The sequence below is a fragment of the Sorghum bicolor genome, chromosome 8 (assembly GCF_000003195.3).
Source record: "Sorghum bicolor cultivar BTx623 chromosome 8, Sorghum_bicolor_NCBIv3, whole genome shotgun sequence".
Classification (NCBI taxonomy): Eukaryota; Viridiplantae; Streptophyta; class Magnoliopsida; order Poales; family Poaceae; genus Sorghum; species Sorghum bicolor.
The window spans coordinates 50,326,876-50,398,964 of NC_012877.2; the positions used below are offsets into that span (position 1 = coordinate 50,326,876).

At 41.2% G+C, this 72,089-nt stretch overlaps 3 protein-coding genes and 1 long non-coding RNA gene across 5 annotated transcripts; 3 read left to right on the plus strand and 1 right to left on the minus strand.

Annotated features, from left to right (window-relative positions):
* LOC8064122 (protein cornichon homolog 1) lies at positions 9,183–12,873 on the plus strand. The gene is made up of 5 exons (XM_002442149.2): positions 9,183–9,606; positions 10,370–10,551; positions 11,675–11,797; positions 12,336–12,436; positions 12,509–12,873. The coding sequence occupies exons 1-4, from the start codon at positions 9,532–9,534 to the stop codon at positions 12,403–12,405; spliced, it is 450 nt and encodes a 149-aa protein (XP_002442194.1). The 5' UTR covers positions 9,183–9,531; the 3' UTR covers positions 12,406–12,436; positions 12,509–12,873.
* Positions 17,974–20,107, minus strand: LOC8064580. The gene is made up of 2 exons (XM_002443194.2): positions 19,769–20,107; positions 17,974–19,657 (listed from the first exon to the last, which is right to left on the minus strand). The coding sequence occupies exon 2, from the start codon at positions 19,584–19,586 to the stop codon at positions 18,159–18,161; it is 1,428 nt and encodes a 475-aa protein (XP_002443239.1). The 5' UTR covers positions 19,587–19,657; positions 19,769–20,107; the 3' UTR covers positions 17,974–18,158.
* On the plus strand, positions 19,750–20,557 carry LOC110437674. The gene is made up of 2 exons (XR_002455588.1): positions 19,750–19,882; positions 19,968–20,557. It is a non-coding gene; the product is annotated as an uncharacterized LOC110437674 (long non-coding RNA).
* On the plus strand, positions 28,914–32,358 carry LOC8064581 (premnaspirodiene oxygenase). 2 transcript variants are annotated; one of them, XM_002442151.2, is made up of 4 exons: positions 28,914–29,037; positions 29,457–30,602; positions 30,704–31,229; positions 31,804–32,358. In XM_002442151.2, the coding sequence occupies exons 2-4, from the start codon at positions 29,670–29,672 to the stop codon at positions 32,022–32,024; spliced, it is 1,680 nt and encodes a 559-aa protein (XP_002442196.2). In that variant the 5' UTR covers positions 28,914–29,037; positions 29,457–29,669; the 3' UTR covers positions 32,025–32,358. The 2 variants fall into 2 exon arrangements, with proteins under 2 accessions (XP_002442196.2, XP_021301598.1); XM_021445923.1 differs by lacking the exon at positions 31,804–32,358 and having other exon boundaries at positions 30,704–31,777.

Below are 72,089 nucleotides of genomic sequence, written 5' to 3' on the forward strand. Positions count from 1 at the left end.
ACGGGAAGAAATGGCTGTCAACTTCATCGTGCCCGAGGTCAATCTGTTCCCACTCTTTCTTTTCTTTACTGCAATCCTTTATTTTTTGCAAGTTTATTTACTTAGCATTTTCTCCCTATTTCTTCCTGTTCTTTTGATTTCCAAACTCCAGGATTTGAGTGAGAAAATCATTATTCCCACTGAACAACCCCACCTCCAATGTCTTGGCCTAATGGGTGATCCAGATCCCACCGATCTGATCAACACAGAAACCAATAGGATCCCATTTAGAGCTGAGAACTTCTCTTTAGATCTATGAAAGGACACTTTTCGATCCTGGCCAAAACCCACTAAAGGATGGAAAGATTGGTTCCTGAGAGTTAGCAAAACAAATGAAACATACTGGGGGAACGTAAATTAGACTAATGCATCAGACTCTCCATTGCCGATATGGAGAAGAATGAGTCAATGATGATAGCAGCTTCATATTTTTGGTCAGACAACTTCAACGCTTTCATTTTTGGTCACGGCCCAGCTTCCCCCACACTTGCCGATGTTCTTATGCTTATTGGCTTGGACATCGCAACTGCCGATGACGGTAGTATTTTTGGCCGTAAAACCGAATATAAAGTAGAAACCCGCAACATCGGTGGCTGATCAGGATATGTCTAGAAATATCGGCAAACTGGATCGGTCGGGTAGAGAGAGCATGCCATCTTTCTGAACATGTGGTTAGACAAATTCATCTTCTGCGGCCGATCGGTAAGGCCAACCTCTGTTTACTTATCGGCAGCAGAGCAACTAGCCAATGGCAACCGATTCCCCCTTGGCCGATATCTGCTGGGTTCTGTCTATCACCTCCTCCACCAAGTAGCCGAGAAGCTCCTGCTAGGTGAACCCATCGGCAACCTGGGAGGTCCGTGGTGGTTTATCAACATATGGCTCAACGTTCATATGCACAAGCGCCTTCGATGGGATTTCTTTGCACAACAGTTCCCATGAGATATTACCGAGGACCATGAACTAGCAGAGGACAAATCGGCAACATGCTCGCCCCTCAATTACGCCGAAGCCAACATAGTTCTCCCTAGTACCGATGCAAATGATAACCAGGTCGGTCGATTCTTTCAAACTTTGTATGATGGCCTTTCCAAAGATCAGCGAGCTTGGATGCCCTATGAAGACCCAGAGTCCAAATTCCCGCTCACTTTCCACCCCTTCGATGATGCTCTCAACAAAGATAATGATGTGATGATGGCAATCATCACCCCAAGAGCAATTCCAGTGAACAACTTTGGTAGTGGAAAGAACACCAACATCACCTATGAGTTTTACAACCCATCGGCACTAGCTCGCCAGCTGGCTTTTGGTCAGCTACCCATCAAGCTTTGTTATGCCGATGTGGTTAAGCTGAGAGAGGTGATAATCAGTGGACTTGAGTGGATCAGAATAGCTCAGCTCTAGCCACACAATGATACGTCAGACATTGATCTATCGGCTTGGGTTCCAGCTCTCTTCATCACTCAGTCATACAAACAGTGGTGGGAAGAATAGAAAGAGCACTTGTTCAAGGTATCAGCTCATATGTATCGTAACATGATCGATCCTCAGCATGAAGTTCCCAATGATGTTGTAAGTCTCTTTTCTGATACTCGGTCTTTTCTGTTTACTTCAATTCTATCGATAACTAACCCCTTTTACTTCAACATGTTGATGACCCAGCGCCGATAGTAAGCAGAAGTGAGAGGCCGATCGACCTTCTTCCGTCAGGCCCAATCTCTCTGATCGGCCACAACGCGCCAAGCCTAGCAGTCCTGATGCATCGAAACATCTGTTTTAAGAAGATGACTACCAAACGGTCGAAAGTTCCTCCATCGGTAGCTGCTGCCACTCTGGCACAAGCTTTAAGGTAAATTCTTAATTTTCCGTATCATACCAATTTCATCCTATACTTACATTATCCTTTCAGGGTGCATCGGCTGCAACTGGAACATCATCGGTAACTTTGTTTTGTATCATACTTTCATTCTTCAGCAAATTCCACCAATACTTTTTTTTCTATCACTCGTGTAATTTTGGCTTTTTGTAATAGCAGACCGGTGCATCGGCAAAGACCAAGAGCACTCAAACATGGGGTGCCGATGCCCCCAGCCTAGTCAAGCTCCACCCATGAGAAAGGGTCCGAAAAGTACCAAGACCCAGCCAAAGCGACAGAAGACAGCACCATCCTCTCCGCCTCATCCAGCATCCCCGATTCAAGCGACACCTTCTTCTCCACCTCATCCAGTGCCTCAAATGCAAACAGACCCGGCCGATGTGTCCGAACAGATCACCAATCTATCTGATCTAGGCACATCTTCGGCCGTTCCCCCTAAACAAATAGTCGCCATCCCTCCTCAAGGTAAAGTGCCGATCACAAAATCATTACCGATGACTTCTTCTGTAAATACCATCGTCACCCTTGGTAATTTCCAGTTGAAGATATTCCATCAGCAGCTCCAGCCGATCAAATCATAGTGCATGCTACATCCCCATGCCAAAGACAAGAAATCACCTTGAAACAAGTAAGTCATCCGATCTATCGGATTTTGCATTGTCAATACTTAATTTTGCGTAACTTATCTTCTTCTTTTCCAGGAGCAAGATTCTCCCGACAACTTGTTCTCCTTTGCCATCGACATTTCTGATGACGAAGGTGAAGAGGCAAGCTCCTCAATGATGCTTGGAAGATTTACTAGCTCTGTTGCATCAAAACACAAACCAGCTAGTGGATGATTCTGATCCAGCCAAAAGCTATATTCAAGACTCTCCGTGGTCAGATTCCAGCCGATGCTGAGGAGATTCTTTTTCAAGCTACCCATCTAGAAAGTCGCCAACTTCAGTACCAGAAGGCTACTCAGTGCCTTGCCGATAGAACCGCTTACGTGTTGACGGTCCTTAATGCTCACATTTAACCATCAACTAATCATGGAAAAGGACTTATGTGCAACCAACACCCAGACTTAGGGTTTTATCTGATAGAATTCCACGAGTTTTGGTGTTTGTCTATTTCTGCAGGGGGTTATCAGGAAATACGGAGGAAAGGCCCACACGTCGGGTTTACATAGAGATATTAACGTACCGTGCAATTTTCTATCATCTAGAAGACTCCAGAAGCCACAGGAACGAACGGGAAGCCGAGAGGGCTCAGGGACAGGGCGCCCGCCCTACTCTCCTGGGCGCCCGCCCACTTTCAGTGTCCAATTCAGACCCGTTTCGCGGATCACGCTCCACCGACCTAAAGGATCAAGAAAAACCGTGCGATTAATGTCGGTTTGATCGGACGGCCCAAATTCATTTGAAAAGACTATATAAGTAAGGCACCCTGGCCCCTGAAGATCATACCTCTTCTACAGAATCAAAGCTAGGGTTTCAATTCTTCATCCAAGTAGAGAGGATCCCTCTAGTTCATCTAGTTCTAGTCCTCTTGTTCTAGTTCTAGTTAGTTCTATTTGTAATCAAGAAAATAGGGAGAGAGAAGAGGAGAGCGGAGGAGGAGCCGGATCTGTCAGATCTTCCTCAACATTATACTTTTGTTGCAACTGGTTCGTTCTTCATCGTTCTCCAAGTTCTTCAAATCATAATTCATGAGTTCTTTAATTACTTTTATTTACATTCAAGTTATTTATTGGATTCCCGCTTGCATCAAGTGCTCTAGTCTTTATAACGCTAGAGTAGTAATTAATAGATTAGACGTGGTGTTTAGTCTTGCAATTACCTAGAATTGCACCCAATCCTGCGGATTGTTGTGGTAGCCCTAGGGTAGTGACAGCCCTAACGGTCGACATATTCCACCTCATTCGGATCGGTGTTTGTAGGACCGTAGTCAGAGCTTCCTAGCCCCCTTCTCATCTCTTTCTGTGGTTAGTGTTCTGATGTCCCGAAATAAATAATCTTTGAAGTAATTCTTGATTCTTAGATCAACTAGAGAACTCTCAGGAAACTTCCTCTCTTCCCACCAAAAAATAATTATATAGTTATCCTTGGGCGATCTTGAATCTTAATTAGTACACTCACGTTCCCTGTGGAAAATCGATACTCTGGAATACTCCTGGGTGAAAGCTACATCGGTATCCGTGCGCTTGCGGATTTTTCTGTTTGCGTTTAAAATACCCAACATTACGCCCAACTCAAAGAGGAAATGCTACAAGTGAAGCACGCTGCCGATGAGAAACACAAAAGCATCGGCACTCTACAATCCTCAGGTGATGAACTAAAACAAAAGATTTCCAATCTATCAGTAAGACGAGAGGCCCTACTGGCTGAACTTAAACAAGTGGAGGAAGCTCTGACCCAAGTCCAACAAGAAGAAAGCCAACTTCCTGATGTGCTCAAGAATCTTCAGCAAGAAAGAGATGTCCAAGCTCGCAAGGCGCTGCAAATGAAGAAGAGACTGAAGCTAGTGGAAGGCTATGTCGATGAAGATACCCGAGAGATAGAGAAATCCAACCACGCCTGCGTGCGATATCGGCTATCTAGACTTTACTCATCGTGTAAATTTTTTCATTGGCATCTCTTTCGAAAAACACTAGTATTTGATCCAGCCGCTAGGACTGTTATCGGCACTTAAACTCTTCATGCATGGCCCTAGATACTTGATATTTTGTCCAACTGATAGGATTGTTATCGGCATATATACTTTCATGCATCAACCTAGATACTAGCGTAGTATCTTTTTAAGTATTTTCCATTTAATGCCCTGGGAAATTCAACTCCTTCGAGAGTTTCTAAAAATATAAGCATTGCCAGAGGCAGATCGATTTATCTGATAAGGACCCTCCCAATTAGGAGACCATTTACCAAATTTTGAGCTATTAGTCCCAATCGGTAGAATCAACTTCCACACCAAATCCCCATCGGCAAACTCCTTGGCCTTTACTTTTTTTATCATACCACTTAGCCACTCTCTTTTTATTCTCCTCTATGCTAATTAAAGCTCTTAACCGATGCCCTGCTAAATCATCCAACTCATCTTTCATTAAAGTAGCATAGTCATCGGCAGTTAACTGATCTTGAGAAAACATTCCCTAGAACCAATTTTAATTTCCCAAGGTAATACCGCATCATGTCCATACACCAGTTGATAAGGTGACACTTTAGTCAAACCATGACACGCCATCCGATATGACCATAAGGCTTCATTTAACAGAGTATGCCATCGTCTAGGATTTTCCTCAATCTTCCGCTTAATGAGCTTAATAATTTCTTTGTTAGAAGCCTCGGCCTATCCATTGGCTTGAGCATAGTAAGGAGAAGAATTCAACACTTTAATCCCCATATCGATTGCAACTTCATCAAACTCTCTTGACGTAAACATAGTACCCTGATTGGTAGTAATTGTTTGGGGAATGCCAAATCGGTAAACAATATGCTCTTTCACAAAATCAATCATGTTGGCCGATGTCACCTTCTTCAAAGGAATAGCCTCAACCCATTTAGTGAAATAATCAGTGGCAACAAGGATAAACTTATGCCCTTTACTCAATGGCGGATAAATTTGACCGATGAGATCAATAGCCCAACCCCGGAACGGCCAAGGTTCAATAATAGGATTCATAGCCGATGTGGGTGCTCTTTGAATATTGCCAAACTTCTGACATCCTTGACACCCTTTGAAATACTTGAAACAATCCTCAAGTATAGTCGGCCAATAATATCCGTTCCTTCTAATCATCCACTTCATCTTAAAAGCTGATTGATGTGCTCCACATACTCTCTCATGAATTTCACCCATCAAGCTTTTGGATTCATCATCACCTAAACATTTAAGCAAAACTCCATCTATTGTACGATAATATAATTCTTCTTTCAAGAAGTACATACTTTGTAGCATGAAATCTAACACGTCTCTCAACTTTTCTGGATGGATCTTTTAAATAATCAATAATTTATTTTCTCCAATCATCAGCACTGACTGCCAATAATATTTCCAAGATGGGTTGATATCCCGAGGCGTGTTGAGCTAACCAATTAGCTTCTTCATTATGCAACCGGGGGGAATATGCTCTAACCGAAAATCTCTGAATTCCTTCAATAATTGTACACACCTTTCATAATGTGCTATCAAAACTTCACTTCGGCATTCATAAGTTCCAGCCAACTGATTTATAACAAGCATAGAATCACTGAAAATTTCAACAGTATCGGCATGAATTTCCCTTAATAGCTCTAATCCTTTGATCAGAGCTTGATATTCAGCCTGATTGTTCGTCGATGTAGCAACAATCGGCAAAGAGAACTCATATCTCTTCCCCTGAGGAGAAATCAACACTATACCGATACCTGCCCCTTGATCACACGTAGAACCATCAAAGAAAAGCGTCCAAGGAGCAATTTCCAAAGCACCCACCATACCACAATGCTGAGTGATGAAATTGGCCATAATCTGCCCTTTAACTGCCTCAGCCGATTCATAACGTAAGTCAAATTCTGTCAACGCTAATATCCATTTGCCGATCCTACCGCTCATAATCGGCATCGACAACATGTATCTGACCATGTCATCTTTGCATATGACAGTGCATTTGGCTGATAGCAGATAATGTCTCAACTTGACACAAGAAAAGTACAAACATAAGCATAATTTTTCAATTGCCGAATATCTTGTCTCAGCATCCACCAATCTTCTAGTAAATTACACATTTTTTCCCTTCAAATTCTTGAATGGGAGCTGAACCGATGACTGCATCATCGGTAGCTAAATATAATCTGAAGGGCTTTCCATGTTGAGGTGGGACCAAGACTGGAGGATTTGCCAAATAATTCTTGATTTCATCCAAGGCCAATTGTTGCTCTTTTCCCCACACAAACTCCTGATCGGCTTTCAATTTAAGCAAAGGACTGAAATCTTGAATCTTACCCGACAAATTGGATATAAATCGTCTAATAAAGTTAATTTTGCCGATCAATGACTGAAGTTCAGTTTTGTTGGTAGGAGCAACTACTTTGCCGATCGCATCAATAGATCTCCTACTAATTTCAATCCCTCTCTGATGCACCATGAAACCTAGAAACTGTCCCACCGATACGCCAAATGCACATTTATTAGGGTTCATTTTCAAACCATGTTTCCTTGTGCATTCCAACACTTTTTGCAAATTGGCTAAATGTTTTTTGAAATCTCTAGACTGAACCACCACATCATCAATATAGATTTCCACCAACTTGCCGATGAACTCGTGAAAAATAAAATTCATGGCCCTCTGATAGGTAGCACCAGCATTTTTCAAGCCAAAAGTCATGACTATCCATTCAAACAATCCAACATGACCAGGACATCTAAATGCAGTCTTGGGGATATCCTCTTCAGCCATGAATATTTGATTGTATCCTGCATTGCCATCCATGAAACTAATAATTCGATGTCCAGCTCAGCATCAACCAACAAATCGGCAACCGGACCTATGATAGGATGATTGTGAACGTACAACATGAGTTTGAAAATTATGGTCTAGTCACTTTGAATGGGGTGTTCCTAACACTACAAGGGTGTTTGATTGAGGTGATGAAAGATGGTGGAGGAAATAGATACAAGATTCCTCACACCGAGACACTATGCGGAATATTGTATGGTGAACCTAGTAATGTTGATATGGTCATTGAAATAGTAAGAAAAAAATCCATCTTCCATTGAGGCATACTAATCATTTGTTGCAGCTCATGTTGGTGGTCAACAGCTTCTAAATTGAGGTCAAAAATATCTTGTTCATGTGGACCATCAAAGTTGATATCTCCATCTTGTGGATGGGCTTCCTCAACAGTAAGAACTGCAAAAGGGTGGAACATAGAATTTCATTGAAAGAAATGTTATCTTCATGAGATTCTTCTTCTTGTCCTTCAGAAGTAGGAACATTGAGATCTATAGCCTGCACAACACTATCTTGCTCTTTGTGGAGATAGTGGGATTGACATTGTAGTGGTTGCACTTCTGCTTCTTTGATGATATGAAATTGATCTTCCTGGAGGTGTTGGATTTCATCTTCTCCATCATTAGCAAGCTCTTGATTTAGGTCTAGTAAGGGTCGCGCACTTTCTTCCCCTAGTACTATGTTTAGATCGAAGAGCATAGTTGAAGATGAAATTTATTGTAGGTTGATGAAGTTTCATATTGCATTTTGATCAAGTGGGGGTTCTCCATCTCCTTCAGGTGCTACTGTGTTTAAATCGAGCATGGTTGAAGATGGAATGAATTACAGGGTGAAGATGAAGAAGGGGCACCGGGGAAGCCTTTCGTCGGTGGTATCTTTATGGTGGAGTAATAACGCGTAGTTCAAATTTCAGGCTCAAGGTACATGGGCCCCTGAATGCGACTAGAACTTTTTGCAGCATTCCTGGCCATATTCTACTTCTTGTACTACTACTACTACTACTACTATTTTTTGTCTATTATTTATGTTGTACAAATTGTGACAAAATATTTCTATTGTGCTAGTGATCTTGACTTCATTGCAGCTGCGATAACCAATATTATGCTAGTTATATCATCAACACCTTTTAGCGGTAGAATTGTAATTTTTTATCTATCTTTTTTGCATTTGAATCCTAGACGTTAAGTTAAATTTGACGAAGTGAGTACCATGCTTCCTGCCATCAAAACCTAAATTTTGGGATTTTTTTGAACTGTAGATGTGAAGATAATGCCTTGTTTAGTTCGTGAAAATTTTTAGATTGACTACTATAGCACTTTCGTTTGTATTTGTAATTATTGTCTAACCATGAACTAATTAGGCTCAATAAATTTATCTCGTAAATTACAGACAATGTGCAATTAGTTATTTTTTTATCTATATTTAATGCTTTATACATGCGTTCAAAGATTCGATGTGACGAGAAATCTTAAAAGTTTTTAAAAACTAAGGGCCCGTTTAGGTTGGAGAGTTAAACTTTAACTCTCATCCTATCGAACGTTTGAACACATACATAGAGTACTAAATATAGACTATTTACAGAACTTAAAAAACAACTAAAGAATAATTTAAGAGACGAATCTTTTAAACCTAATTAATTTATAATTAAACATTAATTATCAAATAAAAAAATACTATAGTATCAAAGCAAATACGCCCTGAACAAAGCCTAAATTTGGACGGAGGGAGTACGTCAGTCTCGCAGCCCTCCTCTTCCGAAGAAAAGGTCTATGAAGTCAGCAGCAGCAAGGGAACTGTCGTTTGCACTGCATTCGCACCTGTCTGACCAACTCTCGTCGCACGCAACGCAACGCAACGCAACGCAAGTAGCAAACCACGACCCACCTGCTTCTCCTTCCCTCCCCTATCCCTTCTCCTAGTCAGCCAGTCTCCCCATCCCAACCCGCCGCCGCCTCTCCCGTCTCCGGCGCCCACAGCGCCATTGTGACCGCGGGGCTCGCGGAGTCCCCCCACCAGGCTGGTCTAGGCCCCCTCCACTCGGAACGCCCGCGAGAGGCAGAGCGTGCGGCTGCGGGGACGCCAGCGTTCGTAGATCGATTGCCCGCCGAGCTTGTTCGCGAGGAGTCGTCAACGCTTTGCGGCGGCCATGTCTGTGGAACTCGTCCTGTGGCTCTTCTCCTTCGCCTCCGTCATGGTCCTCATCGGCCTCACCGCGTACCAGGCAAGCCCGACGGCCCCCTGTTGCATCTCTTAACAGTTCGCCCTGTGACGGCGAGTGTGTCCTTCAAATCTTGCGCGCGGCCGGCGGAGCTCTGTCCGCTGCCGCCCTAAGGCTGCCGTTTATTTTGGGGGGTTTTGATGCGGGGTTTAGTCAACGATGCTGTTCTTCCCGTGCCATTCATTCCGTGGAGGATGGTGACGAGATAAACTGCCGGATAAATATTTTTCCTTTTTTCGGAGGAAAAAAATTCCTGTCGATTGCTAGTGCTGCCTCCTAGATTCTGGTATAAAATCGCAAAAAGGATTCGTCTTTGTATACGACAGACCAATATATTTTTGTTTAGAATATTCCAATTTTCTCGGGTTAACAATTTCTGTTTATGAGCCTAGATATGGTAGTGTTCTGTTTGGAATGTTAGCACCACCTGCTAGGACTTGGTGGATTTATATGTCATGACTGTAGTCCTTTACTTGGTGTCAAACCAGCTTGTCATTTGTGGCAGATGAGTTATCATCACTTTATAGTGTGTAAAGCTCACGTTCCACATTATTTGACCAGTGACTTCAGCCTCGCCAGATCAGACATAAAGCCTAACCATGATGGCAGCTGGCAGCAACACAGTTCATGTTTAATATTGATACAAGAGTTGTAGTCTTTAGAAGTAAATTTAGTCATTTATGCACCAATTTGCCTGGCTTCTTTGTTAGCTGACCCACTCTTGTTGATTTGTTCAACTGATTTTGCCTTTCTGCTTTTGTACCAGCTTATCTGTCTGTCAGATTTGGAGTATGATTATATCAACCCATATGATTCATCATCTCGCATCAATGCTGTGGTCCTGATAGAATACTCACTCCAAGGGGCCCTATGTGCTTCTTTCCTCTTGACATTGCATTGGTTCCCGTTTCTAGTCATGGCACCAGTGACATACTACCATGTGAAACTGTACGTGTTACTTGCTTTCAGTTGATGCTAATTCTGGCAGAATACTCATGATATTCATCATTGGATACTATGCTGTTCATACTTTTGGCTGTACTCACATCTTGATTATTTTTATACACATGGAAATAATACTTGAAATGATCTACAAGCCTCAATGGCTCAATGGAACAGCTAAGTAAGAACATATCAATTTTAGAATTTAATATGCCGATGTTGTACTTCTAGGGTGATAATTTGTAGTTTTCCCCATGTTTTGGGCCATGTGTTTTTCGTTTGGCCCTGTAGCAATTTTTTCTCTGAATATGGGAGAATGTTGGTCAGGGACTCAGGGTATCAGCAAATGGGAGAAGGTAGTGCACCTATTCTAGTATTATACCTTGTCGATTTTATAAGCCTCACTACCAAAATTTTGTTAGCTAGTTAACTTTCATTATCGCTGGAATATGAGTGCAACAACTCTGAATCGTGCTAAGTGCACTTTATTTGCCAAGATAAATAATTAAATAGTTTCCCTTTTATCATTATGTGCTAGAAAAGAATCATTAAGTAATATTTTCTTGTAATTATTTAGTAATCAGCATGAACTGTTGATTCCAAATATTGTTGGCTTAACAATGATTAATGTAGCTAAACTCTTCTCTGGGTAACAACTGATTTTCGCCCCTCAGATATGAGCAAGCACCCAACTTTTTACTATTACATGTGGAAAAAAAATCTCCCTTCACCCTCTTCTTGAAAGTTAACAGCCATGACGATAGTTTCTCAGCACTCTGTTTGAGTTTTCTGTTGATTTAGAGTCCTTTTTTTCCCCTTTGTTGAGGATTAGGTATAAATTCCCCCCTGGCTTTGAACTAGTTTGGATCTCGATAACTAGTGAACTTATTTTGGTAAGATATACGAGATGCTTTTCTAAATTAAATTTTGCCAGGCTTTTAATATCTAAATGATTATGATTAGTTAATAAAATTTTTGTAAAGTGAAGCAACATAGATGCTTGTATTTATTTAATGCTGTCCTATATAAGAACTTTAACTAGTAGATTGAAGTTCTATTTATTTGTTTCTTGTCCCTTCATGCTCCGTTATTGATAATCAAATAAAATCATATTATATTTTTTATTCAGGTACTTGGCTCGGAAACATCTTGTAGATGTCACTGAAATTTTTAGACAATTAAGTGACGAGAAGAAGTACAGGATGATCAAGCTTGCCTTCTACTTCTGCCTATTTATTATAACTATTTACAGGTTTGACTTAGGTTATTTCTTAATTAATATTTTGGGGAATTCAAATACTATATGCATTCATTTGCTAGTGCTAACTCTGTTATCAGTTATTCAGAAACATCTAGGACATTATCAAACCCTTATAAATGGCCATACCCCCATACTAGCCTTCCATGTTATACTAACAGAAATTTCTTTGTATTAATATTTTTATCATTCTGTAAGTTAACATACTTTATCATTGGAAAATATTCTGAAGTTTACACCTGTTAGTGGTTTGAAGAGATTACTGAAGGGTTAGTGAGAATATGACTTGGGAAATCAAATATGATGTTGTCTTCACTCCATATTTTGAAGCATACAAACAATCATGAGCAATATTCGGTATTATAGGCGTGACCTTACATATACCCATCTTACTGATTTTGGTAGTGGCAGATTAATTGTTTCCATATACTGTTACTTTATTTCGGAGTTTGTTGTAGCATGTAAATCCCTGCTAGTAAAGAACAATATGTTGCATAAATCTAACTGCTCACTTTTTCTATGAATTTAACAGGCTTGTGATGACAGCTGTGATGCTGTTTATTGATGAGGACATAAATTTGGTAGAAACTAGGACTATCTAGACTTTGCCACCAACTTGTCATGGGGGAGCAGGTATTCAGTGTCATGTTTTGTCACAGGCATATGAAAATGTTTATGTTTTAATGGGCTGAACTTGTGTTGCAGACTTGTAGTCTTGAAACACCAGGCTCAAAAGAACACTCATGGTTGGAACCCGTGAGACCACAACTGAATGCCATGCCCCTGAGTTGTGAGAAAGAAGATCAACCTGTGCCCAATAGCTGGAGGAGCTAACCTGGTATCTCAGATCCTCAGTGTTTCATTTCACCCATAGGTTGTGATGTACAATGAATTCTCATAGTTTGGTCTGTCGAGACCATGTTTGTAAATTGGGCAGAGGCAATTAATTTTTTTGTGCATTTCTATGTACTTGCGTCCAAGTACTGTATTCATTTCAGCTCAACGTTGTTTGCACACAATATTGATTGGGAATATAGTGTTCATTTACCTAGATAGGGCATCTCCTAAAATGTGGGAGTTTGGTGCTTTAGAGATAGGGCCGGCATGCTTTGCTGGAAAGCAATAAGTGAACAAAACAAGGTTGGAACTGAATCCTTGTTACCATGACCGAACTCAGCCGTCTCTCTGAAAATTAGAAAAGGTAGCAATAATTAGTTGCCTATTCATATGGAAGTTATGTTTTATTACTCTATTCTAAATTATAAGTCGTTCTGGCTTTTCTAATTATACACTATAGGGAATAGTATAATTTGCCAACCCCTTTGGCCTAGATATTGAGAAGAATTGAAGGTGATCATGCTTCGTGCAATGCAGAGTTTCCTGTTACAAGATTTTCCTTCGTCATGAAAAAGCTACCAGCTAAAAAGAAGAAAATGGGAAAATGTTAAGCTGTTTAGTGTATATTTATTAGTGAAACGTTTGCCTTTTTAACCTTTGTTACAATGTCTTGGTGTGTCCTTAAGCTTTGCCTCGAACTAGTCCAATTGTGTGTGCTATATGGCATCTACTCAATCCATCTCAAATTGTAAGTCGTTTGACTTTTTTAATAATATAAAGTTTGACCACTCGTCTTATTCAAAGTTTTATACAAAATATCACTTTTTTTTGTTGTGTATTGGTTTATTAATAAAAGTTCTTCAAGAATGACTTAGATTTGACTATATTTGCACAAATTTTTTGAATAAGACGAGTGGTCAAACTTAGGGTAAAAAAAAGTCAAACGACTTACAATTTGGGATGGAGGGAGTATATTGCATTCTAATCCCTGTAGATGAAATAGAATGAACAGCTTTGATAGATAAGCGGTGCATGCTGAATAATCATGTTGAGGTAGCAGTTTTGACAGAAGCACTCAATGAGAGCAACCAAAATTGCTCGACAAACTCTGTATACAGGCCTGGCTATTTCTGCTTTTGCAATCTTGTAAATGATGGACCCAAACCTCAAAAGGCCATCTTGGAGATGGACTAAAACGGCCCTACCCAGGCCTTGAGCAGAAGTCAAGTACGTAGTATCATATTGGGATCCTGCTTAACTTTCCTCATCATCTTTTATGACAACCTACCCGACATGGAATCACACGCTTCCTTTGAGTATGTTTCAGGAGTCGAAATCATGTTGCATTAGCAGGAGTTTAATCAGCAAGCTAGCTTTCATGCTTTCTCTCTCCCACGTATGGTTGCAAAATCTTCAATACTAGGGTTCTATTCACTCGAGTTTATATGTTTTCTCACAATAAAACAACGATTTCTCACAACAAAACAACGAATATTACTTTCAGCCAAGCAAGCCAACATCTCTGCACAAAGTCCCTGTTCAGCCGCAACAGCGAGTGATGGGACAAGGAGAGATTGATGCCTTGGAAGATGTGTTCAAAAAAAAAAGAGAAACATTGCAATCGGGGTACTCAGCCAAGCTAGGCCTTCAGTTCAATTTTTTTTATTTCGACACTGTAATACTTTTGTTTTTATTTGATAAACATTGTCCAATCATAGAGTAACTAGGCTTAAAAGATTCGTCTCACGATTTACAGATGAACTATCCAATTAGTTTTTATTTTCATATATATATTTAATGCATCATGCATGTGCCACAAGAATCGATATGATAGGAATCTTGAAAATTTTTAGAAACTACCCAAAAACTAAAAAAAATCAAAATTCTATTACATTAAAAAAATAACTAATTGCACATGAGCTTAATTAGTTTATGATTGGACAAAAATTATCAAATACAAATGAAAGTGCTACATTTTCCAAATTTTTTTGTGTTGGTAACTAAACAAGGCCTAAACAACCAAAAATTGCGAGACAAATTGTGGCCTTGTTTAGTTCACCCCCAAAATCAAAAATTTTTCAAGATTCTCTGTCACATCATCGAATCTTTCGGCACATGCATGAAGCATTAAATATAGATGAAAATAAAAACTAATTGTACAGTTTAACTGTAAATCGCAAGACGAATTTTTTGATTCTAGTTAGATTGGACAATATTTACCACAAACAAACAAAAGTGTTACAGTAGCAAAATCGAAAATCTTTTCGCATCTGAACAAGACTAGTGTCACATGTACTCACACATGCCTGCTCTCCTACACACCTAGTACTACTTTGCAAGACGGACTCAAATGCCCCAACCAGGGTGGTTGACTTGGGCCTTGTTTAGTTCGGAAAATTGAAAAGTTTTCGGAACTGTAGCACTTTCGTTTTTATTTGATAAATATTATCTAATCATGGAGTAACTAGGCTTAAAAGATTCATCTCGTGATTTACAGTTAAACTGTGTAATTAGTTTTTATTTTCGTCTATATTTAATACTCCATGTATGTGACGTAAGATTCGATGTGACGAGAAATTTTAAAAAGATTTTGGTTTTCAGAGTGAACTAAACAAGGCCTCGCTGGATGTTTGCCGTTGCTTGCAAGACATGTCGGAATCGTCGTATTTCTGAGGATCGGACCACGCACGCGCTTGACGTTAATTACTCACACGCGCGCGCACTGCACGCAGCCGGCCGTCTAGAAACAGTACACCGGCGATATCCCGTATCGCATACGTATGTATCTGATACGGATACGCGGCCGATCAGCGATCGATACGAGTATCGGGAATATAAGGCCGCGTTTGGTTTGAGGAGTTAAACTTTAACTCCTATTACATCAAATATTTTGGATATATATATAGAGTACTAAATGTAAACTATTAACGAAACTAAAACCACAGTTAGAGAGTAATTTGCGAAACGAATCTTTTGAACCTAATTAGTCTATGATTGGACACTAATTGCCAAATAAAACGAAAAAACTATGGTACTTTAACACCTCCAACCAAACACCTCTAAAAAACAAGAGACAAAAAATATCCAATACTCAGGCCGATAGTATCTCCATCCACCTAGACTGTTTGTTTAGCTAATAAAGCATTATTATTCGCTGATTTGGTATCAGAGAAAAATGTTATTGAATGTCTTATAGATTCCTCCGATAGCTATTATTATTCGCTGATTTGTTTTTCTCTGATAACACATTAAAGCTTTATCCCAACATCTGTCATTCCTACCGGATACACAACAAACACGCATGGAGCCACGACGGACCACTGCCCGTCACGAGCTGATTTCCTCCTGGCGTGTCTTGATTTTCTCTAGCGTCTAGCCGTCTACGAAAAAGCTTAAAATGCAAGCTGTTGTCTAGTGTCTACCAACTATTATGCCCTTTCTAATTTTGTGAAGTCTGATACTACTGCTCTTTAGGCCTTGTTTACTTCCACTCAAAAACTTAAAATTTTTCAAGATTTATCGTCAGATCGAATCTTTAGATGTATACATGGAGTATTAAATATAAACAAAAATAAAGACTAATTACACAGTTTGGTCGGAATTGATGAGACGAATCTTTTAAGTCTAGTTAGTCCATAGTTGGATAATAATTACCATAAACAAATAAAAATGTTACAGTGTCACGGAATTTTTTTGTTGAAGAACTAAACACGGCCTTACTACTTGGATGACCGAAATGTTTTGGGTTTCCCAAATTTTTTTAGTTTCGGGTATTGTAGCATTTTTGTTTTTATTTACCAGCTATTGTCTAATCATGAACTAACTAAGCTCAAAAGATTCATCTCGTGATTTACATGCAAATTGTACAATTAATTTTGTTTTTATCTTTATTTAATACTCCATATATATACCGTAAAGTTCGATATGACGAAGAATTTTTTAAAAAAAATTGAGGTGAACTAAACAAGACCCTGATTTGGATCGAAACGTTTCTACCTCGGAGCATTTCTAGCGATTCTGACTTTTTAGCTTGTGCCAGAGAAACGGCTTGCAGCTGGTTTCGCTGGTTTCATATTCTCCTCTCATATGCACTAGCAATTGGTTTGTTTTGTACTCGTCCTTTTTAAGCATCTCTAACAGTTTTGTATTTGGAGTTTGCATTCTTATAATTTATCCAAATTATAAAAATGAAGTATCTGAGCAACTCCAACAGTTTTGCAAAATTTGTTTGGCAAATGTTGTTATTTGCCAACTCCCAAAATGATATGGGGAGGGAATAAAAAGGACATCTCCAAGTGTTTGGCAATTTTGACTTGGCAAAAACAAAATTCTACTAATTCTCAAGATCAACAAAGAAACATCACGTTGTCAGCATGCTATAAAAGCGCGCATGCAGAATGCCAAGCCTATTCTAGGTGTGCATAAATGCCAAGAAAGGAGGAGAATTTACCAACTTACTATAAATGCCAAACCCAATTGCCAAACTGTTGGATAGGAGATTTTGAGAGTTTTGGCAAAAAACAAGAATGCCAAACCTATTTGCAAAACTGTTGGAGTTGCTCTAACAGTTTTGTATTTGTGTTTCGCAATTTGGGCAACTTGGCAATTGAGAAAGAAAATTTAGCATAAATGCAAGGCCGTGGGCCGCTTGACAAACGCCGATCGGGCGCTCCTCCCGCGCTACTCCCGCACATGGGGGACTCTTCACGCGTGGTGGCGAACCTTGGAGATCGATGACGACCTGCAGTCCACGGCAGCAAGACGAAGGACTATGACAAGAAGGACTCTATGGCAGGAAGCTCTCAATGACGACCTACAGCGTCTCGGATACAGGTACCAGGAAACGGCGGCGACCTATATACTCGCGAACTGACGGTGTGGCGACGAGAAAATGCCGCGAAGAAGAAACGCGCGCGACTAAAAGCACGGGACCAGATGCGGTGCGGAAGAAAAGTCGCAGCAAATACGGTTGGGTCCACAATTTTGGTTTTTACTAAGTCAATTATGCTAAACACTTGAAGATGACTTTTTTTTCACTTGTCATATGGTTTTGGGAGTTGACAAACTACAACAAATGCCAAACTGTTGGAGATACACTTAGTGTAATAAATTGAAATGGGTTGCATTTAGATTGTTATTAGCCCACAAAAAGGATCAAGACTTTTTGAAGCATATTTTTATTTATATAAATTTTTTTTGTTCAGTCACATGGTTTACTAAACTGATTCTAATTTACCACTTAAAATGTTTCTTAGAGAAATCTAGAACCGAGACATTTTTAGAAGAATCTGGAGCCCTACCAAATGGCCCGGCCCCTTAGCGAAAGCAAGTGATTGGCCAAGGAGGATTGACGCCTTGGAATTACCAAGATGTCTTCGATTAAACTAGAAAATACCGATACAAACATTTCCATCAGAGCTACATCAGGGCAAGCACTCATCCGAGTGCAACCAAAAATTGCGAGACAAACTGTTCAATAACATGAGCAATACATACGCCTACTACTCTCCTACTACACCTACTTTGCAATCTTGGAGATGACGGACTCAAATGCCCCAACCAGGGCCTTGACCCTGCTCTTCCTCGTCTTGACGAGCTTGCCCGCCGTCTCCTCGATGTGGCTGTTGTACAGCCTCTGGCTCTTCTTCTTCTCCAGCGTCTTCTGATGCCTGAGCGCCACCGCCGGCACGACGAAGCCGCCGCCGGTGCCCGCGCCACCGGACCCGCCACCGACGCCGCGCCTCCGGAGGCTCCTGATCCTGAGATGGATGCCTCTCCCGGTGGCGGCCGAAGAAGCATCCTGCTCGCCTCTCCTGGACCTCAGCCTCGCCGGCTTCTTCTTCTCCTCCTCCTCCGGTGGCACGACTGCCGGTGCTGCTGCTCTGGTGCTCCTGGACCGCAGCTTGAAGGTGACTGAATTCTTGCTCGCTTGTCGCGCAAACGGCTGCCGCACGGACCTGCTGCTGATACTCATGCTCTGCACCCTCCGGTGCGCCGGGATGGGCATGGGCCTGCTTGATTCTGCAGCAGCGTACTCTTCTGGGTCCAGAGAGTATGTTACCGTTGTTGTCCTATCTTGCTTCACATTGGCAGGTTCTTGATGAACCATCATCTCCTTCTCGAGGTCGCGCAAAAGGTTTGCGCGACTTTGTGCTAGAGAAGGGGACAGAATTTGGTACCCTTGAAGCGTTTCTTGGTCGATACCCATGTTTTCGACGAGCAACACCGCTGCAGGTTTGTTCTTCGTTTTTGGAGGCTTTACACTCTTAGAGTCAGTGTTGGCGTTGGTGACGGTGCCCAATGGTTCATTTTGGGGAGCTTGTACTACGCCATCGCCATGTACTTGTTCGTGGACCTTGGCCTTGCCGTACGACTTCTTCCCCTTCTTCATCACAGCCTTCTTCTTGGCGGCGTCGCCGGAGCCGGCGGTGACATGATGAGCTGCTGAGGTTTTACCAAGCTCCGGGCCCGGGGATGACGATCCATGAGATGGAAGTGGAACCGTGTCGTAGGCGACAATGTCCTTCCACTCCACGCTCACGCCCTCCTTGGCGGCCTTGGCCTTGCCGGCGGCCGCCGCCTTGGAAGGCTTCTGAGTAGTAGCAGTGGTGGTGGAGTCCCCGACACGCCTGCGGAACACGGAGCGCACCTTGACGAGCACCCTGCTGTGGTTGTGGCTCTCCGCCGGAGCCGGAGCTGGAGCCGGCGGCGGCGGTTGCTTCCGAGGCGGCCTCGGCTGCTGCGGCCTGCTGTGCGCCTCCTTGTGATCCTCGAACGTGTGCGTGCCGCCGTACTTGCACACGTGGTGGCACGAGCCGGCCGACGGCCTGAGGTAGCCGGGGACGGGCTTGGCGGTGGCGCCGCCGCCGTGGTGAGAGTCAGAGGGCGACGGCGTGCTGCCGCGTCCCGTTGGTTTGGGGCCTTGTGCGGCCATCTGTACCTCCATCTCTGGTCCGGACCAGGCAGTGGAGTCGAGATCTTTGCTTGATTCCGTCAAGAATTACAAGTAGAGTGAATCTGCAGGGGAAGACGATGAGTTGGTCAGGTTTGAAGCTTGTGTTTCATCTTCTGACTAGAAAGAAGCAGATCAAAGGGTTGCAGGGCCGGCGACACGAAGGAAGAACTCACCGGCAGCAGGCACCGGAGCTGCGCCGATTCACTTCACTAGCCGCGCGCCATGCGCGAGCTTGACTGCCTAGCAGAGCTCGCCGGAGTACTACCCAACAACTCCAGAATGACAAGGTAGGTAGGTAGCTTGGTACCTAGCGGTATCTTCTTGGCGGCTGGTTCCTGGCAGGACTGATCTCGCCTGCATATATATCTGCAGGCAGCAATCGAGAGGAGTAAATGGGTTTGCCGCTAGCGTCACCGGTGGCCGGGGCCCCGGGGGTGTAGGAAGCAGAGCAGGCGATCGGGTCAAGGAGGAGAAACGGCGGTGGCCGCAGGCAGCAACCCGCCTGTTCTTTGTTTAATGGCGTGGCACAGGCGTGGATGGTGATGGATTGGATCAGGGGCGATTTGGTGAAGAAGCTGCGGGGGGTCAGAGTCAGAGATTGGTGGTAGGAGGAGGTCAAACATGGCGGGACGGTGAGCACGCGGGTGGGGTCCGTTTGATTTTGGAGACGAAGACGACGACGGGGTGTCTGTTGGCTGGCTGGAGGGGTTAGGTGTCGTTGGCGCCATTTTGACGGCTGACCTGTGGGCCCGATCCTTGCAGGGCCACCGGCAACCCATATTTGAACTTGACTTGGTCTGTTTGTGAATTGTGAGGACGTACATGGACAGTCATTCAATTCAAGGTAAGGGGGCGGAACAGCGAGCTGGTGTGGACTGGGGCCTTGTTTTTAGATCCGTAATGTTTTTGGATTTTTGATACTATAGCACTTTTATTTGTATTTGACAAATATTATTCAATCATGAACTAACTAGACTTAAAAGATTCGTCTCGCAAATTACACATAAACTGTACAATTAGTTATTTTTAAATTTATATTTAATGTACCATGCATATGCCGTAAGATTTGATGTGACAAGGAATCCTGAAAAGTTTTTGAATTTGGGTGAACTAAACAAGGCGTGGATTTAGAGACCGTTTGGGTAACTCAAAATAAATCCATGTTTCTGGACACACTTGGTTGGTGGTTACACTTGTGAACATCATTGCGCCTTGTTAAGAAAAAAATTCCATGTGATGGGGCCATTATGTTTGGTTAATTGGCTTCCGCATGTTGCAAAGCCAGAGATGTTGAAACTGAGGCCGGTATTTGCTTCTCGCCAGAGGTGTGGTATGCCAGACATGTTTAGCCTTTCTAAAATTTTTTGTTTTGGGCTATTGTAGTATTTTTGTTTTTATTTGACAAATATTGTCTAATTAGGGACTAACTAGGCTTATCTCACGATTTGTGTAATTAGTTTTTATTTTCGTCTATGTTTAATGCTCCATGCATGTACCACAAGATTTGATGTGACGACTGAAAAGTTTTTAGTTTTTGAGGTGAACTAAACAAGGCCTTAGCCGGCATGCATGCACAAAAGCGGAGCAAAGCTTTGACAAATGGCTGCAAGCTCGCCGTATTTGCTCGTCCTAATTTTGGCTGATCTAGAGTTAATTAAAGAACCAAACAGATCCATATGATGCATCCTTTTCGAACTATAAGGACCATTTTGACTTTATTTTCTAAATTAATAACCAATTTAGGTGACTTCATTATGCGTTAGAACCGATTCGGCACCGTGCGGTTTGTAGCTTAGCCATGACTTCCTCTGTCTCGAAATTTGTTGCTGTCTACTTGTCTCTGTTCTTTAGGGTCAAAATACAAGCATCAGGGCGAGAGCTGAAATTCCATGTCTCGTTCTTCTGAGTGGACTAACGAAATCAAAGAATCGCAGAAATCTCCATTGTAACGGCCCGGCCGTTGAGTATATAGTATAGTTGTATACTGGCTATTGGAAAACGATTCATTATTCATCAAAATTAGAGTTCGTATTCCTGTTTCAGGTTCGTAAGTGAGAAACTATGTTTTCACATGTGTTCTCCCCTGCAATTTGAAAAAGGAGAAACATATTTCTGCTGGTTCACGTGGAGTCTACCATGAAACTAAGGGCGCATTTAAATTGGATGAGAGGCTCAGTTCTGTTTCTCCCTACAATCGATAGGATTCATGTCAAATATGACATACCTGTAAACGTTACTGTAGCTACCTAGGCAAATAGTTTAACGATGAAGTGATTCTGATTCACTATATAAAGAAGCATTTGTATAGAACGGCCGAGATACGGAGTATTTCTATGAGATTCTAGAACCCCACCAAACACATTAGTTCTAGAATCCCACCAAACACATTACTTCTAAACAAATCGCCTAATACACTTTTAGACATATGAAGTGGACCCCTGACTATTACCAACCCGCCTACACTTGCATCATCCTCCCTTCACATATAGAACTCACTCTTTCTTTTTTGAGACCACGCAGGAGCGCGTTTTTCATTAAGTGGAAAATATAGAACTCACTCTCAACACGCAAGGTGAGATTACACTCTGTCACATTAACACACATATGGATCACCATTGGTCTATTCAAACTGGATTAGGATGTCAAAAAGCATTAGATATTCCTCTTTGAATTAAAAGTAATAATTAACTCATAGTCATAGTTGCAACTCAAAGAGAAAGAACTATTTTTAGACACAGGCAAATAAGGAGATTAATTTGTTTTTTGAAAAGAAAATAAGGAGATCATGAATGATGTGCAGAAATAATTCTTACGCTATACATTATTTGCTTTAATTTATGGCCAGTTCGTAATCATTCATGTTATTTTTGCACTGCAACAGAAAGCTTATTACTACTGGGTCTAAACTCTTTCACCAGCGTTTTTTTCCTTCAGAGGTGATCAGAAAGTTCACCATTGCTGGTTTAAAACCACCGGTGAAAATGGTGATCACCGCTGGCTACTTATACAAGCCGACGGTGCGAATTAGAAAAAAAGAAGACTTGCCAATAGGCAGAGCCTGCTTCCGGCTCGCCACTGCTGCTATGCAGTCTACTCCTGCATATGTCGTCGCCCGCTAAATCCACATCACCGTCTCCTTACCTGAACCCATGGTCCACTGGGCCTTCTTTGGCAGCCCAAATTCCCGGAGGAATCTCTGCGAATTTCCTAGGCCAATCTTCCCCGTGCCAATCTCCCCTGGGCCAATTTTTGCTGCTCTTTGAAAGCCCACCAACCCGAGATTTGCAGCCCGCTTCCCTTCATTTTCCACGAGGAAATGGTCCACGGGCGAGGAGACGGGGAGGGTTTCCCCGTACGGTCGCGAGTCGGATCGGACGCGACTTTCTTCTTCCGCTTGCGACCCCGCCCAATCACGAGGCCGCCGCCACCACAGCATCTGTCCACCGCCACCGCCTCCCCCGCCGCCGCCCCGGCATACGTCCGCCGCTGCGACATCCCTCCACCTCGCTGTCGCTTGGTCTCCCTCATACATGCGATGTTCACACGAGGGTCGCTCTACGGCGCTCCTCCACCGCCGCCACCTAGCTCATCCACCACCGCCGCCTCGCTCCTTGTCTGTCGTCGCCATCTCCACCACCATTGCCATTCGTCTCGAAGGTTAGTGCACCTATCTTCTTAATTAGTTGCAGTAGTTTTTGGATCGGCTAGGGTTTGACCTGCACCTTCATTGCTTTTCATGGATCTTGGGGCTGTAGATCTACGAGCCAGGACACCGCCACTGCTACCCATTGTGCCGCCCGTGAGAAGCATCGAAGCTGCTGGCTACAAGACACCACCTCATTTGCACTATGTTCTGGTATGTTCTTTTTAGGCCTTGTTTAGTTACGAAAAGCGAAAAGTTTTCGGTACTGTAGCACTTTCGTTTATTTGTGACAGATATTATCCAATTATGGACTAACTAGGATCAAAAGATTCGTCTCGTGATTTACAACTAAACTGTGTAGTTAGTTTTTGTTTTCGTCTATATTTAATGTTTCATGCATGTGCCACGAGATTCGATGTGACGAGGAATCTTGAAAACTTTTTGGCTTTCAGGGTGAACTAAACAAGGCCTTAGACAGTAACTAGTGTAGCAACAGTTCATTTTTTATTACTTGTTAATCGTTGCTCAAACTGGTGATTGCTTCATAGCCGATTGTCATGAATCCTGCACCTGAATATGAGAAGCTACACTTCGTGTCTCGACTCTGAAGCAATAAAGACACGCGCACCTATCAATTAGCCGATTGTCATGATTGATTAGTACCTTGTTACGTGTCACTGGTAAAGGGCTTTAGCCCCGTGTCGTAAGGGTCTTTAGTCCCGGCTACGGAACCAGGGCTAAGGTTTCGAGACTAAATGTCCCACCTTTAGTCCCGGTTCCCGGAGCCGGAACTAAAGGTCCCGGTTGGTAAAAGCAACCGGGACTAAAAGGTGCGCCACGGTGTGCCACCTGGCCTCCACTTTTAGTCCCGGTTAGTGTTATCAACCGGGACTGAAGAGTTTTTTTCTTTTTTCCTGTTCTTTTCTTTTGGTTTTCCATTTAGAGTTTACAATTATGTTATTATTATTTTCGAATGCATATTGTTTGCTGCTAGTTTATGGAAACGCGCACCTATAATTTTTATAATTTAAAGCATTACATATAAATGTACTATAAAACACTATATATATATATTATATATGTATCTATAAGTCCATAATATAGTATTTACACATGCATCATAGACAAAGTATTTACAACAAAATTTATCTCTGCCGCTCAAGCACCGTACAAATGATCATTGTGATTTGGTTTCATTGGCTCCTCAGGGTTGAAGTAGCACTCGCCGCCGGGATTCAAGACTTGGTCGTTAAGAAATTCTGCGATTGTCTCTTGAATTCCTTTTAGGCGGACCGCATCCAACACCTGCTCCTTCAACCACATCTCCTTTAATAGACATTAAAGAAAAAATTTAGAGGTATGAATAGGATTTATTAAATAGCAACAAATAAATAAAATAAACTTATTATATATACATGTTACATACTTTTAGGAGCTCAAGATTAGTTTTTTTGGCATCGACCGTCATAAACTCGCACACATAGTAGTCACACAAATTGTTACCCGATGTGTGCCGTAGAACCCACTAAAGTAAGATAGACTTTAAAAGTGGCGCTTTCAAATCTGGATGGTGTTTCTGCACGAACCCAGCCCAAACCCTGAAGTTTGCTGAAGTTTGCTAAAATCTCTGAATATGTTCATTCCTTCTGAAACCATTAATTCCTTCTAAACTGACCAAATCTCAGTCCATACGTTCATTCCTTCTCAAACCACTCATTATTGTAAATCGTAGCAATGCTGGACTAGAACCGGTCATCAGTAACCAATAAATCTTGAGCTGCCTTTTCTTTTCATTTTGCATTTTCATGTCGCCGAGCTGTTCGCGGCCAGCGTCTCTGAGTTTCCAATTTTCTTTGCTGCGTGCAATAGATAATATAGCAATGGGGGAAAATGCCGAATCATTTCTCGGAGTTACCTTTGGATAATATCTATCATTCAAGATGTAGGATCAATCCGAGAGATATTCAACCAGATTAAAGATGATCTTTCTCCTTTTTTGAAAGAAACAATTCAGCTAGCTGCATTCTTGGAAGGCAATCGCCCCGAATTCGTTAGTGCTCAATCTAGACTAGCAGCTCAAGAGGCTCAGAAGAACTCAATTGTTGCTGAAGGCCAATGCATCCAAGAAATCCTATCAGTTAAGAAGACAGTTGATCTCCTCAAAGAGTCCCCTGCTGAAATCAACAAAGATCTGACTGCTCTCAACGAGGAAAGGACACAACTGTTAGCTCAGCTGAAGACTGATGAATATGCAATTAAACAGAAGGAGGAAGCCTTATCTTAGATCCCTGCATCACTAACCGATCAAAAGAAGAACATGGTAGTCTTGAAGACCAGACTTGACAAGATCAAGCAAGACAAGGAAGTCAAAATTCTAGGATCGGCTGAAGAAGATCAGCAACACATAGCCGAAATAGATAGCATTAGGCTTTCGGCTTTGAACTCCATGAAGTTTGCTTTGAATATGTAATTTGGATACGTTCTATACTTTATTTTTCATCTTGTAATTCTCAGACTTAACTTTTATTTACTTAGACTTGTTTTTTCTTCTTCAGTAATTATATACTTTTGTCAAAATCTTATCAGTAATGTTAACCGAATCCAAGTAAAGTAGAGTTCCATCGGCAAAGTTAGCCGATCCACTACTCAGACCTTTCGTGGTCATAGTTAAGTTGATCAGCTATTTCCTGCCACCCACGTCCTTAGGATTACGGAGACGTTTTAACTTTAGCCGATCCACTCACCCCAAATTCAAGGAACCATCTTCGCGATAGCCGATCCACTTTCTCTAAGAGCAACTCCAACAGTTTGCTAAAAGTACTTGGCATCCTAGGATTTTTACCAAAACCACAAACAGCCTCCAACAAGTTGGCAAAACTACTTGGTAATTTTGTGAGCTTGGCAAAATTCCCCCTTCACTTGGCAAATATGCCAAGTCCTCCATCACTTAGCATCACGTGTATCCTAATTTGTCAACTAGTTTTGCCAACTTGTTGGAGGCTCCATTTTGTGATTTTGGCAAAAATCGTAGGAGGCCAAGTTCTTTTGCCAAGCCCAAATAGCAAACTGTTGAAGAAGACCTCTTTTTTTACTTGGCATTTGGTTTTAAGACTTGGCAAAACTATAGATTTGCCAATTGAGTTTTAGCAAACTATTGGAGTTGCTCTAAGTGATTAACTGCACGCCGCTTCAACTTTCACTTACACCATTATAAATAATACCAGAGCTCTAAGGGTAAAAGTCACACAGTCAGACTCACATCTTCAACCCATCAATCTCCAAGCCTCCTGCCTTCTCTCCTAAGAACCCTAACCTTCCAATCAATGGTAGACAGCAAAGGCAAGCGCCCAACATCAATGGCAGACATTTGCAAGTTCTCCAGATATATGATCTCCTGAAGTCTGTCCAACAAATGTTTATCTATTCCCAACAGGAACATAATATGTTGGTCCTCTATTCTGGATGTCCAGACTGAAAGCCTCCTTAATAGCGTTAGTAATACCATTTAACAGAACCTCATTATGAAGGTTGCTGCCATGACTTTGCTGATAGTTTCGTACATAGCATTGTGCTGAATCTGAACGCTAGGATCCTGCTCCCCTTCCAAAATTACTCTCGGGAAAAGAGTCTTCTAAAATACTTTCTTGTCTCTATCTTTGCTAAAGGAAAGCAAGCACTTCTCCTAGTATTGGTTCACAACAGTCACAACCAATTCCTTCAAGTGATCTGGGAGATCATCCAGAGTGACGTTAAGCACATTCTCGTTCTCCATGTTGCTGATTTACATTTTGATATTGATAAGTTTTTCACTAAAAGTCACCTGGAGTCTCTAAATTCACATGTTTTAAGGCTTAATTTTTTGAATTTTTTTGAACTATCTCTGGTGGCAATATATTATATACCAAAGTTATAGTACTCGACAAGATTTAAAAGTTTATAGTTAAAAGCTTTTTATTTGAGTTCATTTAGTAGCCAAAATACCTAATGTAAGATTACAAAATATTAATATAAAAAAATAGTGTATTATATGTATGCATAAATTGTTGTGCGGTGTAGTGATAGATGGTAATAGTGTTGAGCGAGAGGTTATGGGTTTGATTCTTCAGATTTGCAAGTTTTTTGTTTTCTGGGTTTTTTCGTGAACATTAAGGGAGGCAGGCATTTTAAGGCAACCGCCTCGCGAACACCTTAACATGACCGAGGCAGTTAAGGTCCGATTAACCGTGACCTTTAATTGTGCCTCGATTAATGCATTTTGCCCGCCTCCGTTAAGTTTTGAGATGTAGTAAACTAGTAATACGTTGCTCTTGTTTGATTTAATTTATTTCTCTACTAGCGTTATTCTTTCACATAATTTTTTCGTCTAGTGTATACGCTGCCGTCACTGGGAATCTTGATGATAGAGATCGACGATGATGTGGTTGAATGCTGATCCGTTCATGTTTGCCCTGTGTTTTTCAGCAACACCCTACTGTAGTATACCCTAGCTATTTACTTGCCCAATAATCTTCTAAACATTTGCATCCTCATGTATCTCAGCCATTTATTCTGAAATTTGTAGATTCTCTTGTACTGCTCGTTGTGTGAATTATGAATCTTGGCTAAGGTGCTACTGCGTTTATATAGTTATAATAATAATGTACCTTCTTATTTAGTTTGTTAAAAATACTAAGACATCTTTCTATATCAGGTATCTTTTTCAGAAAATGGCATATTTGTGTATCCGTGTAGTTCCGAAACTGATAATCTGTATCATTTAGTTTAACCATAGTATGATTTATACATAATTCATTACTTAGCCGATTAGCCCTCTCCCCCTCTTTGGCTCGTTTCTGGATCTGCCACTGAGCATACAACTTGCATTATGGTATCCACAATAAGTCGTTTATTGATCAAAATCCACACGATACAAGCAAAAGTACAGTACTAGCCAAAGCACCTAACTTGGCAATCATGGAGCACGGTGCGTAATCTACTGCCTTCTAGCTCTTCTTCAACCTGTGTACTTCCTTTGAAGTCGTTGTGGAAGAAAACTTCGTTTGGATCTAGCAGTACCCATATACTTGAGCTCCCTCCAGGCCCATGGCAGATCCCTGTCATCAGCGGCGCTACTCACCATTTCCATGGCTCCCTCGCGCACCGCGCTTTGTGGGACTTGTGGCTCAGCAATGAGAAGGAGTCGTTGTCTTGGATTGATATTGAGGGTATATGCATGCATGTTTGCTTTCTGGATTCTATTGTTTTAAAATCTATATAAAAAAATTGAAACTGTGGGTTTTTCCCCACAGTATTTTCTTAAAAAAATAATAAAATAATAAAGATTTAGAGCTAGAGCCAGAGATGAATGTTGATTCGATGCAAAGTAACAGTAATATAAGGCAGAAATCAGGCTCATAAGGGGGCTGTAGCACCGGCTGCCACCCCCATGGATCCGCCCCTGGGTGGTGGTCTCCTACGTACTTTCAGTACTCCTGAAATGGTCTTCAATGCAGCGAGCCCGTCATTTTGGAAACACTTCCGCGACGCCATCCGGTACTTTGGGGTTCCTGCAAGGACAAACACTTCGGCTCATGCTAATTGTAAGATATGGGCGGTGGACTTGAACCTCAATTTAACTAGTTTTAATGTTGGAATATATATATATATATAGCTAAGTGGTGGATTGTTCTCGTTCACTCACTGGTTGCCCTGCTTGTCTGTGCTGGTTTGTCTTTGGAGCTCAACTACTCAGTTTCTTCGCTAACTTCGGAGATCACCTTGGCTGTTTCGCGGGCGCGCGCTGCTTCCAGATTTTTAGAGGTTAGCGTCTTTCTTGTGTTATTAGTTTTATACTTTTTTCAAGGGCGCCTTAGCTTGGACGGCTAGTGACAAGTGGCGTGGACATGGGCACGGGTGAGTGTGCCGTACAATTTTGATAGATCGATTAGCATGGGAATGGTCGCGACTGCTAAAATTCTGCCAGAATTTTATAACTACGATCTGTTATGCATCTTAATATAATATAAGAGGTACTCCCTCTTGTTCTAAACGTTTGGACTTTTCTAGATATATTGTTTTTACTATATATCTAGACATAGTATATATGTAAATGCATATCACAAACTACATAGCGAGAAAAGCCAAAATATTATAATTTGTAACGGAGAGAGTACTTGTGTTGAGAGGTTGTTTTCTGATGGATCCCTGAAGCAGAGATTAGAGTTTATTTTGTATTGTAGGTCAGCGAGAGAGCAAGCAAAATGATGAAGGAAGCCACAAAGAAGATTTTAAGTATGTTATAGTTATATATAAGCATCGATCCAGCAATATGGATTATGGAACGCACAAAAATGATGAACAAATGCAACTAGTCTTGTAGCTCTTCCACTTGTATACTTCCCTAGCCAAAATAGAGCCACACAGTAGTATCCAAAGCACCAAATTTGGCAATCATGGACCACGGTGTGTACTACTGCCTTCTAGCTCTAATTCCACTTGTGTACTTCCTTCTCAAGTCGTTGTGGAAGGAAGCTCCCTTTGGATATGGTAGCCGTCCCGGCCTCAAGCTTCCTCCAGGCCCATGGAAGCTCCCTGTCATCGGCAGTATCCACCATCTCCGCGGCTCCCTCGCGCACCGTGCGCTGCGGGACCTGTCACGCCGCCATGGGCCTCTCATGTTCCTCAAGTTTGGCGAGGTCCCGGTCATCGTAGCATCCACGCCAGAGGCCGCGAAAGAGTTGATGAAGACCCACGATGCCATCTTCTCGACGAGGCCACTGAGCTTCGCCGTCAAGACGATCATCAAGGACGGGCCGGGCATCGTCTGGGCCCCGTACGGCGACCATTGGCGGCAGCTCCGCAAGATCTGCTTCATGGAGCTGCTTAGCGCCAGGCGTGTCCAGTCCCTGCGGCCAGTGCGTGAGGACAAGGCGTTCCGGCTAGTCCAAGCGGTCGCGTCGTCCACCGCAGCAGCAGCAGCAGGAGCAGCACCGCCACTCGTGGACGTCGGCAAGCTGGTCACCGTGTACGTCGCCGACACGTCGTTGCGCGCCATCCTGGGCAGGCGGTTCAAGGTCGAGGACAGGGACACGCTGCTGCATTTTGTCGACGAGAGTGTCCGGCTGGCCGGCGGGTTCACGCCCAGAGACCTGTTCCCGTCGTCGTGGCTGGTTCGCATTCTGAGCTGCCGGGCGTCGCGCGAGGTAGAAGCCTACCACCACTCCTTGTTCACCTTCATGGATGGAGTGTTAGCTGAGCACCTGGAGCGACGAAGGTCAGGTGAAGAAGAAGAAGAGGAGGATCTGATTGACGTTCTCCTCCGGATCCAGAAGGAAGGAAACCTTCAGTTCCCTCTCACCATGAGGATAATCGAAGCAGTCATATTTGTGAGTGTTTGTAAATTTGCTAATTTAATGTTAATTATATTATTATTGTCGTCAATTCTTGTGTGAAATAAACTGTATTGTATTGTACTCCATGTACGTAGAATCTTATCGGAGGGGGCATGGAAACAGCGACAACAACGCTGCAGTGGGCGATGGCTGAGCTCATGAGGAATCCAGGAATCATGTCCAAGGCACAAGCTGAGGTCAGGAGAGTGTTCATGGACGAAACGAAGGTAACTGAAGATCGACTAGGCGAGCTACCTTATCTGCAGCTGGTCATCAAGGAGACGTTACGACTGCATGTCCCGGGGCCGCTGCTGATCCCAAGGGAATGCCAGGAGCAGTGCCGGATACTGGGCTACGACGTGCCCAAGGGAGCCATGGTGCTTGTGAACGCCTGGGCCATCGCTAGGAGCCCGGATTATTGGGAGGAGCCAGACACGTTCCATCCTGAGAGGTTTCTCGGTGACACGAGGGATTTCAAGGGCAATGACTTCGAGTTCATCCCGTTTGGCGCCGGGAGGAGGATCTGCCCTGGGATGGCCTTTGGGCTGGCAAATGTCGAGCTTGGTCTCGCCAGCTTGCTCTTCTACTTTGACTGGAGCCTGCCGGAGGGCGTCGTTCCTGGTGAGCTTGACATGACTGAGACCATGGGGATCACTGCTAGGAGGAAAGCAGACCTCTTGTTGTCTGCTACTCCTTGTGTCAAACTGCCGAGTTAATTAATTACCACAAAGCATTCTCAGGTATATGCTCCCAGAAAATAAAATGATCCGAAAGTAACTGGTGCAGACGTTAGCCGAATCCTGCCACCTAAGCCTCATGTGTAGTAGTGATAGATGCTAAACAATATTATTAGAAACTTGGTTACTATTATTTTTGATAAGTCGACCAAAGGGGAGAGAGCCCCAGCTGGTCTTTTCATTCATTCATTTGGCCTCCTAAGGGCAGTTACAACTCACAAACGAGGGTCTGTCTCTTAGCATCTCGAATCTGTCACCCAGACAGTTATAGAAACCGGTCATACAACCCACAAATGAGATTTCGTCTTTAAGGTGTTTAATGCTTTGATGTAGCTAGAATAAGAGCAACATGATTACATTATATAGACCGGTAAAAAATTTGCAAGGCTTCTCTACTCCATCCAAAGTCTCACCATGGAAATATTGAAATAGAGGGAAAAAATTCTTATCTGTTTCAGGTAGTAGTGAATCTGAGGACATGTGCGGCCATTCTTTATCCGTTCCTTGCCTATGCATTCCTTTGGTCGTCGACCGAGGAGGGTCGGCAGGGCCAGGAGTAGTGGCACTAGGGAGGAGGCGAGCTCGTCGAACTACATGGTCCTATTGCCGACGGGTGGATCTCGTCCCCGATCGCTGGGTAGGGGCCCAGGGAGCAGCATGGCCAGATCTAGCTTGTTGAAGCTCCTATCGCCGTTGTCGCCCAGCAGCGCAACTACATGTCGCGGAGGGGTTCCTGCTCTTGCCGGCCTCGGCACTGGACCACTGGTGATGGGGAAGGGCATAGACGTCGAGCGTTTAATCCAAGCGGTTGTGGTGGGCATGTCGCTGGCGAGACGGCGGCGATGATAGCGACCTCATGTCGTACGTTAATGAAAGAGAATGTTAGGATCCTTACCCTTAATATGAAGAGAACGATAGTATCGCAAGTTGAGTTAAGTGTGAACCTTCAATGCTTAGTTGGTTTGTTATTATGTTTATGCTTGATTTGGATCTTTGTAATGAGTGCAATGATTTTGTGGGATTTCCTCACAATTTCATTAGTTCATAGGCCTAAGGCATAAGGATTAATGAAATAATTAGTTGGGTTTGCCTATCTCTTGTTTCTATCCCTTGCTGAATTCTGGAGCAGTCTGCCATAATGTTGGGGTATCTCAAGTTCTGATCATGCAAAGTTTATCAAATTTTTCTGGGAACAAATAGACTTCAAGATCTTTCTCTGACCGCAAAAATCACCCTCATAGCTATTATGGTTTCGAAGTTACAAAAATCACAAGATGATATAGATGTGCTGTCAAGAAATCTGGACCAGTTTTGGGTACTTGCTGTTTGAGACAAATATGACTATAGAATTTGGAAAAGTGTTCTATAGAAAAGTTGACAATTTTCTAAGCCTTCCTACAGTATAAGCTGGAACTTATTCGGATAAGTAGAACCTGAGATATGATATTTACACTTGGATGTTTCTGTTCTGTTTCAAAATCTAGACAGATGTGGCATTTCCTATTTTTAGCCAAGTTAAAGACAGAATCTGGAAAAACATGGTGTACGAAAGTTGTTGTCACACCCATATTTTAAGAACAAAATAGGATGAAAAAAGACTCATATGTGCCCCAGAAACAGTCGCACACATAAGTAGACAAATCTCAAATGTACCATTACAGTGTTTATTACATAGCGGAACATAATAAATCACATAGTCTTATACATAAATCATAGCAAGTAGTAAACAACGCTCTCGACGGAAGCTCCACACAGGGACACTATTGACTGGTGTTGACGGTCCTTAAGTATCAAATTTAATTATCAAATAAACAAAGAAAAGGATCTAAATGAAATCAACATCTAGACTTAGGGTTTTATCTGACAGAATTCCATGAGTTTTGGTGTTTGTCTATTTCTGCAGGGGGTTATCAGGAAATAAGGAAGAAAGGCCCACATGTCAGGATTACATAGAGATATCAACGCACCGCGTAATTTTCTACCATCTAGAAGACTCCAGAAGCCACGAGACCGAAGCGGAGGCGAAACGGGGCCAGGACCTGGGCGCCCGCCCAGTTTCCTTGGGTGCCCGCCCACCTGCCGAGCCCAATCAGGACTCTTTCTCTCGGGAGATCTCCACCGACCTATTGGATCCAGAATAACGTAGTACCACATCGCCTACCGACCCAAAAACGCATAGAAGGGGAGGACTATATAAGGAGACCCCCCTGGCCCCTGGAGAAGACATGAAGAAATTATCATAGAGACTGAGGGGTGCCCTCGAAGGAAAACCTCTTCTCTAATTAATATTTCTTTTTAGGCTTAGCAACCAATGTAAGGTAGAAATAGATCTTCTAGTTTCTACTAGATTGAGAGAGATAGAGTGGAGGTGTAGATTGGAGGAAGCCCGGCCTGTCGGTGTCTACTCCAAGCTTGTACCTGCGGGATCAAGTTCTCCTAACCCGAAGCTTGCTCCTAGGATTCTTCAGTATTTCGACTTCTAAATTCTAGTAAGTTCTTGTTTTATTGTTCTTATGGTTTATGAGTTTACTTTAATCTCTTCGCGTAGAGTTTAGAGTAATCATTGCTGGCGTAAACGTGATGTTTAGGCTGGGGTACTCATAGATATTCCCTGACTAGCTGGACCGTGGTAGTAGTGAGGAACGTGACAATTCCGAGCTACCTTTGTAGATCACATCTCGTTAGCAGGAAGGATAGGGTTTATAGGTGCGGGTCGAACATCCTTTGTGGTGTCTAGATTCCGTTAGCCTCCCCATTAGAACAGTAGATCATCCTTACCAAGGTTAGAAGGAGACTACGGTTGCAGTCTTCTTTATTTATCACTCACATCGAAAGACATTCTTTGTAGCCTAAAGTGATAGTAGCAATAGATTTGGTTAGTCAGATGCACTCTTTCTCCCAGTGGTAAAAATATAAATACGATAACTCTGGATAACCTCCCGGGTGAAATGCTCACCGATATCCGTGCGCTTGCGGATCATTTCCTTATTGCGTTACCAAATATCAACAAGCATTTCTGGCGCCGTTGCCGGGGAGAAAGACGGTTTGCTGAGATAACTTTGAGTCTTGCTATTATCTTGTATTATACTTTTATACTTTTATTCTTTTATCTTTTTATTTTTATCGTTATGGATAACTCAAATTCCATACCTATTATGAAATTCTTTGCACCTTCGGAGACCAGCCATAGACCATGGGAGTCAACACGTCCTGCCCCTAATTATGATCTGTGTCCGGAGTTGATTGCAATAGGTCAAAACCAACCCTTTTCTATAGCTGAGGTCCTATCTTTTAATCAAAAAGATAATGCACTTTTAGCTACACCTAGGGAATCTTTTAATTTTTCTATAAATTCTGGTTTAGACCTAGCCCTACAAGACCATGTTTTTCCTAGATATTTTCACATTGGTCTTAATCATATAACCTTTGGTAGAGTCTTTCTTTCTTTATCTATTAGTAAAGGAAGGTATGTCTTCATTCGTAGACATCCTTCTTGCACTAGTCTTCATAGAAAAATCTTAGAGATAGAGAAGGAATCATCTCCCATACAAGGAGAGGAAGTTTCAATAGCCGATTTCCAAACATTTCAATCCCATAATTCGGCTATCCAACCCATCCTTGAGCTTAATAATTTCTACTATGCTTTTTCTCTTGAACCTCCCGATAATCCTATGAATCTCTCTAGACATCCCATGCATAAGAAGGAGGATCGAGAAGAGCAACATCAATGGCTAGAGGGCATTAAAAATCCATGTGCTATCACCATTGAATGGATAGATAAAACAAACTTGAGAGACAATCCTAGAGGAATTTTAAGCATTCATGAAGAATCATCCTTGGAGTTTGAGAATGAGAGAAACAACAGTGAGCATGGAAGTTATTTCATAAATACCTCACCCAGTCCTTGCTCATATAAAACATCTCTCCAATCAATTTGTCTCTCCATCCTTACCACATTTGCGATCTCCAACCCCCTCTTCCTTTCTATTTATAAAAACTTTAAAAGGGCGGTTGTCGATGCATATGTCTATAATAAATATTGCAGATCTCGTTGAGTTGATCTTGATATAGGTAGGTGTTGGAGGGGAAACCACTTCACCAACATAACTTGATGGTTTCCCAAGAACAAGCTTAGTATCCTTAAACAAGCACTATCAGATCGTAACATGAACTTTTAATTGTTTGCAACATTGCCTTGTGTATTGAGCATATTGAGATAATTGTAGAAATATTCCTTCGGGTATTCTTGTCACTAACCTTTCCAGGATTGGAGCAAGAAGATCCGAGGAATGACAAACACAAGGTATGTCCAACCAATCATCATGCAACATTGAATTAAATTCATCCAAACTTGAATTTTGTAAAATTCAAGCTTGGGGGAGTACTTTACATAAAAATATCTTTTGCCATGTTGCTACGTTGGTTGTCCTTACCTTTGAGACATGATCAATTTGTTAAATGCTAATTACACTACTTCATCTCCACTTAAGTAGATCTCTATAAATGCTCTCATGCTACCTTTATTTGCTTTAGTATATGTTTAGGTTTGGAATAGTTTCATTTATCTCTTAATTAAGCATGGTGCTTAGTTTAGGAATGATGATCTTACTTCCAAGGGATTTTAAATTAAGCATGGTGCTTAGGTTAAAATGCCCTTCTAAATCAAATTAGACATGGTGTCTAGGTTGATTTTTAAGCCGATAGTATGCTATAGTAGATATGGGATATTTTGTTGGACTAACCCCTGCAGGAAAACTTTCAATATCAACTTGGGAAGTCCTGAGATAAACTCGCATTGGAGATGAAGAAAGTGACACATGAAGTTTAACAATTTGCACAAGAAAGACGTGGCTCATAAGAGATGATTCATGGAGGGTGTCACAAACACGATGCACAACCGCTAAGAAAGGAAAGCTTCCACAAGGTGATACTGTACCGTCACTCTTCAAGTAAGGTAACACCTTAAGGTACTTGACTATCGCTTTTATAAGCTTCTCCTTGGTTCTAGCATTCACATAAATAAAGAGACAAACATGTATGATTTATAACTCTAGATTAACCAACTCAATTAATTCAACATGTTTAGTCCTTTAATCTTTGTTCTTAGTACTACCTTCGTGATCCCACACTCCTAAACATATAAGCTAATATGTTGCACATTCAATATTTGAAAGATATAAACAAAACATAAATATAGATAGATTATCTTTCCATTAGGTTGAGCCATCTGATCTGACAAATATTTCAAATACTACACTCATGATCTTATTATCCATCAACTTGTCTTGCTCACTATGCTTAAGGTTAGAGAAGAACAAATACACTTTTGGTTCTGTTGGTGTTTTCCACCAACAGAGCCCATGCACTTGATCTCTGCCTTGTCTCTATGAACAGGTACACTTCAAGGAAAACATGGAGGAGTTTTACAACTCCCAGACTCCATCAAGTGAAGGACCTAGATCTATGAGCACAAACACACTGAGCAGGATATTGCCAACACCATACTTCGAACTGCTGGGCAAAGAAGAACATGGGTGACACCGTATCAATAGGTGCAGACGTCAAGGTCCACACCTAATCAAATGATGCACCTAAAGGATGAAGATGGTGGAAAGTCTTGTCCAGAAGACTTAAAACATTGGATCCTTGTCGGAAGAGGTCAACATCGTCGACTCAAGTCACCTTTCTTAATCAAGAAGGACGACCCTGGTGTTCCAAGCATCGAGTGCGCAATCAATGGATACTCTTTTCAGAAGACACTCTATGACACTGGATCTGACGACAACATAATGGCCGCAGTCACTTATCAGCACCTGCATGGAACCATGCCCCTACAACCAAAATATTCAGCTCCAGATGATTTTTAGGTCATTGACATGGGAGAAGACGAATATGATCCACCCACCATCCTTGGAAGACCGTTCCTCAACACTATCAAAGCAATCATCTACATTGGAACCGGAGAAGTCCACATGTACTTCCCCTCTGAGAAGGTCAGGACAAGAAGATGACGCAACCGCAACCAGAGGAGGCAAATCATCAAGAACGGATGGGTAGACTACGAAGGAGAAGTGATAAGGACTGAAGACATATAGCTTGAACAGAACTGTCCTGAGGAGACCATAGCACCGAGTCAGGTGTGGAGGGAGAAGATAGTTATACACGAAGATAGGCGCCGCCGGAATCACTGACTACGCCACCTAGCGAATCTCAGGACGACTGAGAAAACAGAGAGTCCCGTTCGGAGGACATAAAAATACCGAACGCCTTGCCAAGAGGTAAACTTCGTAGTTATCCTTTTCCTTTCAATAGTTTGCTTAGTTAACCAGGTTCATATCATCTCGAAAAGAAAATAAAAATAGTAAGCCCCATGTGAGTATGCTCATGGCATAAAACCCATAGGTATATTCACTGTGGTGGCATAAAATAAATATATTTTCATCTTACAATAAAAATATAAAAATAAATTTACGATCCTACTAAAGAGAGTAACATTTATTGTGGAGGCTCAACATGATAAAGGCTCGATATTTATGCTAACACTTAACCAGTTCCACAAAGCTTTGTTGTCTATTTGAGCTCCACAGAATTTAAGAATCAAGAAGACTAGCAGACGGAGGACATTCTAATCGCTGTCAGAATGCTGCTGACTTTCAAATACAGCTCTGCCACCTGCTAGATACATCAAGAGAAATTACGTCAAAATTCAGCTTGGGGGAGAGCACCCCCATTTATCTCGCTAAGTATTTCTACCTATCTTTATACTTATATTATGTTAGAATATTAAAATACATAAACTATGAAAAATCAAATAAAGATTTTGTGCTTATATATATCTTTTGCTTAGTATGTTTAATAAATAAATAAAGTGGCTATGCTAATCTGAATAATAAAACTCTAGCATGGATATGATGAATAGTTGCTCTGCCTAATTTGCAATTTTGAAGTTCTCTCTCAAGTTTAGACATAACTGTTATAATTTAAAGCTTGCTCTAGATCTAAACTTGTGGGATGAAAACTTGATCTGAAATCTAAGTTGTTAACGGATATGATATGGGGAAGTTGAGCTGCTGTTTATCTGTTCCTAGAGATGCTAGAATTCTGGAGAATTTTATCTTTAAAAAATCTTTAAAATATTGCATGATGAGTTCTTGTATGATGAGAGTTTAAATTCCAACCACAGCCATATATACATGCTTGCTAGACTTTGAGCCACACATTTACTATTTACTGCTTATGAGCATTGAGTGTGGTCAAGCTGTGTAGACCCTTAGGAGCTTGTCATGTGGTTAAATCAAGATTCACTTGCACGTTCACTCATATATGCTACTTCTACTCCAGAAGTACCATCCACATATATCCATCCATTTCCATCTCCAGAATCACCCAAAAATATTCTACTCCTAATCCGGGAGAGAATAGTCAAAAACATTTTCCTATCCGTGTTATTCCCTATGAAATAAATGCTCCAAATATTTTGGTTACTACCACTTGCTATGTTATCTCAAGAGATGAGTGCTCTGAAAAAAAAAGAGAAAGAAAAGAGAAAAAAAATATATAAACGAGGAAATAAAAAGGGGCAAGTGCCCGGAACCTCGAAAGAAAGAAAAAGTGAGACGAGAGGTAAAAATGGACAAGTGTCCGACAGTAGAATTAGGGGTACAAGATACCCACCTGAGAGAAAAGAAAAAGAAGAGCATCTCATTCTCCTCATAAAGTTTCAAAAAGCAAGGAAGGTATGTATCCCCTCAAAAGAGCAAAAGTAGAATTAGACTTTCACCATTGTTATTACCATCATCACCATACACCACACATGCACATCTTGATTTGGCTTATTGATTTGTTTCTCTGGATCCATGGCTTGACTATGCAATAAATGTCTTGTAAGTATGTATTAACTGTCTCCCACCTATGAGTTCCAGATATCAAGCCTTATTAGAGTAGGGTGAGAGAGAAGGCAATGTCACTATGCCTTATACCACAAATACCACATATCTTGAGAGAAGGCATATACCATCAATGCCTTGGTAAGGATCCAGAAATGCCACAAAAGAGAGATTTAGAGAGTCATACAAGGAATCTCTGAGTTTTATTTGAAAATCTGCAAAAACCCCAGAGCTATAGCTGATCAAGAATAAGAGACATGGCACTTGGCTGTTGGGTATTCTTAACATCATTACTAAAAGTAGACTAAATTCTCTAAATCTAGTAACGGTGCCAAAAATGCCAAACCTATCCCTTACACCACTTAAGCCAAGTTGTCATCCCCAGCATGATATAAGAGACGCGGTATTGAAATATGCAATTGCTCTTCTAAATAAATAATGAATGGGATCTGCAAGCGCACAGATTAATACCGATGTAGCATTTTAACCCGGAAGTATTCCAGGTATCGTTATTTATATTTTTACCACTGGGAAGGGATTAGAAATCATCACTAATGATTACAGAATAGAATATGAGATTGAGCATCTATCATTGCATGTATAATTGAGAACATTATATCTAACTCATCATACAGGGATAAGTGTCACATAAAAGATATATGAAATAATAATAGTGACAAGGATAACTAATCTGATCTAGCCACATAATAAATATGATAAGCACCTCAATTAGATACTCTAGAAAGTCATTAGCATGGTATTAGAACGAACTACAAGAATATTCCCTAAGTTATTCTTAACTATATAGTCTAGCATTATCATAATTAGTGCAAGCATACTTAGCAATCATTGCGAGACAAGACTACGCCCATGCATAGTGATATTAGCAAGGAATATGAGAAACATAGCAATCACTCCCCTGTAATAATGTTGCTCTGCCAGCCCAATACACGAGAGGGGGACTATTTAAGAATCAATGAAGCTGTCACTATCACGAACCACCCCACGATCTGGTATATTGGGTACAATCGCAGATAAATACGGTATAAGCACCACGCCTACACAATATCTATCATTTACCCATGGATCCGATGGATAAACGCTATACGATCCTAAGCATGTATATAGATCGTATCTAACTAAGCCAAGTACATAACTATGATAAACTAAGAACAATATAATCTTGAATATGAGCAAATAGAGCAAAGTCATAAACAATATATTGAAGTAGAACAAAGTCATATTCATAATATTGAAGAACAAAGATAATTAGAAAGCAATTAGAAGCACAATTAGAGAATTACCAAGAATCCTCCTGACAGATCCGGAAACCAATCGAAGATTGACTCCTTCTAGTTCTAATCCTATGTAGCTATGCTAATCTAGATATCTAATTGATGCGGTGGCTCTAATCTTGATCAGAGGCTTCTTCTCCCTTGATGGAACAATGAATTAGGGTTGAGAGGCTCTCTCCTCCAGGGGCCAGGGGGTCTGATTTTATAGTCCCTTCAAGTGAATATGGGCCCTTGGATCAAACCGACATAGATTGTATGGTTTAGATTCATCCTTTAGGTCGGTGGAAATCTCCAGCGAAGCAGAGTCCTGATTGGACTCCCAGAGGGGGCGGGCGCCCAGGGCAGGAGGGCGGGCGCCCTGCCTCTGGCCCCGTTTCGCCTCCGCTTCGGTCTCGTGGCTTCTGGAGTCTTCTAGATGTAAGATAATTGCGCAGCACGTTAATATCTTTACGTAATCCTGACATGTGGGCCTTTCTTCCATATTTCCTGATAACCCCCTGCAGAAATAGACAAACACCAAAACTCGTGGAATTCTGTCAGATAAAACCCTAAGTCTGGATGTTGATTTCATTTGGATCCTTTTCTTTGTTTATTTGTTAATTAAATTTGATACTTAAGGACCGTCAACAAACTCCCCCAAGCTTACCTCTTGCTCGTCCCTGAGCAAGGATAGACTTAGCTATGGATCATAAGTTGTTGTAATATATTTAAAAATTTGACGGTACACATGCTTTTAAATAAGATCTCATCTCTGAGTTAGAGTAAACTGTCAAGACTTAAAACTTACTTACTTTACCTACACCATGGGACTTGTAACTGTCACTTCTGTCTTGAGTGGTTAAAAGATAGAACAGTCTAGCAAAGTGCCATGTCTCTTATTCTTGATCAGCTATAGCTCTGGGATTTTTGCAGATTTTCAAATAAAACTCAGAGATTCCTTGTATGATTCTCTCAGGTCTCTCTTTTGTGGTATTTCTGGATCCTTACCAAGGCATTGATGATATATGCCTTCTCTCAAGATATGTGGTATTTGTGGTATGAGGCGTAGTGACATTGCCTTCTCTCTCATCCTACTCTAATAAGGCTTTAATATCTGGAGCTCATAGGTGGGAGATAAAATATACATACTTACAAGACATTTATTGCATAGTCAAACCATGGATCCAAAGTAACAAGTCAATAAGTTTAATCAAGATGTGCATGTGTGGCGAATGAATGGTATATGGTGATGATGGTGATAACAATGGTGAAAACAATGGTGGTGGAAGTCTAATTCTACTTTGCTCTTTTGAGGGAATACATACCTTTCTTGCTTTTGAAACTTTATGAGGAGAATGAGATGCTCTTCTTTTTCTTTTCTCTCAGGTGGGTATCTTGCACCCCTAATTCTACTGTCGGACACTTGTCCATTTTTACCTCTCGTCTCACTTTTTCTTTTCTTTCGAGGTTCCGAGCACTTGCTCCTTTTTATTTCCTCGTATTATTTTTTCTCTTTTTCTTTTTTTTAGAGCACTCATCTCTTGAGATAATATAGCAAGTGGTAGTAACAAGATAACTTGAGCATTTATTTCACAAGGGGAAAACAGAAAATATTTTTGGTTATTCTCTCCCGGATTAGGAGTAGAATATTTTTAGGTGGTTCTGGAGATGGAATGGGTGGATATATGTGGATGGTACTTCCGGAGTAGAAGTAGCATATATGAGTGAACGTGCAAGTGAAATCTTGATTTAACCACATGACAAACTCCTAAGGGTCTACACAGCTTGACCACACTCAATGCTCATAAGCAGTAAATAATAAATGTGTGGCTCAAAGTCTAGCAAGCATGTATATATGGCTGTGGTAGGAATTTAAGCTCTCATCATACAGGAACTCATCATGCAACATTTTAAAGATTTTTAAAGATAAAATTCTCCAGAATTCTAGCATCTCTAGGAACAGATAAATAGCAGTTCAACCTTCCCATATCGTATCCGTTAACAACTTAGACTTCAGATCAAGTTTTTATCCCACAAGTTTAGGTCTAGAGCAAGCTTTAAATTATAACAGTTATATCTAAACTTGAGAGAGAACTTAAAATTTGCAAATTAGGCAGAGCAACTATTCATCATATCCATGCTTAAGTTTTATTTAGATACAGATTAGCATAGCCACTTTATTTATTTATTTAACACACTAAGCAAAAGACATATATAAGCATAAAATCTTTATTTGGTTTTCCCATAGTTTATGTGTATTAATATTCTAAAATAATATAAGTATAAAGATAGATAAAAATACTTATCGGAATAAATGGGGGTGCTCTCCCCCAAGCTGAATTTTGACGTAATTTCTCTCGATGTAGCTAGCAGGTGGCAGAGGTGTAGTTGAAAGTCAGCAGCATTCTGACAGCGATTAGAATGTCCTCCGTCTGCTAGTCTTCTTGAATTCTGTGGAGCTCAAATAGACAACAAAGCTTGTGGAACTGATTAAGTGTTAGCATAAATATATAGCCTTCATCATCTTGAGACTCCTTAATAATTATTACTCCCTGTTTTTATATTTTTATTTTATAAAGCAGAAAAATATTTATTTTATTTTTATGCCACCACAGTGAATGTACGTATGGGTTTTATGCCACTCGTATACTCACATGGGGCTTACTGTTTTTCATATTTTTATTTTCTTTTTAGGATAGCATGAACATGTTTAACTAAATAACCTATTTGAAATAATTGAGAAGGAAAGGGTAACTACCAAGTTTACCTCTTGGCAAGGCGTTCGGTGTTTTTAAGTCCTCCGAACGGGACTCTCCATTTTCTTAATCGTCCTGAGGTTCGTTGGGTGGCGTAGTCGGTACTTCCGGCAGCGCCTCCTCTTCTTGTATAGTTATCTTCATTTTCCATACCTGACTCGGTGCTTCAATCTCCTCTAGATAATTCTGTTTAAACTCTACGTCTTCTGACCTTACAACTTCTCCTTCATAGTCTGCCCATCCGTCCTTGATGATCTGCCTTCTCTAGTTGCGGTTGCGTCTCTTTCTGACCTGCTTAGATTCTTCAACGATATAGTCAGGGTCAGTAAAATAACGGCGTACCTTGTCTGAGGGGAAGTGCATATGGACTTCTCCGGTTCCAATGTAGATAATTGCTTTAACGGTGCTGAGGAACGGCCTTCCAAGGATGATGGGTGGATCATACTCGTCTTCTCCCATGTCAACAACTTAAAAGTCTGTGTAGACAAAGTGATCGTCTATTTTGACTGGGACATCAGATACTATTCCTTGAACTTCTCGAAATGTCTGATCTGCCATCTGGAGCTGAATGTATGTTGGTCTTAGTGGCATGGTCCCGAACAAGAGCCGATAGGTGACTGCGGCCATTATGTTGACGCCTGATCCGGTGTCGCAAATCGTCTTGTAGAAGTTGTATCCATTTATGGAGCAGTAAATGCTTGGCATTCCTGGGTCGTCCTTCTTGGTCAAAAACGGTGACTTCAGTTGGTGATCTTGGCCTCCATGGACTACAGTGACCATCTTAGCTGACTCGGTCCACACTTGCTTGTTCCTGTTCCTCCTGTTGGTCCTCTTGATTCACGTCTGGATTGATTTGGAATTTGTGTAGTCTTGTTCTTGAAGAAAAATGTCTCCTTCTTCCCTTTGACATAGAAACTGATCTTAGCAGCACTGGCGTAGATGATAGCTCCCGTGGTGTTCAAGAATGGCCTCCCTAAGATGATAGGTGCTCTCTCATCATTTCCGGTCTCTACCACTACGAAGTCTGCTGGTGCATACAAGGTACCAACTCGGACACAAAGGTTCCTCACTATTCCTTTTGGAAAAGTTATCGTCTGAACTGCAAACTGCAAACACATGGTTGTCTCTAATAAAGGATATGTAAAGAATTTTTCATAGAGTACCCTGGGTATAATGTTGACGCTAGAGCCAAAGTCGCAGAGTGCTTCTGGGACATCCACCATGCCGATGGAGATCGGGATGACGGGGCGTCCTGGATCGCCTCTCTTGACCGGCAGAAGGTCAGTAGAGAATTCAGTGACGGGGTTACTCCAATTACCTGCATCAAACATGTCTACAAGATTTGCAGATTCTAATCCTTCCGGTTGTGATGGTATACCGGGGTTAGTAGTAGGAACAGCAGCAGCTATTTGATTTAACTGAGATTCAATCATTTTATTAAAGCTAATTTGATTCTTGATGGCAGTAGAGAAATTATCCATTCTATTATTTATATTTTCTAGTATCTTATCATTAGATGCCAATCTCTTAGATAGATTATCCATTAGCTTTCCTTGATTAGACACTAACTCTCTCAAAGGTGGAAAATTATTATTGTTGTAAGAATTGTTACCTTGATAATTACCTGAGTAGTTAGGCCTCTGTTGATTCCAACCTTGATTTTGTTGAGGACGGTTGTAGTAGTTGTTGTTGTTGTTGATGTAGTTCACATCCTCAAGTATCTCAAGGCAGTGGTTGCCTGAGTGTCCAGTGTCTCCACACTCCTCACAAGTCATGTGAGAGTCGTAGATGTGCATAACTTCTTTCTTGTCTCCAGCTCTATCATCGAGCTTCTTCATGAGCAGGTCTAGCTTTGCAGACAGCATGTCTACCTCTTTCAGCTGATGCATACCTCCATCTCTCTTGCGTGTCTGGGTCCTCTCTTCATTCCAGCTTTGATTAGACGCCATCTTCTCCACAAGAGCTGTGGCTTGTGGTATAGTAAGTGATAAGAATGCTCCTCCAGCTGCAGCATCCATGGTCTCTCGGGCACTGTTGCTGAGCCCATGATAAAACGTCTGCATCAATAGCCAACTCTCCATTCCATGATGGGGACATTCTAGGATGTAGTCTTGAAAGCGCTCCCATGGTTCTGGAACAGATTCATCATTTTGTTGCTGAAAACTTGTAATCTTCCCACGGAGAGCATTGGTCTTGCCCATGGGAAAGAACTTAGCCAGGAAGTTTGTTGAGCAGAGTGCCCACGTAGTATTCTTCTCCTTTCTAGCGTAGAACCACTGCTTCGCTCTTCCTAACAGTGAGAATGGGAAGAGGCGAAGTAGTATAGCGTCTTTGGAAACTCCTGCTATGGTGAATGTGTTGCAAATCTCCAGGAAGTGTTGTAAATGAGCACTAGCATCTTCGTGTGCCTTCCCACAGAACTGGTTGGATTGCACCATGTTGATAAGTCCAGGCTTGAGCTCAAAGTTGCCATCGATCTCTGCAGCAGGTCCAGTGCGGATGTTGTCCGTAGTGGGAGCTGAGAACTCGCGGATTGATTTGTTCGCCATGGCTTCGAACTCTGAAGACAAGTTCCGGTGATCTTCTTGATTGGATGAAGCTTCTTGCTGAAGTGTTGATGATTTCTTTAGCTTGGCCCTCGTCTTCTTGAATAATGCTTCGGGATCGTCAACAAAATTTCCTGGAAGATGTCTTCTATTCATACATTCCCCTGCATAAGATAAAACAGAAAAATATCGGGGTAAAACTGTGTGAGAGAATAGATAAGCTCAATTATATTAGTGATGCGAATGATTACTCAAAATCTTTTATTCCATTCCTGATTAGTAATCAACCTTCCCCGGCAACGGCGCCAAAAATGCTTGTTGGGTATTCTTAACATCATTACTAAAAGTAGACTAAATTCTCTAAATCTAGTAACGGTGCCAAAAATGCCAAACCTATCCCTTACACCACTTAAGCCAAGTTGTCATCCCCAGCATGATATAAGAGACGCGGTATTGAAATATGCAATTGCTCTTCTAAATAAATAATGAATGGGATCTGCAAGCGCACAGATTAATACCGATGTAGCATTTTAACCGCGAAGTATTCCAGGTATCGTTATTTATATTTTTACCACTGGGAAGGGATTAGAAATCATCACTAATGATTACAGAATAGAATATGAGATTGAGCATCTATCATTGCATGTATAATTGAGAACATTATATCTAACTCATCATACTGGGATAAGTGTCACATAAAAGATATATGAAATAATAATAGTGACAAGGATAACTAATCTGATCTAGCCACATAATAAATATGATAAGCACCTCAATTAGATACTCTAGAAAGTCATTAGCATGGTATTAGAACGAACTACAAGAATATTCCCTAAGTTATTCTTAACTATATAGTCTAGCATTATCATAATTAGTGCAAGCATACTTAGCAATCATTGCGAGACAAGACTACGCCCATGCATAGTGATATTAGCAAGGAATATGAGAAACATAGCAATCACTCCCCTGTAATAATGTTGCTCTGCCAGCCCAATACACGAGAGGGGGACTATATAAGAATCAATGAAGCTGTCACTATCACGAACCACCCCACGATCTGGTATATTGGGTACAATCGCAGATAAATACGGTATAAGCACCACGCCTACACAATATCTATCATTTACCCATGGATCCGATGGATAAACGCTATACGATCCTAAGCATGTATATAGATCGTATCTAACTAAGCCAAGTACATAACTATGATAAACTAAGAACAATATAATCTTGAATATGAGCAAATAGAGCAAAGTCATAAGCAATATATTGAAGTAGAACAAAGTCATATTCATAATATTGAAGAACAAAGATAATTAGAAAGCAATTAGAAGCACAATTAGAGAATTACCAAGAATCCTCCTGACAGATCTGGAAACCAATCGAAGATTGACTCCTTCTAGTTCTAATCCTATGTAGCTATGCTAATCTAGATATCTAATTGATGTGGTGGCTCTAATCTTGATCAGAGGCTTCTTCTCCCTTGATGGAACAATGAATTAGGGTTGAGAGGCTCTCTCCTCCAGGGGCCAGGGGGTCTGGTTTTATAGTCCCTTCAAGTGAATATGGGCCCTTGGATCAAACCGACATAGATTGTATGGTTTAGATTCATCCTTTAGGTCGGTGGAAATCTCCCGCGAAGCAGAGTCCTGATTGGACTCCCAGAGGGGGCGGGCGCCCAGGGCAGGAGGGCGGGCGCCCTGCCTCTGGCCCCGTTTCGCCTCCGCTTCGGTCTCGTGGCTTCTGGAGTCTTCTAGATGTAAGATAATTGCGCAGCACGTTAATATCTTTACGTAATCCTGACATGTGGGCCTTTCTTCCATATTTCCTGATAACCCCCTGCAGAAATAGACAAACACCAAAACTCGTGGAATTCTGTCAGATAAAACCCTAAGTCTGGATGTTGATTTCATTTGGATCCTTTTCTTTGTTTATTTGTTAATTAAATTTGATACTTAAGGACCGTCAACATTGGCTAGATTGTTCTATCTTTTAACCTCTCAAGACAGAAGTGACGGTTACAAGTCCCATGGTGAAGGTAAAGTAAGTTTTAAGTCTTGACAGTTTACTCTAACTCAGAGATGAGATCTTATTTAAAAGCATGTGTACCGTTAATTTTTAAAGATATTGCAACAACTTCTAATCCATTGCTGAGTCTATCCTTGCTCAGGGACGAGCAAGAGGTAAGCTTGGGGGAGTTTGTTGACGGTCCTTAAGTATCAAATTTAATTATCAAATAAACAAAGAAAAGGATCTAAATGAAATCAAGATCTAGACTTAGGGTTTTATCTGACAGAATTCCACGAGTTTTGGTGTTTGTCTATTTCTGCAGGGGGTTATCAGGAAATAAGGAAGAAAGGCCCACATGTCAGGATTACATAGAGATATCAACGCACTGCGCAATTTTCTACCATCTAGAAGACTCCAGAAGCCACGAGACCGAAGCGGAGGCGAAACGGGGCCAGGACCTGGGCGCCCGCCCAGTTTCCTTGGGCGCCCGCCCACCTGCCGAGCCCAATCAGGACTCTTTCTCTCGAGAGATCTCCACCGACCTATTGGATCCAGAATAATGTAGTACCACATCGCCTACCGACCCAAAAACGCATAGAAGGGGAGGACTATATAAGGAGACCCCCTGGCCCCTGGAGAAGACATGAAGAAATTATCATAGAGACTGAGGGGTGCCCTCGATGGAAAACCTCTTCTCTAATTAATATTTCTTTTTAGGCTTAGCAACCAATGTAAGGTAGAAATAGATCTTCTAGTTTCTACTAGATTGAGAGAGATAGAGTGGAGGTGTAGATTGGAGGAAGCCCGGCCTGTCGGTGTCTACTCCAAGCTTGTACCTGTGGGATCAAGTTCTCCTAACCCGAAGATTGCTCCTAGGATTCTTCAGTATTTCGACTTCTAAATTCTAGTAAGTTCTTGTTTTATTGTTCTTATGGTTTAAGATAGAGTGGAGGTGTAGATTGGAGGAAGCCCGGCCTGTCGGTGTCTACTCCAAGCTTGTACCTGTGGGATCAAGTTCTCCTAACCCGAAGATTGCTCCTAGGATTCTTCAGTATTTCGACTTCTAAATTCTAGTAAGTTCTTGTTTTATTGTTCTTATGGTTTATGAGTTTACTTTAATCTCTTCGCGTAGAGTTTAGAGTAATCATTGCTAGCGTAAACGTGGTGTTTAGGCTGGGGTACTCATAGATATTCCCTGACTAGCTGGACCGTGGTAGTAGTGAGGAACGTGACAATTCCGAGCTACCTTTGTAGATCACATCTCGTTAGCAGGAAGGATAGGGTTTATAGGTGCGGGTCGAACATCCTTTGTGGTGTCTAGATTCCGTTAGCCTCCCCATTAGAACAGTAGATCATCCTTACCAAGGTTAGAAGGAGACTACGGTTGCAGTCTTCTTTATTTATCACTCACATCGAAAGACATTCTTTGTAGCCTAAAGTGATAGTAGCAATAGATTTGGTTAGTCAGATGCACCCTTTCTCCCAGTGGTAAAAATATAAATACGATAACTCTGGATAACCTCCCGGGTGAAATGCTCACCGATATCCGTGTGCTTGCGGATCATTTCCTTATTGCGTTACCAAATATCAACAACTGGTTGACTCCAAACCTAATACTCATAGCGATAGTCCTCATTCCAATCATCATCATTAGCATAACCTAGGGTGTTGGGAAATTGCAAGAGTAAGCACATATCGTACTCAACAAGTATAACCAGGGGTTCATGAGGCTCAAATAGCTGACACTGGTTTGACTGCATTTAGCTTTTAATAGTGGATAGCATGTTCATTAATTAATAGCAAATGTCAAGATAGTAGAAATAATCCATTAATCACATGATCAAATGTAAACATAATTAATTCAGAGCATAAACGATAATCAAATGAACATAACAACTTAACAAGCTCATCGTCGTCGCAGCAAGAACCCCCAAGGCCGCTCTTAACCGTGAGCACGGCTAGTATACTAGTTTTAACACTCTACAGAGGTTGTACATCTTTACCCATGAGTCATGATTTACCCTTTCGCTCGAGGTAGCTAATCTCTTAACCCCCTTCCTAGGGAGGTCGGCAGGGATCACTATGAAGCCTTTCAAAAGTTCGTCTAACATGTTAGGGCCGCAAGGTTTCCTTTGCGAGCAGATATAGATACCCCCTTCCTAATGGCACAATGACGCGCAGCCTATACACATAGGGACAGGGGCTCGCACTATACGCGTGTCGGTTCAGCCCCTCCGCCCTTTCGGATAACCTCTAACAAGCTAGAAAAGGTCTTCATACTGAGCTAAAGTCAGAGCCATTATAGCTCTCATGGTTGCACTGTTGTCCCGGTGATCACTTACAGACAAGATCTCATATAGTTATTTGTCATCCTTTAACATTCATTGCATAGCTATTAATCATCTTACAAGATCATGGATTATATCAAGCACTAGCACATCTACACCAAATGCATATCAAGTAGGTAGCAAGGAATCCAGGTCACAATCATCTATGATTTTGCTAAGGTCGACAAGGTGATAGCATGCATATGATATATATGTGTAGTTATAAGTGAATAGGTAACAAGGATGATCCCAAGTTATACTTGCCTTGATCAAAGCTCTCCTGAGCCTGCTGGTCTTCAAAGGCTTGGTCTTGATCACCCACGTACGGCTCTCCGTCTATTCCCAAACATCAATCAACAACACGCAATCCAATGTAGACAATCATACACAAAGCAAACAAGCTATAATTAGAACATTACACCAACAGTGAGAAATCAAAGATAAAAGTTTATGAAAATATTCTACGCAGCGCTACGATCACACAAACGTAAAGTTCACGAAAATCGGAATTAAAACGTAGAAGATATGAATTTTCTAAGACTTCCTATAGAGAAATAAATAATTAATTGCTACTGCAGAATTAAAAAGTTTCAAAACTGCAAACTAATAATTCTAACATGTAGAGATCGTGAATATGAATCTAACGAAATTTGAATGGGCAAAAGTAGAGTTAAAATGAGTATTTTATGAGCAAAATAAACCCAATGGCAAAACTGTAATTACTAGAAAGCGCCTTTTCTCTTAAACCGACTAGAATACGCCTTTAGACTTGAAACACGTAAACAGGAAATAGGGGCTCTTTAGCGAAATGAACATCGAAAGGGTATCTTTGTTTCTGGGCCGTTGATTTCCGATCCGATGGTTGAAATCGCTTCCAGGGGAACACCGGCGGCGGGCCGGCCGGAGTAGAGCTTCCGCGGCGGCGCCATGGAAGGCTCGCCGGAGCTCTGGGTTCTCCCGCTCCTGAGCACTAAATCGCGAAAGAAAAACCCCGGTAGAATGCGGAGCTCACCGCGGATTCACCTAGCAACCTTTCTCAGACCGAAGAGCGACGGAGAGGGCTCGCTGCGCGTGGCAGCTAGCTAAGTCCTCGGCGAGATCTCGAGCGCGCTAACTTAGGCGGCTAGGGCTCGGTTTCGCGGCGGGGTGGGAAAACGGAGTGCGGGGCAAGTCGGAGGCCTTTATAGGATTCCAAACCGCGTCGGAAGGAAGGTCTCCGTGGAAGCCGGGATTGCCTCGGTGGTTTTCCACCGAGTCCCGTTCGGTGACGGCGCGAGCAAGAAAGGAAACGGGGAATCCCACTGACGTGCGCACCCCGGCTGTTGGACACAGAGAGAAAGGAGAGGGGAGGGCGCAGGCGTGGGCGCTGAACCAGGTCGCTAGGCGGGCCGAGCGCGAAGCGGGAAAAAAAAAGACTGGGCTGCGGGTCAGCTGGGCTGCGGGGTTAGCTGGCTGCGGGGTTCTTTCCCTTTTATTTTTTTTCTTTTCTGCTTTCCTTTTCTAGACATTTTCCCAAAAGAGAATTTTTGGAACATAACAACTAAGATAAAAGCAGAAACAAACAGCACAAAAAAATAAATGCTATTCTCAGCATGAATGCAAAAGCATGTTGCTAGCCTTATGATGAATTTTATTCTCCACAAAATATTTGATTTGCTAGGTTTAAATGCTCACAAAAATACTTAAATAAATCAAATTAAATTCTATTAATTGAAATCAAAATTTTTGGGTGTTACAGTTGTAGATGATTTCCTAAGCTTTAAAATGTAAGGATCATCTCTAGATGAGTTAAGTAGCTCGAGATATAATTTCTGGAAGAGATCTGAGCCGTTAGATCGGGGATCAGCGGTCTAGAACAGGAGGTACCCTTTCGAGGGCTATTTGATTAAGAGCCCCTGGAGTTTTCGCATTTTGAACCCGCGGTCCTCGGCGACTTTCATAGTTTCCGTTTCTGAGCTTTGAAGACGTATTCCAATCGGCTTAAGCTAAAATGTAAAATGTGCTTTCCAGTATTTACAGAATTGCCATTGAACTTAAAGTGCTCATAAAATATTCGTTTTAACTCCGTTTTTGTCCATTCAAATTTCGTTAGATTCGTAATTACGAGCTCTACATGCTAGAAGTATTAATTTTCTGTTTTGAAACTCTCTATTTTCACAGTAGCATTTAATTAATTATTATTCTATAGGAAATCTTGGAAAATTCATAACTTCTCCGTTTTAATTCCGATTTCGTGAACTTTATGTTTGTGTGATCGTAGCGCTGAGTAGAACATTTTTATAAACTTTTAAATTTGTTTTACTACTGTTTGGCAATCTTTTGAAGACCAGCAGGCTCAGGAGAGCTTTGATCAAGGCAAGTATAACTTGGGATCATCCTTGTTACCTATACACAATTAATACAATATATCATATGCATGTGTCCACCTTGATGACCTTAGCAAAATTATAGATGATTGTTATCCTGAATTCCTTGTTGCCTATTTGGATATGCATTTGGGTAGTTCTTGCTAGTGCTTGATTATAATCCATGATCTTGTAACATGAATATTTGAATATACGATAAACAATAAAATAAGCTTTCCAGCAATTTGAACATAAAGGGTGGAAAAAACTCTGGCTTTTGCTAGATTGATCTTGACCCTCCATAAGGACTTATCCCTTGGCAAAAGCTGGGACAACTCGTACAACCATGAGGGCTATATGGCTCTGGCTTTAGTCAAGTATGAGTAACTTTTCTAGCTCGTTAGCGGTTACCTGTAACACCCTAAAAATTTCACTTTTCCAAATAGGGCAATTTGATTTAATTAATTGTTGTGAGCACTGAGAAATAGTAAGAAATGAATTTTTATTGAATTAAAATTCACTATAAGGCCTAGACACATGCTTGTGCATTCATGCTGCTGCATAGATTTTATTGAGTGGTGTTTCTTTTAATTTAAAATGATTTTAAAAATCATTTCCAAAAGAATTGAGCAAAAGATGAATTTAGAAAATGGAAAAGATTTTCCTCTCTCCCTCCCTGTCTCGGGCTCGGCCCACTCCTCTCTTTTCCCCACCCCCCGCGGCCTGCTTTCTCCTCCTCCCTCCTTTCTTCTCTGTGCGGCCCACTTCGCGGCCCAGGCAGAGCAGCCAGCGTTCGCGCGCCCTCCTCTTCGCCGCAGCGGCTGACAGAGCGGCCCCGCTCTCCGCGCACTGCCAGGTGGGGCCCGGAGGTCAGAACCGTCTCCCACCTCGAGTTCGAGCCGGACACGAGCCCGAGCGCAACAATCGCGCGCGATTCGCGCGAGCTATCCTTCTTCTGCCCGACTCTGCCCTTTAAATACTCGCCCCGCTGCCCCGCAATCCCCTAACTCAACCCGAGCACCAGCCGCCGCGTCAAAGCTCACCAAAGTCGCCGCCGAGATCCACGCCGTAGCCAATCCGCCACCGCAGCGCGTTCCAACCTCCGTGAGCGCCTTGCCGGGCTTCAGTTTTGTCGTGCGAAGTCGTCGAGACATTTCTTCCACGCTCTACTGCTCTGTACTCGTCGCTAACCCTCGCCGGACTTCTTTCCAGGTCCGCCGTCCGCCGATCGTCGTCGCGAGCTCCTAGCCAGCCTCCTTTCGTCGCGGTTTTTGCTTAGGTGAGTTCGCATCGAGTTCCCGAGCAACCCCGTACCTTTATCTTGTGCTCTACCGTGCGGAGTAGCCAGATTGCTCAACTCCGACCAAGATCGGCCATGGAGCCGCCGCGGCCGACTTCAACTCCGGCCGGCCGACGTTAACCCCCCCTGCGATCTAATCTCGGCCTTTGATTCGAGATCCAACGGCCACGGTGGAAGGATACCCCTTCGGCCGTCAATTTTGCAGAAAACCCCCCGAATTATTTAATGTATAAACCCGCCGTCCTTTGCGCTTTCTCCGATTACGTTTTCCAAGTTCGAAAGCGTATTTTCGACTGTGCAGTTCAAAAACCGTTTTCTCAGATTTACAGTTTTGCCATTGATCTTGTTTAACTCATAAAAACTCCGTTTTAACTCCGATTTGATCCGTTCAAGTTGGGTTAGATTCGTTTTCACGTAATCTATAGACTAGTGGTACTGTTATACAAGTTTTCAACTTTTAAAATCTGAGTTTAGATTTAATCTATTATTTTATTAAAGGCAATCTTATTTAGGTCATAACTTCTTCGTCTTAGATCCGATTTTTGTGAACTTTACGTCTGTGTGATCGTGGAGCGATGTAGATTCAATTTATAAACTTTTTATCTTTATTTATTACTGTTGGTGTACTATTCTAATAATAGGCTTGTTTGCTTTGTATGATTGTCTTTGGATGATTGCTGTTGATGTGGTGGTTACATATAGACGGTGAGCAGTTCGTGGGTGATCAAGAGTACTACTACGAGCAGGATCAGCAGGACCAGTGTGATCAAGGCAAGTATAGCATGGGATCATCCTTGTTTCCTAATAACTTTAATCACACAATTCATTTGCATGTGTCTCCTTGATAAGGATTTCCTAGTGTTGATCTTATACCTTGTCACCTGTGGTTATGCATTGGGTAGCTTATGCTAGTGCTCCACTAAACCATGATCTTGTAATTGGATTAAAGGATTATGCAATAAACATTAAAAGATGACTTTTTAGCAACTTTGGATAAGAGGTCTGGAGCATTGGGCTATCTTATGGTGCTCTAGTTTCTCTCCATAAGGACTTATCTGTATCTGACCATCCGGGACATACAGTACAACTGTGAGGGCTACATGGCTCTGGCTTTAGCTCGGTATGAGGATATTTTCTAGCTTGTTAGTGGTTACCCTTGTGGCGCAAGTGGGGGATAGCAGACCGTGGATTCCTGCGGGTGAGTCACACGGACTGACTAACGAAACCTAGCGACCCTAACTTGTTAGACGAACCTTTGAAAGACTTCATAGTGAACCCTGCCGGTCTTCCTTGGGAGTGGGCTAAGGGGCTAATCACCTCGGGCGAAAGGGTAAATCACGACTCACAGTGAAAGTGTACAACCTCTGTAGAGTGTAAAACTGATATATCAGCCATGCTCACGGTCACGAGCGACCTTGGACCAATACAGAATAAATAATCACTAATGGCAATTCATTAAATGTTATTATTGTTAATATGTTGTTTATGCTATTCTTTATTCACTTTACCTGATCATGAGTTTATTATGGGTCTTAACAACTTGATGCTACTCCTATGCTAAAATTGTGACAACTAAAAGCTACATGCAGTTGAACCAGTGTCTAACCTTTGAGCCTCATGAACCCCCTGTTATACTTGTTAAGTACGAGGTGTACTTACACTTGTTTATTTTCTCTATTTGGATAAAAATCCCGGATGAGTAACAGATGGCATGGGTAATGACTACTACCCGTACTTCCCTGAGGATTTCTAGTCTTGTGGTCAACCAGTTGACGTGCCTGTGTGATGGAGCTTCCATGCAAGAGTTATCTTTTATTTTCCGCTTTATTTGTGTAAAGACTCTGAGTTATATCGTTATGTAATAAACACTTGTGATGATACTCCCTATAATTTGTCGGCTTATGTGTGATTGATCTCTGGGCACATATAAGGTTTTGCATTCAATTTTATCCTTAAAATTAGGTGTGACATTACCCGTGTGGCGCAATTGGGGAATAGCAGACCGTGGATTCATGTGGGTGAATCACATGGACTGACTAATGAAACCAAGCGGCCCTAACTTGTTAGACGAACCTTTGAAAGACTTCATAGTGATCCCTACCGACCTTCCTTGGTAGTGGGTTAAGAGGTCGAAGGGCCTCGTGCGAAAGGGTAAATCATGACTCATGGGTAAAGATGTACAACCTCTGCAGAGTGTTAAAAACTGGTATACTGGCCATGCTCACGGTCAAGAGCGGCCTTGGGGATTCTTGCATCAACGGTGATGATTCTTGTGTGTTAAATATGCCCATTATTTATTATTTAATGCTCTACATTATTTATGTCATATTGATCATGAGATTGTGGGATCTATACAATCTAGTTGCTATACTTGTTGAGTTCGACATGGACTCACTCTTGCAATTTCCCCCACACCTCAGGAGAAGTTTTGGGCTTGTGATCAACCAGTCAGTTGGATCCTGTGGAGAGAAGTTAATACCCGAATTTTAGAGTTATCTATCCGTTGTTTGATACTAAAGGTTATCTCTTTTATACTAAGTACGTTATATATTTGTGCATTGTCTTTTGATATTACCCCTTATTTGTAGCTATATGTGAGATCTGACTTCTAAAACTCACATATGGTGCATATCTGGTTTTGTCCTTAAAATCGGGTATTACAATTAAGGAGGCAACATGTAGGTCCTGCTTCACTCCACCCAACTTCTTCCTACCTTCGGCCTTCATCAACTTTGGTGCCGGCGTGTGCCCTTCTTCTCTAGCACCAGCGCCCTTACCCTCCCGCCAAAATTGTCGGATGCTGCACGAGATCTACCCAATGCATAGCTAAATTGACGCAATGTGTACAACGGGTGTCAGGCCGTTGACTTGGCATGGGAGCACGAGCCCGCGTCGTCGAGTCACGAGACGATGGGCTTGCTGTCTTTTGCGTGCGATAGGGTTGTTTCTGAAAAAATGCAACATGTAGACGACTCATGGTGACCTATAGTACACGCCCTAAGGCCTGATAATTCAAAGTACATTTGGTTTTGTGAAAGGCACTTACACTACCCAAGGTTTACATTGTGTTAGCTAGCACCAAGATGTCGCAACCTCTTTGTTTGCTTTGGGCAATCTCCCCCCGCCCCAAGCTTCTACTTTGCAAGCCGCTAGTGTCCCGGCCACGGTCGTGTGATGTGCTCTGAAGATTATGTTTTTAGGGAAATAGGAAGGGGCACGCCCCCTATTGAGCTTTTATTAAAATAAATTGCAGAGTCTTACATCAAAGCCTCAAGAGACAAAGAAAGAAACAAAAAAAATCACCCAAATTACACATAAGCTTCTAGCCATTGAGTAAACAATGGTGGCATGCTGCTCTTTGCTCGAAGGGTAACCCGAGCAAACTCTCTTTTGAAGATTGACTTGCAGGAAGCGATGGAGGGCCACACTTTTCCATAAAGATAGGGAGCTGCAAATGGTTTTTAGTGGAAACCAAAGTTCCCAGAAGGTTAGATGGCTGCTTAATAAGAAGCTCAAGCATAGCCCAACAAGACTATGAAAAAGGGCAATCAAGGAACAGATGGATGAGGGGCTCTTCCACAACATGATCATAGAGATCACAATTGTAATCATCAAGGTGCACTCTTTTCCTTCCTAGAAGCTCTCTGCTAGTGTTGGTATTAATTAATTCATCACTTGTTTTAGTAGCCACCTATATCAGTTACCTACACCTCTAGCATTGCACTAGGTTCTTATCCCCACTGATGAAACCAAAAGTGTTTTTGGTAGTATCTATCATTACTACAAGAATAATACTAAGTAGATCTCTATCATTTTATGTGACTAGAAAGAATATAAAGATATATGCATGAAAAGGATCCGGAAGCACACAGATAATTATACCATTGTAGCATTTTAACTAAAGTATTACTAGGTTGTCGATTTATATTTTACCACTAGGAAGGTCTAGCAGGATAAATATTTATAACTTATACTACATGAAAAAGAAAACCATAACCACAATCCTACTCACAACAGGGTAAGTCATAAGATAAAATATGTATATATATGTATATATATAAGCACTGATCAAGCATCATGTTAAATAAGTAATTCAATCGGAGCACTCTAATTATAGAAATAGCATTAATCCAAGCAGAATATTAGAGGAATAATTCCTTCTATAACTACAAGTCAAGGCATACCTCAATTAGTGCAACTACATCTAGTAATCATTGTTAATGTTACTACTATATCCACACATAAGGGGCATCAATGACAGGAAGTTTTGGAAGCAGTGTCTGCACAACCATTAGTCCCTACTTGTTCTATATAAGGGGAGGGGAGTACATAGAAGTCAATAGGTCTGTCACCCCTACGAACTACCCTTCCCTGATATATTGAGTGCATCCGTAGATATACAATATCTAAGCACCACGCTTACATAATGCATACACTCACCCATGGCACCTTGATGTTAGGATGAGTGCTATACGATCTTATGCATAAACCTAATAATAAACTAACTATACTAGATATATAATCAAACTAGACTATGAACATTGCAATCAAGTACATAAAGAAGATGAAGATTAATGTTGCCATAAATACTGTAGTAAGCACACATAGACAATGGAGGATACAAAGACAGAGGGATACAAAGAATTGTACCTAGAAGAAGACCACACTCTTTACAATGTTGGGAATCTAAGGTTATAATCTACTTGCCTCCCTCTAGACCTAATCTAACTAACTAAACTCTAAAACTATAAGAACTCTGAGGAATTAGGGTTTCTGGCTCTGGATGACTTGATCTCCAATGACTTATGCCTTCAGGGAGTGGGTCTGGGGCCTGATTATATAGCCCTAGGTGATCAATATGTGCCCTTGGATCAAACCAACCTTAACATATGGTGGAGATGCATCCTAGGAGGAGGTGAAGGAAGTTTCCAGAAGCTAGAGGCAAATGGCCTCAAAGGAAGACTAGGTGACACAAGTGTGGGGCTAGCCAGCCCCCTTTAAAGTCATTTCGGCGCCTACTTTGGTGTGGTATCTTCTTGATTCTTTTAGAGTCTTTTAATGTATATTTCATGGACTAAGTCATTTTTTATTTGCCAAATAGATCCTTCTTGATTGTTTTCTAGAATAATCCTGCAGAAAATAATAATTTACCAAAACTTGTGGAACTTGTCAATTTAAACCCTAGACTTACGTAGATTTATTCATTTGTACTAATTCTCATGTTTATTTCATTATAAATTGTTGATATTAACCATCGTCAACAAGCGCTCCTAAGCTTACCATTTGGTAGTCCCTTAGTAAACTTAGCAAACTTGGATCAGGAGTTGCTTTTGAATGCTTTCATGCCTGAAAAGTACACATGCTTTCAAATAAAATTTCTCCTCAGAATAATAAAAACTGCTCTGACTTTCAATTTTTCTAGATTACCTTCAACTATGGAGCTTTTTAACTTTTACTTGGGTCTTGGGCAATTGAAAGATAGAACAATCAAGTCAAGCACTATGTCTCAAGCTCTTCACTCAACTATTATTCTAGTGTTTTTTGTAATTTTTCAAGATAAAACTCAGAGCTTCTACTGTATGACACTCTCAAATCTCTCAATATATGTGGTATTTAAGGATCCTTACTAAGGCAATAATGATGTTATGCCTTTCTCTTCCTATAACTAAGGCTTATAGTGGAGTTCATAGGTAGGAAGAAAATATAAAAGAGCATACTTGCAATACATATATTGTAAAGTCAAACCTCAGATCCAAAGAGAGTTAAGTCATACAATCAAATCAAGATATGTATGTGTATGGAATATGGTGGATATTATGGGTGTAGATATGTATGGTGAATAATCCTAATTCTACTTTGCTCTTTGCAAACATACCTCTCTTTTGGTACTTAAAAACACTTTGCAAGAAAACATGGACTATCTTATTCATCTCTCTTTCTTTTTTAGGTGGGCATCAGAGTACCCATTGTTTTGATCTCGAACACTTCTCCATTTTTTCTTAATAGTATTTTCTTCTTTCTCTTTTGTTGAATAACTTTTGCATAGCCACATGTCTCTTTTCTACAACAAAACTTTTGAGATATAGCAAGAAGTAGTTGGAGCATTTATTGGAGGATATCCTATAGGGTATATTTTTGGTTGTTCACTTCGATGGTGTTGATGGTAGATAACTCCTACTTTTAACCGTCAACTAAACATGAAAAAGGACCTATTTGCATGCACTTAGTAGATATAGGGTTATCACTAACAAAATTCCATGAGTTTTGGTGATTGTCTATGTCTACAGGGGGTTACCGAAATAATAACAAAAGAAGGTCCACATGTTAGATTTACATAGAGAGAAGACCGGAACGTCAACTCAGGAACAATCTAGAAGACTCTACGAGCCACCACCTGAATCCTGGGCCCACTTGGAAGCTATCCAGGGGCGGGTGCCCCTGCTAGGTGGGGCGGCTGCCCAGGGCTCTCCACCAATCAGAGTGAACCTCATGGATCCTACCTCCACCGAATTTGAGGATTAATCTTAAGCGCACATTTAAGTCGGTTTGGTCCAAGGGCTGTGGTGATTCCTAGGGGGCTATAAATAAGACCCTGACCCCCCTTATGTCTAATTCTGAAACCCTAATTCATATTTTCTAGAGAGAATTAGACAGAGAGGGGTCCGTCAAATGGATCTTGTCTCTATAGGGTGATAGCAACAAGATAGATTGAGAGAGTATAGGGTGAATATAAGACTTGAGGAAGCCTAGCCTATCAGTGCCTTCTTCTTCGTATCTTCGGATCAAGTCTCCTAACCCAAGGCTTGGTTCTAGAATCGCTCGGCAATTCGACTTCTAATACTAGTAAGTTATTGTTCTTATTGTTCTTATTGTTCTTTGGTTTACAAGTTTACTTTATTCGCTTCGCATAGGGAATAGAGTAATTATTCGTAGTGTAAGCGTGGTGCTTGGGCTAGGAATACTTGTAGATACTCCCTGTTTGGCCAGATTTGTGGTAGCTTTGGGGGGAAGTGACAATCCTCTTGGGTCTCTGTAATCCACGTCCCGTCAGGAGGCAAGGTAGGGTATATGGTACTAGGGTTAAGCACTCTCTAAGGTGTCCCTTTTCTCTAGTTACGCTCCTTAGAACAATATCTACACACTATCCATAGGTTAGAAGAAGACTAAAGAAAGAGTTCTCTCTATACCTTGTCTTGTAACCCATGGTTATATAGTAGGTAAGATAAAAGGTTAGTCATTTGCAAGCTTTCTCCTAGTGGTAAAAAAATAAATATGATACTCTAGACTTATCTCCCGGGTGAAGTGCTCATCGATATCCCTGCGCTTGCGGATTATTTCTCTTTGATTCTTTCGTGTCTGTAACTAATATCAACAGATGGTAGGAGCAAAACATTTTCAGGTGAATCTAGAGGAATGGCATGTAGTGTTGTACCAACTCCCTAGGTAGGAATGGTGCAATATGTGTGATGTGTATGTGATCTTGATTTTAAGAGCATGATAAACCTCTCATTAGGCATCAACAAAGCTAGACCAAACTCAATGCAAAGCAAGCATCATATATATGAGTAAAAGTTTTTTTCCTAATCTATCATATTTGGCTCTAGTAGGAATTCAAGCTTTGTCATACAGAAGCTCATCATGTGTTATTTTGTGTTTTTTCATAAAAAAATCTCTAGAATTTGTAGTGTCACTAGAAACAAGATAAACAACAACTCAGACCTTCTCATATCATATCCAACAATTATCTAGATTAGATCAAGCATATGCTACCCACAAGTTTCAAGTTCAGAGTAAATCCTTATGTCCAAACAATCTTATCCAACACTTGGGAGAATTCAAGACTAAAAACTAGGTACTTGAAAGGAATTACAATAGAGCAACTATTCATTATTTTTTTATTTAAGAGATTATCCTGAGTTCTTTGTATTTTATTCAACTCTTAAAACAAACTAGACACACCTTTTCCTTAAAATCACACCTTACTAACATATAACTAGCTAAGATAAATTTGTATTTGGTTTAATTAACTATGCATCTTTTTATTTCTTTTAGCAAATAGAAAACAAACTCAAAAATAGTAAAACTAAAAAGAGAAATAAATACTTAGCTAGATACATGGGGGATGCTCCTCCCCAAGTTGAATGTTGTCGTGATTGAGTGTTGAGAGTTGAGTGATCCTTTAGAGTACGTTTGTCGGCGTATGCCCCTTCTTGTTCAAATGTAGCGAGATATCAATAGCCGAGTGACTTGCTCTTGCTCATATGTATCATATGTACCATCCTGCAAAATACTCCAACAGGAACACCAAAAACTCGAGGCTCAGATTATGACAATGGGTTAGTAGTCAGCCATTTGAGGATTTGTTCTTGTGGTTTTAGAAACTATTTTTTTGACAAAATTTTAACAAAATGTCTATTTGATATCCTATTTTAGATTTTCTTATTTTTATAATGTAGAAAATTAAATTTACTAAAGTGAAAATAATTAATGCAGTATATAGAGTAAATATGGATTACTACCAATGTTACCTCATGGTGAGTGTTCGGTGCTTTAAGTCCTCCGAACAGGACTCCTTGCAGCGGTTCACTGGTCAAGTACTTCATTTTGCTTTTAAGGATGAGGATTCTTGGGGTGATGCCTCCATTAGTGATGCTTCCAATGGTGGTGTCACCTTCTTCTTCCTCCTTCTTCAGCGTCTTAAAGCCAATCCTTGGTGACAATCGAACTTCCACTTATAGATGTTGGGGATCATCTCCCCACACTTTGCTTGAAGTGTGTTCTGCTCATAAAGACAACATAGAGATCAAGTGCATGGGCTCTGTTGATGGCAAAACACCAACAGAACTAGAAATTTTATTTACTCTTCTCTAATCTTAGGCATAAACAGATTGATGTGGTGTACATTATTCATTTATAACATGGTTGAGAAAGTTAGATGTACAAATGTAGCCTATAATCTTGTTAGTTAAAAGAGTGGAGTTGCTTAACCTATCAAAGGATTGTTCATCTTTATATAATGTATCAAGGTTTAAATGATTATGACTATCATCTTCCAAAGATAAGATATATAATATTTTAGCTTATTTATTAAGACTGAGATCAAGAGAATGGTGCTATGAACAAACTTAAAGAACAAATCATGTTGAGTTGATTAAGTTAATCAATTAAAGGTGTTACTCTAACATGTTTGTGTCTTCATTAATATGCATACCAAGATTAAGAGGAAAATGAGGACCACTTACCTTAAGATTTTACCTTCATTGCTGGAGCACCAGGTAATGAAGGGTGGATGACTTTTGATGGTCCTTTTATTTCTTTCATCTTGGGTTGTTCATGAGCATCTTGTCTCATATGTTGCACTCCTTCCTCACTCTTCAGACCTCTACTTCTCTCATTATTTTTTCTCTACAAGGGATTAGTAGACAACACATATACCCGAAGGAATATAGAAATGATTCAAACTAAGGATAGTGTTGCCAAGGAGTTTAAAGATTAATTTGTAGCTCATCATATGCTTTTGTTGTTCACCACTACTTCAATTTTTCATCAAGGTTAAAGGCAAAGATGTACGAAATTGTTTTCACAAATACCTCTAACCTTGATCTGTTTCTACTAATGATCACCTAACATTCCCCTAAATTTTTTTGATATTTTCCTACACGGGCTAGTCTACATATACAACCAAATTCTATACAAGTATGTTCTTATTTAATACTTATGTTCTAGTAATATTCCAAAGCATATTTATAATAGAACAAGGTAGATGCAAGACTAAAGATTCATTCAAGTATAAATAAGAATATGTATGATGAGCCAAAGAAACATTTTTTTACTTGTTTTAAGATTAGCAAGTTGAGCATAACATAAAGGTAGAAATGACCAAGAGAAATTAGCAACATGGTATAAGATGTTGAATGTATTTTAATGTTGCATAAAGCTTGGATAAACGTACTGTCGACGAAAGTTGGTCGGCAGTCTACCTTGGGGTATGCCCACGGTAGTAGTTTATCGGCAGACGGTGCGCAAACTACGAACTCGATGGTGACGCAAGACACGGACAAGCTTTTTATCTAGGTTCGGCCGCCGAGTTGGCGTAATACCTACGTCCTGCGTCTGATTGTATTGGATTGAGAGAATAATGATGTATGATCTGTCCTCTAGGGGACCCCTGCCCCTCCTTATATATCGTGAAGGGACAGAGTTACAAGTAAACTATCCTATTTGGTACAATATCTTGTAGCCTTGCGGTGCACGCCGACCAGTCGTGCGCCGCACGTCTTCATCCTGTGGGCCGAGCCACCTCTGATGGTGCGACCCATATAGGCCCATGAGGGTATAGGGGTTTATACCCCCACAGCTAGTCCCCGAGCACCATGTATTGTGATGTAACACGCCGTCTTGAGCTTCTTCGACCAGTGAGGCTTGACGTCTTCAATAAGCAGGAAAGTCGCCCAAACAGTTGCAACGGTATTTTGACCGACTCAAAAGACAGTTGATCAACATTGACATCGAAGAAGCAGGTTGTTCGAAGAATGCATGGTGCTCTAAATTAAAAAAGATTTCTTTTCTGGTGAAGTGTGCCCACTTTACTTTTCTGAAAATTATAGACCTCAAAAAAGCAAGCATATTCACCGCAAGGTGAAGTGTGCCCACTTAGTCCCCGAGCCTGGTAGTAGGTGACGTAGGCACGTGGTGCCAGGGTCAAAAGAAAAGTCCTCAAAGAAATTCTGAAACTGAGATGCATCACCAGATGCATCGTACCGATGTAGTCCCCGAGCATGCTGGAAGGCAAAGTATGAGCCTTATAGCAAGGTCTAAAAAATTGAATTTACCAGTCCGTCTGCAATTGAATAGACTAATCGACCAGTCCCCGAGCATATAGCGCTCGGTGGTCGGTACAGTCCCCGAATTCTCAAATTGGTGGGCTGGTCGACCAGTCCCCGAGCGTATAGTGCTCGGTGGTCGGTACAGTCCCAAAACTCTCAAATTGGTGAGCTGGTCGAACAGTCCCCGAGCGTATAGTGCTCGGTGGTCGGCACAGTCCCCGAGCACGGCGTAGGGACCGGTGGACAAGTCCCCGAGCGTGGTTGGGAACGTAAACGTGCTCGGTGGTCGGCACAGTCTTCGAGCACATCATAGAGAGTAGTCGACAAGTCCCCGAGCGTGGTTGGGAACGTAAACGTGCTCGGTGGTCGGAGCAGTCCCCGGGCACAGCGTAGGGAATAGTCGACGAGTCTCCAAGCGTAGCTTGTCGACTGGGCCAAACTCCTGAAAAATAAATATAAAGAATTAGTAGTACATGATGTATAAATAAACTCTAGATAAAAAAATCAGTACTGAGATAAGTTTTAGATTTTTTGTTATAAAATTAGCACGAGTAGTTAATTCATCCTAGAGCTTGTACCAGCTCTGGTCTAGCCAACAATCAGCATGAGGTGCGGAACCTAGGCACGCGTAGGATTGTCAGCCACGTCAGAGAGCTACTGCCGACCACCCGGAACGCAGAGGGCGGATCTCTTGCACGTGTAGGGAGGAGTCGGAGACAGTACCGGCTCGTATAGGAGAAAAAACTAGTCGGCTAAAAAAGTTGTTTTGAAAAATAATAATATTAAAAATATTATGCTAAAAATAAATAAAATATTAGAATTGTACTTATCTTTGGACGAAAGTCTGGTCGGGAGAGTTGCTTGACTTGTTGTCGTGATGGTGGTCGCGGCTGTCGTAGCGCCGTTCTTCGCGGCGATTATTATTGCGACTCGTGGTCAGAGCAAGTAGGCCAAACAACTTGGTCGATAGCCTGAGCAGGTCGGTGTCGTCGATCTGCCTCCCTTTGTAGCAGAGAAGCGGGTAACGTGTTGTCGGAGTAGTTGGAGTCGTAGCCAGTGTGGTTGGAGCCGCAGCCGACGTCGGTGAAGAAGTGATCGACATAGATCGGATCTACGCCTCCTCTGCGGTCATGGCGATGAAGTTGTTGAAGCCGACGATGAACGTGAAGCCGTCCGCCATGGCCGCGAAGTGGGGGATGATGGCCATCTTGTTCGTCTAGGAGAGCTGTACGCACACCCCCTACCTGGCGCGCCACTGTCGACGAAAGCTGGTCGGCAGTCTACCTTGGGGTATGCCCACGGTAGTAGTTTATCGGCAGACGGTGCGCAAACTACGAACTCGATGGTGACGCAAGACACGGACAAGCTTTTTATCTAGGTTCGGCCGCCGAGTTGACGTAATACCTACGTCCTGCGTCTAATTGTATTGGATTGAGAGAATAATGATGTATGATCTGTCCTCTAGGGGACCCCTGCCCCTCCTTATATATCGTGAAGGGACAGAGTTACAAGTAAACTATCCTATTTGGTACAATATCTTGTAGCCTTGCGGTGCACGCCGACCAGTCGTGCGCCGCACGTCTTCATCCTGTGGGCTAAGCCACCTCTGATGGTGCGGCCCATATAGACCCATGAGGGTATAGGGGTTTATACCCCCACACGTACCTTATGTCTTTATATATCCATCCTTCCAAGTAAATAGTGACAAACATACATGAAGAAGGAGGGTTGTCCGATTTACCGGTTGGTGATAACATGGTCTATGGAGTAAGCTTTGCCTTTTCACCTTCTGATAGAGATATAGACAATTGCATGCTCGTCTTCCATCAACCCTTCCTTGATTCTTGTTGATTCTTGGAACTGGGGTCCATTGGAGACCCAAACTCAAGTTTGTGATGGTTAAAGCTTCATCACCAATGACTAAGGGTGTCTTTTGTGATCATGGTTATCAACGGCCTTATGAGACTCTTATCAACCTCCTAGCTTGTGTTTGGAGAGGCTCAATGCTAGGTTGCCTTTGATGTTACACATGTCCAACTGAATTGTTTGTCCACTTCCTATGAGTCAGTGCTTGTATTGTAGGTCCTTTGTGTAGCACATGCCTCATTTTGTCTTCTCTTCAAACCATGGATAGGCACACTTGTTGTAACACCCTAAAATCTGCTCCTTTTAAAATAGATGAAAATTGATTTAGTTTTGTATTTGAGTGCTCATGAAAATATAGTAAAATGAAATTTTTTCTTAATTAAATTAAAATTCATCATAGGGTTTAGCAACGTTGTTGTGCATACATGCTGGTACATATATTTTATGTGATGTTTGTCTGTTGCTCCTTTGTGTGTAGAGACTAAGCAAAGTTTTTAAAATTGCGTTTAGTAGAACGATCTTCCTTGGTCAGTACATCTTTATCTTTATCTACAACCAAATTTCTTGTTTCTAAGCTCAAGTTTTTATTAGGAGATTCCTAAAATCTTTTCTTTGTCACTCAAAGCACTTCTTTTAGTTCCTCGTCCATCAAGCAATCTCTACAAACCTTTCGGACAATTTTCCAGCTTCTGTTCTCACTTTGCTGTGAGCATGATCTAATTTTTAGATGCTCCAAACAATCTTATCATGAGCTTAAAAAAAAACCTTATTTGAGTTCCTCATATTCTAAAATATCTCTAAGAATTTTTTCCTAAATTTACGGAGCTTTCCAAATATTTTTCATGGCTTAAAAAAGTAAGTTTATTTTTTTTATGAAATTACTTTATTTCTGAAATTAATTAATTTCAAAAATAATTAATCCTAAACCTAATCCAACTCGGCCACAATGCATATAAATATATGTTGGTGACCTATTCAACCGATGTTATAGCTACCCTGGCCTGTCGCCGCCGCCGTTTTCTTTTTTGTCTGCCGTAGCTTGTAGCTATCGCCGCCAGTCGATCGATCTGCAACTTCTGATCTTGCTCGCTGTGCCTCGTTGCTGCTGCCGGCGACTTCTCAGCAACAAGCAAGGTCGCTTGGCATGTTTTCTGCCAATCACCAAAGTGGCTCCGTCCGATTGAGTCAATCTGTAACAATCGGATGAGACTCGGTCGAGGTTGTCTGCATTGCGGCGCGACCATCGTCTGGCATCGAGCAAGCAAAGGCATGCCTGCATGTATGTGTGCTTAACAGGGATATCATGTCTGGAACAACACGTACGTCCACCTGATGCCTGCATTCTTTGTCGTTTTTTTTCTATAATCATCTACCTCTAGCCAATGGTGCTTTAACGATTTAATTATTCTACTTGTATTCTTTCAATTCGTTTGGGCTTCGACTCAATGCCTAGTAAATTCTGCCATCAGTTCCTTCAAAAATCACCGTAAGGTGCACGTGACGGATATATACTGCATGCAAGAAAGGCTTGGCTAGGAAGAATCAGAATTGTCACCGTAGGTACTAGCTTTTTCATCATTTTAATTCGTTTTACTCCATTCTAGTTGTGTTAGATTCGTGTCGACGTGGTCTACGCAACAGTGTCAATGCTTTTCTATTTGTTGCTTGTATGTTTGCCTATGTGTGGTGCTTGGTACGAGAAGACGAGAACTGTTTGTGGGCGCTGAAGATCAGAAGGTGATGACTAAAAGCTGATGACGTGAGATTTGTGCAAGTGTTTAAGGCAAGTATAACTTGGGACTATCCTTGTTACCTATATACAATTAATACAATATTTATCATATGCATGTGTCCACCTTGATGACCTTAGCAAAATCATAGATGATTGTTATCCTGAATTCCTTGTTACCTGTTTGGATATGCATTTGGTAGTTCTTGCTAGTGCTTGATTATTAATCCATGATCTTGTAACATGAATATTTGAATATACAATAAACAATAAAATAAGCTTTCTAGCAACTTGAATATAAAGGGTGGAAAGAACTCTAGCTTTTGCTGGATTGATCTTGACCCTCCATAAGGACTTATCCCTTGGCAAAAGCTGGGACAACTCGTACAACCATGAGGGCTATATGGCTCTGGCTTTAGTCAAGTATGAGTAAGCTTTTCTAGCTTGTTAGAGGTTACCCGAAAGGGCGGAGGGGCTGAACCGTTTTGGGTATAGTGCGAGCCCCTGTCCCTATGTGTATAGGCTGCGCGTCATTGTGCCATTCGGAAGGGGGGTATCTATATCTGCGCGCAAAGGAAACCTTGCGGCCCTAACATGTTAGACGAACCTTTGAAAGACTTCATAGTGAACCCTGCCGGCTTTCCTTGGAAGTGAGCTAAGAGGTCGACGGGCCTCGGGCAAAAGGGTAAATCATGACTCATGGGTAAAGATGTACAACCTCTGCAGAGTGTTAAATCTGGTATACTAGCCGTGCCCACGGATACGGGCGGCCCGAAAAACTGACGGAATAGATGGACACTGTTGAACATGATTAATGATAATAAAGGATGGTTTATTATGTTGTTTATATGTGTTATTCTTTATTCTTGTATACATTGATCATGTGGTTATGGGATTTACTATGCTACCTTGACATTTGCTATCCAATGATAAATATGCTATCTACATATAAAAGCTAAATGCAGTCAAACCAGTGTCAGCTTATTGAGCCTCATGAACCCCTAGTTATACTTGTTGAGTACGATATGTGCTCACTCTTGCAATTTCCCCCACACTTCAGGAGATGCTTTAGGCTTGTGATCAACCAGTCAGTTTGATCCTGTGGAGGAGTTAATACCCGATGTTTGGAGTTGTCTATCCGCTGTTTGATACTAAAGGTTATCTCTTTTATACTAAGTACGTTATATATTTACGCATTGTCTTATGATATTACCCTTTATTTGTAGCTATATGTGAGATTTGACTTCTAAAACTCACACATGGTGCATATCTGGTTTTGTCCTTAAAATCGGGTATTACACTTGTATTCATTTTTCCTACAAAATGTTTAATGGAAACATACCCGAGGGAATATAACAAGTTTGAAATACAAGTTTTGTGGTCCATATCTTTTACAATTTTCCTCTATGCTAACAGAGGACACTTGGTTTTAGAATTGTTTAGCATAGATTTTGTCTAGCATATTTTTTGTTATTGCTACATTATAGTATGGTTCAAGGCAAAAATAACTTGCAATAAAATATAAGTGAATAAACTTTGATACTCCTTTGTGCAAAGTTATTGGAGTTCTTGCCTTGATTCATTTCCGATGTGAATTTATCTCTTGACTTACACAGATTGAATCTGAAAATTTCATGCAGGAGTTAGTCCACAAAATAACCAGTATCTACTAAAGTATACTATTAGCTCAAAAATCAACCTAGACACCACGTCTAATTTGATTTAGGAAAGCATTTTAACCTAAGCACGACACTTAATTTAAAAGCTTTTGGAAGTAAGATCAACACACCTTGTCGTCCAAAAAAAATCAAACTAGACATTGTGTCTAATTCAATTCAGAAAAGCAATTTAATCTAAGCACCATGCCTAATTTAAAAGATGTATGAAGATACTTTCAGACCTAAGCATACTATAGCAGACAAAGCTGACATGAAAGTACTAAAGAGATTTATTCAAGTAGACACGAAAGAGCATGACTATGGTGAGTTTTATTTTTCTTTTATAATGCAAATGGATATATGAATGGAACTAACATACTGTGGATGAAAAAGTTTAAACTAAATGGAGTTGATGCATGATCGTGCAATATAAACATGCAGCAGAATGTGAAAGATAACTAAGACTATCTCACCATTTGATCATACTTACCATAACTCATATGATGGAATTTGTGAGTAAGGCAGCATCTGTGTTCCCATCACTTGAGATGTGATTTGAATTTTTGTGACGTCGGCCTCTTTCTCCAATCCTAGATTCTTCAATACGTTTCTTCTTTTCTTGTGGAACCATGGAAGATGGTCAAAAACCGGTGATTCATTTCCCTGCATAAGATATAAAAGTAGAAAAAACAAGGATAATCCTGCTTGAGCAGGGGTCAATGGTTATCTCAATCACATCAATAAGTACAAGTTTATCAATATTCCTTTTGATTGCCTAGCTACCTCCCCCGGCAATGGCACAAAAATGCTCGTTGGTATTAATTAACTCATTACTTGTTTTAGTAGCTACCTATCAATTACCTCTAGCAATGCACTAGGTTGTCATCCCTAGTGATGAAGCCAAAAGTGTTTGTTGCTACTATCTAGCATTACTACAAGAATAATACTAAGTAGATCTCTATAATTTTATGTGACTAAAAAGAATATAAACATATATGCATGAAAAGGATCCGCAAGCGCACAAAAAATTATATCATCATAGCCTTTTACCTAGAGTATTACCAGGTTGTTGATTTATTTTTTACCAATGGGAAGGTCTGGCAGGATATATATTGATAACTTATACTATTAATGAAAAAGAAAATCATAACCACAGTCCTACTCACAACAGGGGTAAGTCATAGGATAATATATATATATATATATATATATATATATATATATACATATATATATATATAAGCACTAATCAAGCATCATGTTAAATAAGTAATTCACTTAGAGCACCCTAATTGTGGCAATAACATTAGTCCAGTCAGAATATTAGAGGAATAATTCCTATCTCATTCTATAACTATAAGTCAAGGCATACCTCAATTAGTGCAACTACATCTAGTAGTCATCGTTAATATTACTACTATATCAACACATAAGGGGCATCAATGACATAAAGTTTAGAAACAAAGGATTCAGTAGGTCTATCACACCCATAAACTACCCTAGAACCTTATATACAGAGTGCATCTACAGATATATAATATCTAAGCACCACGCTTACATAATGCATACCACTCACCCATGGCACCTGAATATTAGGATGATCGCTATATGAACTTATGCATAAACATAATAATAAACTTACTATACTAGATATATAATCAAAGTAGACTATGAACATTGCAATCAAGAACATAAAGAAGATGAAGATTAATGTTGCCATAAACATTGTAGCAAGCACACAAAGACGGCGGACAATAAAATGAGAGAGGGGTGCAAAGAATTGTACCTAGAAGAAGACCATGCTCTTGACAACATTGGGAATCCAAGCTTATAATCTACTTGCCATCCTCTAGCCTAATATAACTAGCTAAGCTCTATAACTTGAAGAACTCTAAGGAATTAGGGTTTCTAGCTCTCGATGACTTGATCTCTAATGACTTATGCCTTCAGGAAGGGGGTTGGGGTCTTATTATATAGCCCTAGGGGATCAACGTGAGCCCTTGGATCAAACCGACCTTAACATATGATGGAGATACATCCTAGGAGGTGGTTCCGTAAGGTTCTAGAAGCTAGAGGCGAACAACCTTAGGGAAAGACCAAGCTGCAAGGATGGGGCTGGCCGGCCCACTCTAGAGTCCTTTCAGCGCCCGATTTGGTGTTGTGCCTTCTTTATCCTTTTAGAGTCTTCTAATATATATTTCATGAAATAAATCAGTTGTTT

Excerpts from the sequence above, each read along its gene's own strand:
- LOC8064122 (XM_002442149.2), top strand. The coding sequence starts at position 9,532 with ATGTCTGTGGAACTCGTCCTGTGGCTCTTCTCCTTCGCCTCCGTCATG. Across the intron at positions 9,607-10,369 it reads TCGGCCTCACCGCGTACCAG|CTTATCTGTCTGTCAGATTT; the intron begins GCAAGCCCGACG and ends CTTTTGTACCAG. Across the intron at positions 11,798-12,335 it reads TTTATTATAACTATTTACAG|GCTTGTGATGACAGCTGTGA; the intron begins GTTTGACTTAGG and ends TGAATTTAACAG.
- LOC8064580 (XM_002443194.2), bottom strand. The coding sequence starts at position 19,586 with ATGGAGGTACAGATGGCCGCACAAGGCCCCAAACCAACGGGACGCGGC.
- LOC8064581 (XM_002442151.2), top strand. The coding sequence starts at position 29,670 with ATGGACCACGGTGTGTACTACTGCCTTCTAGCTCTAATTCCACTTGTG. Across the intron at positions 30,603-30,703 it reads TAATCGAAGCAGTCATATTT|AATCTTATCGGAGGGGGCAT; the intron begins GTGAGTGTTTGT and ends CCATGTACGTAG. Across the intron at positions 31,230-31,803 it reads GCCGGAGGGCGTCGTTCCTG|GTAGTAGTGAATCTGAGGAC; the intron begins GTGAGCTTGACA and ends TATCTGTTTCAG.